The following is a 72,089-nucleotide window of genomic DNA, read 5'->3' on the forward strand; positions in this document are numbered from 1 at the left end:
AAATTAACCCTTAGATAAACATGTTTTACCAGAGCCTCCTTCAGAAAGGTGAGCTCATATATTTATAGATCAAAGACCAGAGCTGATTGATTAAACATTTAATCTGATAAAAGGTATCACAGTGCTGACTATATAAAAATACAGAAACAAATTACATACAGTTACAAAAATATGAAAGAGTTTAGCAAGGCAAGTTCAGAAAACAAAAGATTAAGTTCTTACAGCATGATGATATAGCAGTCCCAAGAGAGTGAGTTCCAGCTGTTCTTAGGATGGTCTTGTTAGCTTGTTGCACAGCATTGAACACCCAACTTTGAGTCTAGCATTGTTTAAATATCATATCTGCTTTCTTTGGAGGGAAACTCCATTCCCCCCTCCCCTCTGATCCCACCAGGTGGGGCATCTCTCTTCCTGACCCCTTATCTGTTTGATTATATGATGGGACCAGAGTGCATGACTTCAAATGAGCCTTTGACTTCAAAGGAGATGTAAACAAGCAGCAAGACCCCCAATAAAATGCAATACACAAACCCAGTCTGAATGACCTCTCACCCATGTCTTGGATAAGACATTACACAGTTACAATTATAATACACATATAGGATTTTAATAATCAGGCCTTGGGCCTGACACCTCCCCCTTAAGATGGAGACAGAGAGATCTTGCCTCTCCAGTCTGATAGATCTGTCTCCCTTAACCATCTATTTCTTTTCTTGACACCACAGGCCCTGCATTCCCAAGCAAAGATGGCACTGAAGGGGCCTAGTACCTGATTAAGCTGCCTCCTCCTTTTATCTGAGAGCTGTGGATTGATCTCCACATCCTGAAGGGATCCCTGGCTCTTAGCTTCCTCCACTTGGTCTAGTAGGGGATCACTACCCAGCCCTTCCTCTGGTGCACTACATACATATGCCGTACATACGTATGCCATATTAATGTGGTACTGTCTCTGCCTCTGACCTTTCTCGTCAAGGGCAACTACATATGTGGTGGGTTCTAGGCGCTGCAGAATGGGGAAGGGACCCTCCCAGGCAGCCTGCAACTTATTCTGCCTGATGGGGTTCAGAACCATTCCCTTCTGTCCCACTTCATAGACCCGGTCCCTTGCATTGCGATCGTACCAGTACTTCTGCCTGGACTGTGCTGCTGTGAGGTTGTCATGTACCAGCTCAGTCAATGTCGGCATCCTGTCCCTGAATCTCAGAACATACTCCACCACAGAAGTCTCAGGGGCATGTAGCCCCCCTTCCCATTCTTCCCTAACTAAATCTCAGGGTCCCCGCACTTTGTGACCATATAATAATTCAAAGGGCGAGAAACCTGTAGACTCTTGGGGTACCTCCCTGTAAGCGAATAACAGGTGGGGTGAATACTTTCCCCAGTCTCTGCCCTCCGATTCTACAAATGTTTTTAGCATTTGTTTCAAGGTGCCATTGTTACCGGACGCTCTGTCTAACCAATGTAGAGGGTTGTAATCAGGTATGGCTGTAATTTTTGCAAAGCCCAGACCACAACTAGACATTCCTTCTCTATGACCGCATAGGCCACTCCCAAATGTCCTGCCAGGGGGGTCTCCTGGGCCAACCTCAGCAGCTCTTTCCTGTACTGCCTAGGAACCACTAACGGCCTTTCTCCCTCCTGGGCCCCTAGCATGCCTTTGGAAAGGGACTCGCAGTACAAGATATCATTTTCCCAATATACCCGATGCCCATCTGTGTCAACACCTGTATGTTCAGCACGTTGTCTCAGCCCTTCAAGGGAAGGGTCACTGCGCAGAGCTTCCCGGAAATGCTCATTTCCCTCCCCCCATGTCGTGGTATCAGGGAGCACATTTCCCCCAGATGAACTAGCATCTCCACCTTCCACTCCTTCAGTTCCAGACATAACAATGTTACAGGCATCATACACAGGGCTATCACTCCTTCCCTCCTCCTCCTTAGGCTAGGATTCCACTTGTTTTATTTTCTGGCAGTTTTTGGAAAACTGCCACTGAAGTTTTTGAGCCAAAGTCAGAAGTGGATCCATAAGGGAAGAGAAGTGTAAGTCCTTCCTTTATATGTCCTATTCCTTTTGAATACACTTCTGGCTTTGGCTCAAAAACTGCAGTGGCAGTTTTCCAGAAACTGACAGAAAAAAAAACAAGTGGAATCCTAGCCTTAGGCTCACAGGATTGGGACATAGCACTCACTGCTGGTCCCTCATTCTTACATGTCACTAGGGGCACACCAAACCCTCCCCCTAGCCCATCTCCACTAGGTTTTGGCATTGGCAATGCATTGTCACCACATTTTACAATACACCCCATTTCACTTTTGGAAAACATTACTGGTTCAGTCACAGGTAAACATTTATCAATCCCCTGCACTCCCTCCCAGTTACCACATTTCACAATGTCTCGCAAAGTCTCGCACAGTACCTCAGAATGAACAGGGCTCTCTCCTAGCCCATCCGGTGTGCAGGCAGTGTCCTCTGGAGCATAATGACAGAGCATCCGACCCAAATCATTCCCCAGCAGAACATTAACAGGGATGTCCTCGGAGACCCCCACCTCCCGCAAACCTTTGCCTGTACCCCAATCCAGACACACACGGGCCATAGGCACAGCACGCCGCACACCTCCAATTCCTTTTAAAGCCATGGTTCTTTCAGGGATGATGTCCTCTGTATCCACCACTTCAGGCCGCACCAAGGTAAAGGAGGCTCCAGAATCTCGCAAACCCACTGTCACCCGGTCACCCCCAGTTACACTCTGCAGGTTATCCGCTCTTTTCTCCACCACTCTGGACACCAGAAGAACGGCTGTATATCCTCCAGCTACTGGTGGAGAATTCTTTTTGTTGGGGCAAGTGGCACTCAGGTGCCCAATATTGTTGCATCTGTAACATCGGCGGGTGTCCCCCTGACCCAATGTGGCTGCTGTTGCTTTTGGGGATGATGGCAAGAATTTCCCGGCTGACCTGGTGGTGCTCTGTGGGTGTGTGGCTCCCCTCCAGGTACTTGCTCCAGCTTGTGCAGATCCACGCTTTGCTGCTGGCGCCCGGTTGTTGGCAAAGTCATCTCCTAGTTCTGCTGCTTCCATGGCTGTCTTGGGCTTGCGGTCCAAAATCCACTCTCTGGCTTCAAAGCTCCGTGTTTGGAGAAACTGATCCAGGACCATCAAGTCCTCCAGGGCCTCATAGGTAGTGACTTGTAGGCCCCCAGTCCATTGCCTGAATGCAGTCCTTAGCTGACCTGCATGTTCAGTGCAGCTTTCTGTGGCGCTTTGTTGCAAAGTCCTAAATCTTTTCCGATAAGCCTCAGGAGTTAGATTAAAACTTTTTAGCAGGGCAGATTTTATTGCCTCATAGTCCTGGTCACTCTCAGAGGGAAGCGAAGCAAACACGTCCAGAGCTTTCCCTCGCAACCGTGGGGTTAGATATCGTCCCCACTGTTCCTTAGGTAGATGGAACTGCCGGCAAACCTTTTCAAATCCCCTCAGGAACACATCCAGATCACCATCTTTCTCCAACATGGGGAAATGTTCCAAGCGGGGTTTGTGGTCCCCTTGATCCTCCACATCACTCCGTGCGGATGAAGCATCCCCTCTCAGCCTCAGAACCTCCAGTTCATGCCTCCGCTGGGCCTCTCTCTCTGCCGTCTCTCTCTCTGCGGCTCGTGCCTGGGCCTCTCTCTCTGCAGCTCGTATCTGTGGCTCTCTCTCTGCAGTTTGGTACTGGAGAAGCAGTTGGAGTTTCATATTGGCATCCACATTCCCAAGGTGTTGTAAGGCAGTCCGCATATAAGAGTCCAAGGCCTCATGTGAAGTACTGTCCTGATGGGGAGTAATGTTGCTGTGTTCCCCAGGAGATATCAGTCCTTGGATGGCAGTTCCAGCTGTAGGACTTTGTCTCATGTCACTCAGCTCTTCTGCACGGGCATCATACTCCACAAGATCAGCAATAAGTTGTTCCTTGTTCTTTCCTGCAGTAGGGCTGTCCTTTTCTTGGCACATTAGCTCCAGTGCAGGCTTGGACTGCTTGCGATATGCCTCCATATTTCCGAGATGAGACAGAGGAGGTAAAACAGGAGATGGGGAGGACAGAACTGTCTTGCACTCTTTTTGTATGTCTTTTAAACCAGCACTGAGCTCTGTCTTTGGAATTTACACATACGAATATGTATGCAATTTCTTTTTTAGTGCTAAGATTTCCTTACAGGTAAAATCCAGCAAGCACTAAAAATCTCTAAATATATCCCGACGCTGCCACCAGTTGTCACGATCACACCCTATCGGTCCAGCCAAGACGCTAGAGAGAGTGTGATGGTGCAAGGGTTAAAGCTGCCAGACCTCTGGGTATCCACTACTAGTCCCAGCAAGTCACCAAATTAACCCTTAGATAAGCGTGTTTTACCAGAGCCTCCTTCAGAAAGGTGAGCTCATATGTATAGAGATCAAAGACCAGAGCTGATTAATTAAACATTTAATCTGATAAAAGGTATCACAGTGCTGACTATATAAAAATACAGAAACAAATGACACACAGTTTCAAAAATATGAAAGAGTTTAGCAAGGCAAGTTCAGAAAACAAAAGATGAAGTTCTTACAGCATGATGATATAGCAGTTCCAAGAGAGTGAGTTCCAGCTGTTCTTAGGATGGTCTTGTTAGCTTGTTGCACAGCATTGAACACCCAACTTTGAGTCTAGCATTGTTTAAATATCATATCTGCTTTCTTTGGAGGGAAACTCCATTCCCCCCTCCCCTCTGACCCCACCAGGTGGGGCATCTCTCTTCCTGACCCCTTATCTGTTTGATTATATGATGGGACCAGAGTGCATGACTTCAAAAGAGCCTTTGACTTCAAAGGAGATGTAAACAAACAGCCAGACCCCCCAATAAAATGCAATACACAAAACACAGTCTGAATGACCTCTCACCCATGTCTTGGATAAGACATTACACAGTTACAATTATAATACACATATAGGATTATAATAATCAGGCCTTGGGCCTGACTGTGGCAATAGGCCGAAGATTTACCTCAGCGTATTAACCCCCACCCTGGCGTCACGAGTGACAGGGGTTAAATTAACCCCTCATATACCGAAGCAGCACCCCCACTGTACTATATCCCCCCAAGGGCTACCACACATCCTTCTTCCTTCCCCCTCCGTCATTCACTTACTTTCTTCCTTCCTTCTTGCCCCCTTCCCTCCTTACTTACAATTTTTCCGCCCTTACTGCTTCCCCCCTTCCCTCCTTTTTTCTTTCATTTATTTCATTCCGTTTCCTTCCTTCCTTTCCTAATTTGTTTTCTCACCCCCTTCCTTCCTCCCTTCCTTACATTCTACCGCCCTGACTCCTTTCCTTCTCTTCTCCTTTATTTCTTCCCTCCTTCCTTTATTTCTTCCTTCTCCCCTTCCTTGCTCACCTCCTATGTAGGCCTCTTCATAGTCTTAACTGACTGGACTGCATCTATATCTACTCCTAAATTCCCATCAATCTTTACATCCCTATGGATATTTGCCACAAAAGCATTCTTAAAGGAACAATGACCAACTCTGCACATGTATTTTGAAACTGTAACTTTGCCACCCTATGCCAAAGTGATTTTATTTACTTGGATTTTTCAGATTTACTGAAGTTTTACATTGTTTGCCAGTTACTTGCGCTTCTGGATCTTTCATTTTAGCACTTTACACCAGGGGGTCAACCCCAGGAAATATACCAACAGTGCCCCTATTTCAGTTTTGACCCGTATGCGGTTTTGGACCGGACCTAAAAGCATAGTATACTACGGTTTGAGGTCCGATTAGGAAACCGCATATGGGTCAAAACTGAGCGGACTTGAGTCACCGTTTGACTCCGGTCGGCTACGAGCGGCTCATTAAAGTAAATGGACTTGCGGGCTGATCCGGTCGGGGTACGGGAGCGCCCGGTTTTCCCCTCCCCACACCGGATCTGGCGCCCGTATGTACAAAACGAGATGTGAATCCAGCCTTACAAGGGGATTCACTGAGTTGGCGAAACCACCTTGCTACATAGGACACAACTATTCTGCCTTTGACCAGATGGACTACCCTCATCTAACTTGGACTTCTCCACCTAGCTTTCTCATATGTACCACATTGAGTTTAATATTAAAGAGGTATTCCAGTGAATAACTATTTTTTTCATATCAACTGGCTCCAGAAAGTTAAACAGATTTGTAAATTACTTTTATTTAAAAAAAATCTTAATCCTACCAGTACTCATCAGCTGCTGAAGTTGTGTTGTTTTTTCTGTCTGACCACAGTGCTCTCTGCTGACACTTCTGTCTGTCTCAGGAACTGTCCAGAGCAGAAGAGTTCTCCTACTCTGAACAGTTCCTGAGACTGACAGAGGTGTCAGCAGAGAGCACTGTTGTATAGATGATAAGTACTGAAAGGATTAAGATTTTTTAATAGAAGTAATTGACAAATCTGTTTAACTTTCTGGAGCCAGTTGATATGAAAAAAGATAGTTTTTCATTGGAATGCCCCTTTAAGATTCATTTGCAACAACAAACCCCACAGATTTGCTGTGTACTACCGCGCTGTGTTTACGAGGCGGCTCATATATCCCGTCTTATCCCCGTGAGCTTGTGTGATAAACAGATTTGTTATTTCTCAAGTCGTCTTCAAAACAAGAGATTCTTAGTGATTCATTGACAATTCAGAGATAAAGGAATCTTCGCATTAAATAGAAATGACTTAAAGAGACAAGAATCTATTTGCTTGACGTTTATCATTAGTTTTTAGGAAAATAATAAAACTAGTTCTGCCCGAACCAGCAATGAAATAAGCCCCTGAACACGTGTATAACACTGCCTAACAGCTATGGAGCCCTGTATAACACTGCTAGGAATGTATTCAAGTAGTTTTTAAGTGTTTTTAACCTCTTAAGGACGCAGGGAGTACCTGTATGCCCTGCGTCCGGTCCCAGTATTTAAAAAGGGGTCACGCCATGATCCTGCATCATACCAGGTCAGTCCCAGCGGCCTATGATAGCCGGGACCCTGGGCTAATAGCGCGGCACCGATTGTTGTGCCGTGTGCTATTAACCCTTTAGACGCGGCGATCAAAGTTAATTGCGCCATCTAAAACGAAAGTAAAAGCTTCACAGCAGCTCAGTCGGGCTGATCGGGACTATTGCGATAAAATCGCGATGTCCCGATCAGCTAGGACGCGTGCGGAGGTCCCCTTACCTTGCTCCGTTGCATCCGATCGACGTTTGATTGCTCCAAGCCTGAGCTACAGGCTTGAGCAATCAACCCCCTATAACCCTGATCCATGCAATCCTATGGCTTTGCAGGGATCAGTGTAAAAGATCAGTGGGTGCAGTGTAATATCCCCCTATTGGAGCTATGACACTGCAAAAAAAAAGTGAAAAAGTGGTACCAATAAAAACTTCAGAACACAGATCAAAAATTAGCCCTCATACCGGTCCATACGCAGAAAAAAAAAAGTTATAAGGGTCAGAAGATGAGAATTTGTAACAAATAAATTTTCCTGCATGTAGTTATGATGTTTTCCAGAAGTACGACAAAATCAAACCTATATAAGTAGGGTATCATTTTAATCGTATAGATCTACAGAATAAAGATAAGGTGTCATTTTTTACCAAAAAATGTACAGTGTAGAAACGGTGCCCCCAAAAGGTACAAAATGAAATTTTTTCGTCAATTTTGTCGCACAATGATTTTTTTTTTTCCGTTTCGCCGTGGATTTTTGGGTAAAATGACTAATGTCACTGCAAAGTAGAATTGGTGGCGCAAAAAATAAGCCATAATATGGAATTTTATGTGCAAGATTGAAAGTGTTATGCTTTTTAGAAGGTGATGAGGAAAAAATGAAAATGCAAAAACGGAAATAACACTGAGTCCTTAAGGGGTTAAGGCTCAGTTATGGCGACATGCGGTAACCAATGGAATCAACAGCTTGTTTAATGTACTAACTGATTTTTTTATGATTTGTAACACTAAAATAAAGCAGCATTAAGTATCTCTGGTTGTTGTCCGATGCCTGCCGGTGTTAAAATGCACACAGAGGTATCGGAAAACGCAATGGCTTTTTCGCAACATTCCAAAAATGATCCCTTTTTTGGAAGTTAAAACTGAATTAGTGTCTTAAAATAGTGAAAAAGAAATAGCTTTCGTATGAAAAGTTGTTGGGGATATTGGGTTGTGTATGTGTAGGTCTCGCTGGAAGTAGCAGCAGCAAGTGTGATGGTGAACTGGTGGTAGTTGTATTCAGCATATAGCAGGCAGTGGTGGACTGGTGGAAGTGTAGTTGCCAGCATACAGCAAGAGGTGGCAGACTGGTGGGAGTTTTAGTATCCAATGTACAGTAGGAGGTGGCTGACTGGTGGGAGTTGTAGTAGGCTCGGACAGTAGGGGTGGTGGTAATACAGTCTAATCAGTGGCATCTAGAAAAATCTTGTTTGCTTAGGGGTCATGCCGCCTGCTGCGCTGAAAACTCTCTTTGATGCTACACTAGAGGGTGGACAAGAAAGAACACCCATGGCAAACTGGGAAAGTTCTGGCCAATGGTCTAATCCGGTGACCCCGAAGTCCATGGAGTCTGGTGTCTGCCGGAGGATAGGCACTGTTTAGGTAGACCTTAACCGTTGGTGACAATTCATGTCAGGGTGGAATACTAATTGCAAAAACATCATCATATACTCCAACATGAAGATGCTGCTGCTGCACCTGCGTCTTGAAGGGGTAGTGTTGGCTGAGGGAGTGGAGCGTTGACTTAGCGGGGAGAGGAGAGTAGAGTGGGATTGTTGAGCTGGGATTTGAAGTGCAGCAACTAGTAATGTGGGTCACTAAGGTCGGCCCACTGCACAATGCTTCACTCAACCTGAGGTATGGCCAGAATGAGTAGATGCTTAGATGCCTGGCTCCGGGGGTACAGGAGAATAAGGGAATTGCCACAGTGTCAGGAAAAGTGGTCCACTTTGCCTTCTAGCATGAAGTAGTGTCTTCTTAACCTGACACATTGCTGATTTTATAGTGTTATGTATTATGCACATGGACAATAAACTTGAGCAAAGAAAATGACTCACGCATGGTGTGCGGATTGTCTTCTATTATAGAAATGTATGACCACAACCAGCAGAAAGCCACACAGGACAGCTTTACAGGTCGCACATAGTCTCTGGGTCACAGGTTGTGCGTTCCTACTATAGGCCACCATAAAACAGCCCATATATAGAGCAGTGGTTTCTTCCGAACTGTGGGTAAACTTACCGAAAAGGGTGTATATTGTCTCATACCCGTCTAGGCCTTTACTCCTGGTATTATTTATGGCATTCTGAGTACATTAACCCTTGCTTCTTTTATACCATTTTTTACTTCACTCTTTAGATTTATTAACAGAAGCCATCTGATAGACAGTGTCTGTTAATAAGATGGGGCTGCACATAATCCCCAAAAATAGCTATCACAAACCCTTCATTATTACCCCAGTACCCACCACTACAGGGGTACCGGAAAGAGTCAATGCCAAAGTGGCACTCTAGGGTCTGGGTGGTAACAACCTAGTGTTATTTATATTGGGGAGGGCAAAGAAAATGAGCTCTTACCTACCCTGCATGTATGCATACATGTGAGAGTAGAACTTGGTGTGACACCTGCGCTCCGGCCGGACACGCCGGCCGTGAGCCCTCTCTGCTTCTGTCCCTGCTGCCGGTGGTCTGTGTTCCTGTTCCTTGCTACCTTACCTCCCCTGCACCTGTGTACATGCCCTGACCTACTGTCATCTTGTCACGTCCTGCCAGTCTCCTTCTGTACCACGCCACCTCCCAGCTACCTGTGTGGACAAGTCATGCCAGGGGTAGTGACCTGGGTGCCGCCTGCCGCAGCAAGACCATCCCACTTTGCGGCGAGGTCTGGTGAAAACCAGCAGCATCTTCCACATAGGCCCAGAGGATCCACCACCTACCGTGTCCCGTTACACTTGGGGTATGCAAGAGAAGTGTCCTGGATTTCCCATTAGCGAGTGAGTCCCTGTGCCGTGCCTATGCTTTGGCGGCCTTTGTTCCTATATGTTCCATACAAGGTCATGCAAATGCTTTACCTTTAGCTTTTGTATTTGACTTACAAATCCCTTTGTTCTGCTGCTCACTTATTCTGACATCCATTGCTCAGGAAGGGGCATGTCCGAGGCAAGTACTGAGCCTGCCCTCACTCACCAGGCATTCACTTCCTCCCTATGTCTGCTGCACTGTGCTGTGCTGGGTCTCTTCATCCACTCACTGCAGGCTTCTTTGTAACCCCCACCTCTCTGTTTTCATGCTGCAGCCTGATAGGACAGGGGTGAGCAGAGAGGAGTGCTAGTCCCGCCCTCACTTGGATTTTGTCCCTGCCTGTGCTTCGGCTGGGACAAAGATGATGCTGCAGACAGACAGGATTATGATTATGTTCTGGATGGTATGGGGACCCCTAGTGGTGTTTTTTTATAAGGCAAGATTTCTATAAAAATGAACTGAAATTTTCTTAAGAGGTATGCTAGAAAGGTTAATGTTTTGCCAAGATTTACAACATATAAAATGTTTTGGATTCTGACAGTGCCCATTTAACTAAAATAGACAGACTTCCTATTTGCCAAAATTATTCCGGTGTATCAGGCTTATTGGTAAATCTGGAGCATGTGTCTTTGGCATTGTCTATGGGAGCCCCGGAGTACAGTGCTCATGTGCTCCCATAGATAATGTATGGAACGCATGCTTATATGCAACTCCATGCACAGGGAGAGATGGGGCCCGCATCCTGGGGATCTGGATAGGTGTTTCATCATGGGGAAATCTTATGACCCCTGTGACACCCCCCATATAAAGCCATTCCCCTTTACCGAGACTACAACCCTTTTTTTTTTTGGGGACCGGATGTAAAATTGTCAAGAATCCATTGTACGATAATTTGTATTATACTCCCATCAGCCATAAAGCAGCCGTATGCTCTCATAGAAATCAAGAAAAGCCTGAAGAATAGGGATGCATGACTAAGGGTGAACAACTCGAAACCCGTCGGGCGAGCTTAATACTAAAATTTCACATAGCTTTAATGACAACATCTGGACACAATCTGAATAAATACAGGTATATTTACAAATAGAACAAATATTTACATATGGATAAACAATAAGCTTCAAAATGAACGGACATTTATGCTTTAAGGCCCACCTAACATACAGGATTCCTTACATCAGACAGGGGGACCCTTTGGGCATCCATTGGTTGCAGGCGTGGGTTCTGCTGCAGCAACTCCCAGCACTATATCCGTCCACAGCTTGCATGCATATTGCAGTTCAGCCTCATTTGTTTCCATGGAAATATTTACTTCAGCTGTAATACTATAGACTTGACACCAGAGGGTGCTGCTTCATGAAGAAAATGGCAGTGTTTTTTTTTTTTCTTCTAACATTGTGCCAAACTCTTCTAATGAATGAGGTGGAGTTTTGTTGTAGTTCTGTATCGGGATAAGGTTGCTTGGGCATGATGGGAGTTGTAGTTATGCAACAGCTGGAGAGCCACAGTTGTGGGATTGTTAAATAAGCATGGTCCACAAAGGTTTTTATAGGGAATATGTTCATAGGCCTAGATGCACAGATGACTCAGAGCAATGGTCTCCTGCTGTTGGCTGTCTAGGCATGCTGGAAATTGTAGTTTTGCCACATCTGGAGGGACACGATTTGAAGTCCACTGACTTAGAGGGCCAGGCTGATATTAGATGCAGGAATAGACTGTAGGGGTCTCCAACTTCTTGAAAGTAAAAAAAAATAAAAAAAATTCCAGCTTTGTTAGAACACACATATATATATATATATATATATATATATATATATATATATCAAAAAAGCCCTGACAGGTTTTGAACTGTGATGGTTCTTATTCAGGTCTGGGAACACCGCTCTAAATTAAGTAGCCTGATACAAGGTATCCAAGCATATAGAATGTATCAATCTGTCAGCATATGCTTGTCTCCAACTCTACCATGTGAGTAGGGCTGTCAGGACATGATGGGATTTGTAGTGCTGCCATAGCTGGAGAGACACATGTTGGTGACCACTGCCTTAATCCAGCTTCTTGTAAGTAAAAAAAAACTTTGTTGAAATATATATTAAAGACAGAAAAACCTATCCATGAATTATACAAATGAAAAGTAAACGGGTTTTGAACTGTGACAGTTCATATTCAGGTCTGGGAACAATGCTCTAAAAAAACAGCCTGATAAAAGGTATCCAAGCATATAGAATGTATCAATCCGTCAGCACTGGGGAAGAATGTCTGGACTGGATACAATTGTATCACATCATCCTCTCCTGTATATACAAACCACTATACAATTTATGATATTAGCGTCCTCATAAGGGCGCACTACTCCACCTAGCCAGGCGGTTCTTCCTTTGTACTTTCTATGTAGCCAGCTGAGGTCTTGGGAGAGACAACTGGTGAAAAGAAATTTAAAGAAATTTAATTGTAGCAAAACTAAGATTCCAAATTTAGATTTTATTTATTTATTTTTGTTAAATAAAACTGAAAAGTGTATTTTCTTAAACACTGTCGAATATATATATATATATATATATATATATATATATAAAAATCTGTTAATTTTTTTTTGTCCTGGCAGCTTTCTCCCCAAAACAGCACCACACCTGTCCTCAGGTTGTCTGTGGTATTGCAGCTTAACCCAAATTATTTCAGGGGAGCCACACTGCAATACCAGACACCACCCACAGGTGTGGCACTGTTTTTGTTTGATAACCCTGGACAACCCCATTAACCCCCTAAGGGCACATCCATTTTCAATTTTAGTGTTTTTGTTCTTTCCTTCTTACCTTACTTTCTTAGTACCTTGGTGTTACTGGCACGGACCACATATTCTAAGTCCTGTAATTGGGTGTCTGGGTCCCCAATGTATTTCTGCACCCTTGGTTACTATTTGTAGGTCTGTGACCCTTTCTTGCCTATTTATAATTTGTTGGGTTTTTTTTTACTTGTTTTTTCCTGTTTGACACTTAAGGTGATTGTCCCCACCCTGTGGGACACTTCAGGTGATTGTCCCCACCCTGCGGAGCACTTCTGTTGATTAGAAAAAAAAAGTATGGCTGTAAAGGCGCTTTTAATTAGCCCCTACCTGGCACTATAAACAGCAGCTCTTACTCTGGAGGACTCATCTCTATGGTAGCAGTGCAGTGCTTCCTTCTTCCTGTGGGGGTGCTACAGGGATACTTTTCTGCTAGTTCCTAGTAGTTGGTTTAATTGGAATCATTTTATTGTCAGAGAATCATATAACAGAATTATAGAGTATAATGGATGTTATGAACATGATTAAAACATGTAAAAATGTAACATTTATTCTATTTGTGACTTGGGGTTGTCCATTGTTTCAAAAAAAAAAAATTTTCTCCCAAAAAACAGCAGCACACCTATCCAGAGGTTGTGTCAGAGTACTGCAGCTTAGTCCCACATGTTTATCAATCTGAGCTGCAATACTACACACAACCTGTGGAGGGGCATGGTGCTGTTTCTGTGAGGAGGCCGCCATGTTTTTCTAATTCTGGTTTCCTTATTATCCAGCATTTTACCTTCGCCCCTGGGTTCACATTCTCCAGTGTGGTCCTAAAGGTTCCATGGGGCCCTGAAGAATAATTATAAAGGTTACTGTTCAGCACTTTAACTCACATCTATAGACCACCAGGGATGCTACCATTCACCCTTTCCATACTCTAGACCACCAGGGATGTAATTGTGAAGCCTGTCAATGCCCTAAATCACAAGGAATATTACATTTAACCTCTTTATTACCCTTAAACCACCAGGAATGTTACCATTAATCCTTTCAATACCCTAGACCACCAGGAATGTTACCATTAATCATTTAATCACCATAAACCACCAGGGACATTACCATTAACCCTTTCACTACACTAGACCACCAGGGGTGTTAATATTTATGCTTTTATTACCCTAGACCACCAAGGATGTTACCATTAATAAGTGTATTACACTAGACCTCCGGAGACATTACCATTAATCAATTAATTACCTTAGACCACCAGGAATGCTAGTTTTAATTATTTTATTTCCCAAGATCACAAGGGATGTTACCATTCATCTTTTATTATCCTAGACCACCAGGGGTGTTACCATTAATTAGTTTATTACCCTATATCACCAGGGGTGTTACCAATTATTCTTTCATTGCCCTAGACCACCAGGGATGTTACCATTCATGCTTTTATTACCTTAGACCACCAGAGATGTTATCTATTGCTGCACTAAAAATTACAGAGTATATGTACGTCTTAAAGGGGTTATCCAGGAAAAAACTTTTTTATATATATCAACTGGCTCCAGAAAGTTAAACAAATTTGTAAATGACTTCTATTAAAAAATCTTAATTCTTTCAGTACTTATGAGCTTCTGAAGTTAAGGTTGTTCTTTTCTGTCTAAGTGCTCTCTGATGACACGTGTCTCGGGAACCGCCCAGTTTAGAAGCAAATCCCCATAGCAAACCTCTTCTAAACTGGACGGTTCCCGAGACACGTGTCATCAGAGAGCACTGAGACAGAAAAGAACAACCTCAACTTCAGAAGCTCATAAGTACTGAAATGATTAAGATTTTTTAATAGAAGTAATTTACAAATCTGTTTAACTTTCTGGAGCCAGTTGATATATATAAAAAAAAAGTTTTTTCCTGGATAACCCCTTTAAGCATCGATATATTTATTGATAGTTGTTATTTTTTTAAATATGAGAAGTGTTTAGATATAGGTAATTGATATAAGTAGGATCATCCACAGTCTTTCAACTGTCTATGTCCACCCCTTAATGATGGAGACATATTAGCTAGGAATCCATTTGAAATGGTACTAATAATTGTTGTTAATATTATTTATTAAGTTTCTAGTCTGTGCTCACCTATCATCATACTGTCCTTTTCTGGGTTCCAGAGTCTACCCTGTACTTTAATATCCTTCTCCCAGCCGAACTCATGCCATTGAGGATTTGCATCTTCCAACCTGCAGACAGACGAGAGATGAAGGAAGAAAAATCTAAGGTTATATGAAAAAATGTATGAAACTTTAGGTGGATGAAGGGTGTGGAGGAGAAGGGTGGCATGTATGATGTACGCCAGGGTAGTGTTAACCTCCACACTCCAAGGATAAGCAGCTTCCTGGGCCATGTAGTAGTGATGAGCGGCACAGGCCATATTCGAATTTGCGATATTTCGCGAATATGTGGACGAATATTTGTCATATATTCGTGAAATTCGCATATTCGTTATATTCACTTTTTTTTATGCGGATATGCGAAAATATATGCTGTGCATATGCCCATATTCGCGAATATTGAGCCCTCCCTTCTTTATAGGGAACTAATAAGCTAGTGCATTAACTCTGTGATTTTTTGCACGTTGAAACCAGTAGGCCTATTGTGGTCTATGTGGATCTCACAGTATGTAAAACTGTAAGATAAGCAGGAGGATCTCAGCAGTGCAGTGTATGGGAGACCGTGTGGTGGTTCGAGTCCTGGGGTTGCACAGAGTGTTACAGTGTGGAGGTTAAACTTTACTTTCCTGGAAAAGCTGCTGAGTTGCCCATAGCAACCAATCAGATTGCTTCTTTCATTTTCACAAGGCCTCTGCTAAATGAAAGAAGCGATCTGATTGGTTGCTATGGGCAACTCAGCAGATTTTACATACCGTGAGATCCCCATAGACCACAATGGGCCTATAGATTTCAACGGGCAAAAAAATCACAGAGTTAATGCACTAGCCCATAAGTTCCGTATACCATTAAAGAAGGGAGGGCTCAATATTCGCGAATATGCGCATATGCGAATGGCAGAGAGGGATGATCAGTGATCATTGTGATGTGCACTGTGAACAAAAAAAAGCAAATATTCGTAATTGCAAATATATAGTGCTATATTCGCAACATTCGCGAATTCGTAAATATGCGATATTTGCGATTTAAATTTGAATTGCGAATATTCGCGAGCAGCACTACCATGTACTAGACTAGACTGACTCCATCCTGTCTAGACAGACCAGGGGGGGTAAGGGTCTATGACTCTAATTGGCCATAGTAATCACATGACACCTCTGCAACCTTTCCCTTAACCCCTTAAGGACCAAGCATTTTTCAGTTTTTGCACTTTAGTTCTTTCTTCCTTACATTGTAAAAATCATAACCTTTTCAATTTTGCACCTAAAAATCCATATGATGTTTTTTTTTTTCGTGCCACCAATTCTACTTTTCAGTCATTTTACCCCAAAACCTACGGCGAAACGGGAAAAAAAATCATTGTGCGACAAAATTGAAGAAAAAACAGCATTTTGTGAATTTGGAGGCTTCCACTTTTACAAAGTAAATTTTTCGGTAAAAATTACACCTTATATTTATTCTGTAGATCCATACGGTTAAAATTATATCCTACTTATATAGGTTTGATTTTGTCGGACTTCTGTAAAAAATCATAACTACATGCAGGAAAATTAAGATGTTTAAAATTGTCATCTTCTGACCCCTATAACTTTTTTATTTTCCGTGTATGGGGCGGTATGAGGGCTCATTTTTTGCACCGTGATCTGAAGTTTTTATCGGTACCATTTTTGTTTTGTCCTGACTTTTTGATCGCTTTTTATTCATTTTTTTTATGGTATAAAAAGTGACCAAAAATACGCTATTTTGGATTTTGGAATGTATGTGCGCGTACCCCATTGACCGTGCGGTTTAATTAACAATATATTTTTATAGTTCGGACATTTACACATGGCGATACCACATATGTTTGTTTTTATTTTTATTTACACCCTTTTTTTAAATGGGGAAAAGGGGTGTGATTCTGATTTTTATTAAGGAAGGGGTTAAATCACATTTATTAACTTTTTTTTTTTTTACTTTTTATGCAGTGTTAAAGCTCCCTCTAGGGGCTATAACATTGCATATACTGATTGCAGGCAGTGTTCAATGCATTTCTATAGGAATGCATTGATCAGTGTTTTCTGCGCTTCATTGCTCAAGTCTGGATTTCAGGCTTGGAGCAATCAAACGCCGATCGGACAGCAAGGAAGAAGGTAAGGCCCCTCCCGCTTTCCTCTCAGCTGTTTGGGATGCCGAGATTTCACCACGGCGGTCCTGAACAGCTCAGCTGAGCAAGCCGGTATGAATTTCTCCCGTTTTAGACTCCGCGATTAACTTTGATCGTGGCGTCTAAAGGGTTAATACCCGACATCAGCCCGATCGGCGATGTCCGGTATTAGCCGTGGGTCCTGGTTGCTGATAGCAACCAGGACCACGGGGATTCGAATCGCGCTCAGCTTCTCAGCGTGCTTCACAGATCGGTAGCCAGCCACAGATGTAAATATACATCCGTGGTCATTAAGGGGTTAAAGGCACAGTACACTTTATACAGGAGGAACAACATAAACATGAAAAATTAAATTTAACATTAAATAACAAGTTTCCTGCAGCTGTGGACCCCGAAACAGACACCTGAGGCAATATCTACCTGACAGGGCAAGCAGAGTAGTATGTTCTGTACCAGGTCACCACAAAGTCAGAGATGTTCAAGCCTTGAATATAAATCTTACTATCTATTAATACGGTTTAACAAGTAACCATGGGGCCCAGTGGTTAAGCATGAAATAAAGCCCCCCTGTCATGGACACCTGTAGGAATGACCTTATGATTCTTATAGCTAATCACTATGACCTTTCACCTCCTTGACCATTAGATGCCTCCTCCCCTGGATCACAATGATCACTATTTGGTCTTAACATCTAAGGAACCTTCAAAGACCATTCAGCTTCTATCTCTGATACCCTGATCATTAATATTGACTTTACGGGGGTTGAACTATGAAATACATGTGTCACATGTGCACAGGAGACCCCACGATCACCTCCACGATAGAATGGGCATCCACAGTCCACCATTCCTCATCACTTTATGACTTGGTTGAGGAGGTCTATAACTGTTGTGACGGTTTTGTATGCGTCCTGCTGATCCATTCTATGTCTATGAAATGACAGCTGCTCATATTGACCTTCAATGCTCCTCATTAAAGGGGTCCTCTTCCCCTGCAGCACCCGGCGTTCGTTTAGAGTGTCGGGTGCAGCGCCAGAGGCTTGTGACGTAACGGCCATGCCCCGTTCATGATGTCACGACCACGCCCTCTCAATGCTAGTCGATAGGAGGGGGCGTGATGAGCCTCCGCCCGCATCACCAGTCATCCGGCACAGAGCGAAGCTCAAGCCGTGCACCAGATGTCTGGGGTGCTGCAGCCGAGATCGCGGGGGTCCCCAGCAGCGGGACCCCCGCAATCAGACATCTTGTACCCGATGCTTTGGATAGGGGATAAGATATCTAGGGGCGGAGTACCCCTTGAAGGAGTTTTCCCACCAACAACACTCATCACAGGGTAAGGAATGGATGAGGAATGTCTGACACCTGGGACCCCCACAATCAAGAAAATAGGGGTCCCATGTTAAACTTACTACACTCAGTATTCAAACGGGGTCATATGAGCCCCCTGTTCTTGTGATCAGTAAAACCCCAACCAATCAGATACTCAGTAGTGTTATTGGTGGGGAAACCCCCTTTAAAGTGCTATATAGAAACATCTCTTGGTGTAGTATGGTTGGTTGGCTCCTGGACCGGCCTGTCTGTACCAAACTCTCCACCCACTGACGAGAGATGAGGCTCAGTTTCAAAAAGAGAAACCCACAGTGTGTGTGAACATACCCTAAAGGTATGTTCACATGTACATAATCTGCTGCCGATTTTATGCTACAGATTTATCCTTGATTTGCCAGCATAAAATCCCCACCAAAAAATCTGCAGCTGATTATGTATGCGTGAATTTAGCCTAAGTGTTCCCCCTACATGTTTTGAGGCTTATTTCATCGCTGCTTTGCAGAGAACCTGTTCACCACAAACCAAACTTTGTTGGAAAGTTGAAAACTTTTGAAAACTTTGCTTAAAGGGGTATTCCATGAAAATTTTTTTTTCCAAATCAACTGGCTCCAGAAAGTTAAACAGATTTGTAAATAACTTCTATTTAAAAATCTGAATCCTACCAGTACTTATTAGCTGCTGAAGTTGAGTTATTCTTTTCTGACAACAGTGCTTTCTGCTGACACCTCTGTCTCACTCAGGAACTGTCCAGAGCAGAATAGGTTGTCTATGGGGATCTGCTGCTACACTGGAAAGTTCCTGACATGGACAGAGGTGTCAGCAGAGAGCACTGTGAACAGACAGAAAAGAGCAACTCCACTTCCGTAGCTGTACTGGAAGGATTAATATATATATTTTTTTTAATAGAAGTCATTTACAAATCTGCGTTACTTTCTGGAGCCAGTTCATATGATAAATTTTTTTAGTTTTTTTTATGGAATACCCCTTAACTCCTCACATAACTATTACCTATATTAATACAAGGTAACAAACTGTCAGCTATGTGGACTAAATAAATGTAAGGTTTTTAGAATTTCGTCACACAAGCATTAAAGGGGTTCTCCACCATAAGGTGATTTTAGTACATACCTGGCAGGCAGTAATGGACATGTTTAGGAAGGATCTGCGCTTGTCTTGGGGATAAATGGCTATGTTGTGAGATTACCATAACACTGTGGCTAGCTTTTTGTGAACTGGTATTTCTTGTTTGAGTTTTTCTTTTTTTGACTACAAATCCCATAATTTGTTTTTCCTCCCTCCCACACATCAGCCACCCCACCCATTGAAACATTAATGAGCTGCATCCATTCAAAAGACCTGTGGTTTTCAATCAGGATGCCTACAGCTGTTGCATTAGTTACAGAGTGATCTCTCTCCCACCAAGCGATCGCTCCACCCATTGAAGCAGACAGGCTCCCTGTCATCAGCTGACGAGTGATGTAATGTCTCGGCCGCATTGCAACCTGGGAAAAATCTGAGACAGCAGTCATTTTGTATGCTGTTAAAAATAAATATTGGGGTGAAAATCGCAGAAGAATTGTGAGAAAACCGTCACACACAGGTACAGACACTATATTATGAACGACACTAACTTTACAGCCCCTGTAACATAATCAAATAAAAGAAATTCCTGGAATACCCCTTTAAGGGTCTCTATTCATTACCAGCAAGCAAAGATATCAGAAGATGAAGTATATCAGACAGTTGCAGGACTTATATGCTGGTTGATATAGAAGTCACATGATAATATTATACACTTACATATCTTTGCTTGAGCTGTGACGACGTCGACATAAAACAACGACCAAGATCACAATGATGACGATCAGCACTATCAAGCCTACAGTCACTCCGCCATAGACACCGGGCTTACTAATGGCTGTCTGGCATCGGTCTCCTGTGTACCAGTACTGGTCTGAGCTGTCACAACTGGAATGGGAAAACAGTGGTCAATGGTGGCTACATAGAGTATACATAATATTATGAGAATAAAATAAATATAAAGGAGAAGTGAAATCACATGAGAAATCTGAAGAACTTTTCACAGGCGACGCCATTCTATACGAGCTCCAGCTATATCTACAGGTATCAAGTTAAAGGGGTTATCCAGGAAAAAACTTATATATATATATATCAATCAATTGGCTTCATAAAGTTAAACAGATTTGTAAATTAATTCTATAAAAATAATCTTAATCCTGTCAGTACTTATGAGATGTTGAAGTTGAGTTGTTCTTTTCTGTCTAAGTGCTCTCTGATGACACCTGTCTCGGCAACTGTCCAGAGTAGAAGCAAATCCCCATAGCAAACCTCTCCTACTCTGTGCAGTTCCCGAGACGAGCAGAGATGTCAGCAGAGAGCACTGTTGCCAGACAGAAAAGAACAACTCAACTTCAGCAGCTGATAATTATTGGAAGGATTAAGATTTTTTTGATAGAAGTAATTTACAAAACTGTTTACCTTTCTGGAGCCATTTGATCTAAAAAAAAATAAAAAATAAAGTTTTTTTCCCTGGAATACCCCTTTAACCATGCATTAATATGAGTGACCATATGGACAGATCATGTTGCACATCTGATATCCCAGTCCTTACATGTATATGTGCCAAATTTAATAGTATTTAGGGTTACCAAGAAGTGCTGACAATGAAAGTTCTATATTTATGTCCCAAACCTCTCAGTCTGCTCCTTCCTTACTTATCGCCCCATCTCTCCACAGTGGCACCCTGATCCCTGATGAACAACTGTGCAGTACATCTTAAAGGGGTACTCTGCTGCTAGACATCTTATCCCCTATCCAAAGGATAGGGGATAAGATGTCTGATCCCAGGGGTCTCGCTGCTGGAGCCCCCTGAAATCTCCCGTAGCACCCTTCAGCAGTGGTCGTGACATCACGGCCACGCCCCTTGTGACGTCCTGCTACACCCCTTCCATTCATGTCTATGGGAGGGGGCGTGTCGGTCGACACGCCCCCTCCTATAGACATGAATGGAGGGGGTGTGGTGTGATGTCGCGAGGGGCGTGGCCGTGACGTCACAATCATTGCCTCCGGCAGAACACTGGAGCACCAGAGTACCCCTTTAATAAAAACTGGCCATATGGTTGTCTGTGTCATGGGACTAACATTTGTCTCCCATCCCTTACTGTCATTAATCCTATTGTCTTGACATGTTTCCCTGTTCTGATAAGCGCTTCATCAGGAAACAAGTAAAAGTTGTGGAGTGGATAGTGGCATATACATAAGGAGAGTACCGATATCCCAGCAATTTAGTGGGTGTCAGCACTTCATCTAAGATGATTGTACAAGATTTTGGGTTTTACGGAACGTCCACTTCGGCAGTTCCACCATATTGGACGACAACCCCAGCATTCAGATATATCAAGGACACATCAGCAGGAAGAGGAATAGAAGGCAGGTAAGGAGCCATACTTACTAACATTGGGGTCCTGGGTAACTGACGATGCACTGTCCCCTGTTACAGTCTATGGAAGAATGGTGCCGGACACTGCACTGGGTGACACATAGTAGAACCTTCGACGTGTTCACACCAAAGAAGTAAGGCCGCAGGTTTTCTGGAATGGACTCTTCCTCCGAGCACAGATCTAGAAAGAAAACACAAGTCAATGGAACTCCTACATTGACACCCAAACAAAACTCTACTCCATAAAGCACTGCTTCTAGAGAACAATATCTCTGTATTATGGCACCATATGGTGACACCTAAAACGGGTTGCCTAAGGTTCCACCCAATGAATAAAGGCTTAGTCGGTCTTATTTGGTAATAAAAAGTAACTTCAAACTGACCAAAGTGTATAGCCCTAAATGACCCCCAAAATGGTTTTATGGTTATTCATAGTCCATATGTAGTGCCATATTGACCATACACTCTCAAGAGACAGTATATCACTATTTTTGCCCTTCCTATTGCTGTATACACGGTTGTAAGAAATGAGGGTAGTGGCGCTGCCACCATTGGATCTGGTGATCATGGGATCGCCAGATGGATCATCATGTGACTTCATTGACTAGTCTAACTAAGCCCAACTCAGACTATAACAGACCCAGTTACAGGGAAATGAAGGATTAAAAATATCAATAAAAAAAGATAGTAAAACCCTAACATAAACAAATTATGTATTAAAATAACCATTGGACAGTGTTCATTTAACACAAACACGCCAATAAACATGCACGGTAACACCTACGGAGCTTAGTCCTGCTCTATCTTTGCTTTGTAGTGGGAAATTCTGAGCACTGAGTACAGTCTTTTTGTATCGGTGCAAAACTCGGCGTTCGTAGCGCCAGAAAAAGCTTTTGTGGTACCCATGGAGGTGACTGTTGTGGTAGTGCAGGTCAGCTGTGAGCAGTAGTTTTACAGGGATGAAAATGGTAGTGTTATATGGCGGGGCGGTGTAGCTAATCCGGTGGCCCCTCGTGAGCCCGAAAATGCTATTGTCAAATTAGTTTTCCCTGTAGATTAATGTGCATGAATAAGACCTCTGCGCGCTAAGATTATGTGAAAACAACTTGAATTCTTTACTGAAGCTTCTGTGAAAATCCAAAAGTAATGAAGTCCCTTTGGCACAGAGTTGCATGTTACAGACTTTAGAATGAATAAATAAATATTTTGTCACTGTCCCTTTAAAAGTGTTTTTTTCACACTCATATATATGTATATATATATATATATATATATATATATATATATATACACACACACACAGTGGTCCCTCAACATACGATGGTAATTCGTTCCAAACGAGCCATCGTTTGTCGAATTCATCGTATCTTGAGTGATTTGTGCAATGTAAAGTATAGGAAGCTGTACTCACCTGTCCCCGCCGCTCCGGACCAGGTCCTCACCGCTCCCGATGGTGTCCCTGCCGCTCCCGATGGTGACTCCGGGCCTCCGCTGGGCTCTCCTGGTCTTCTCCAGTCCTCTGCTGGGCTCTCCTGGTCTTCTCCGGTCCTCCGCTGTCTTCTCCGGTCCTCCGCTGTCTTCTCCGGTCCTCTGCTGTCTTCCGCAAGGCCTTGCTGGGCCTACGTAGCGACGTCATTACATCGCTGCGTACGCCGTTCCTATTGGATGACGGGACGGCGTGCGCAGCTTCGTTTTGACGTCACCAGTGAGGGCCGAGAAGACACCGGAGGACCAGCGCTGGACCCGAAGGGCACCCCGGAGCATCGTGGATGGGTAAGTAATACTTACTGCACCACATGGGGAACATTAAGCTGCTATCCGGCAGCAGCTTAAGCATTTTGCGCTGTCGGATAGCAATTAATGCGATGGCCCCAACATAAAAAAGCATCGTATGTCGATGCTGACATCGACATGCTATGGCCTCTGAGAGGCCATGGTATGTCGATTTGATCATATGTCGGGGCCATCGTATGTCGGGGGGGGTCACTGTATATATATACAGTGGTCCCCCAACATACGATGGTAATTCGTTCCAAACGACCCATCGTTTGTCGAATCCATCGTATGTTGAGGGATTTGTGCAATGTAAAAGTGCGTTAAATACTCACCTGTCCCCGCCGCTCCGGACCACGTCTTCACTGCTCCCGATGGTCTCCCAGGGGCTCCCGATGGGGTCCTGCTGCTCCGGCGTCTTCTTCTGGGTCCTCCGGCGTATTCCGCATCTTTTACCGGGGTCCGGGCCTCACTTTCTGGTGACGTTATTACGTTGTTGCGCAGGGATGGCGTGCGCAGCTACGTAATAACAACGCCGGAAAGTGAGGCCCGGACCCGGAGCAGCGGGGATAGGTAAGTGAACCTGCTGAGGCACATTACACTGCACATATCCGACAACAGCTTAAGCATTTTGCGCTGCTGGATAGCAGTTAATGCGATGGCCCTGACATATAAAAGCATTGTATGTCGATGCTGACATCGACATGTGATGGCCTCTGAGAGGCCATCGTATGTCGATTTGATCATATGTCGGGGCCATCGCATATCGGGGGTTACTGTATATATATATTTGTGGTCAGGACTTTGAACCGTGCATGGGCTTACCTGTTATCTCCTGCCAAGGCCACCTGCAAGAAACTAGATTTACCAAGACCTAACACAAACTCTACTTATAACATAGAACAGCGGTTGAGGGGTGCCTGAAAACCGCGTCGAGGGTCCGCCTATAGAGGGCATTCCCTTATGTATGGTGATGAAGAAAAGGGTGAGGAGGGTGGGTTTCGCCAACCCAGCATACGCCCAGAGGGAGGGGCCGATGGATGTTAAATAGCCAAAGCCCCTCCCACAAATTCAGCCTGATAGGCTTCCCACTTGTGGTCAGGACTTTGAACCGTGCATGGGCTTACCTGTTATCTCCTGCCAAGGCCACCTGCAAGAAACTAGATTTACCAAGACCTAACACAAACTCTACTTATAACATAGAACAGCGGTTGAGGTGTGCCTGAAAACCGCGTCGAGGGTCCGCCTATAGAGGGCAAAAATACACCACCAGTTAGGGTAATTAAGTATCATTTATTTATAATGCCAAAAATTGAAATGCCTCGTCCATTTCCCTTGAGGGATCTGGGACATAAGTGGTATATGCATCAGAACGCCACCTCCCTAACTTCTGGATGACATGTACAGGCACTTTGTGCCTGGAGGCCGCCGATGCTGCTCCTATGCGAAATGAGTGACCTGAGAAATCTCTGGGGTTGTGTCCTAAATTGCCAAGCAGCGTGCGGACATGCGATGTGAAAAGAGAAGTGGTAAGAGCACCCCCACCGAAAGGCAACAGTGGCGACTCCGGAGGCTTATCATGGAGGAACTCGACCAGTTGTGCCAACACCGCCACCGGGCACCAGTTGTTGCCTGAAGGAAAATACTTAACCACCGCCCCCCACCTACAAGTTTTTGTGACAGACAGTGAAACTTCGAACCAAGAACCCTGCCACCTTAAATGAGCCTTCTGTGGATGTGTCGCTCCCCGCCTGACACATGAAAATTCACCCGGCCGGAGGAAGCCATAGAAGGCTAGATAAATGGCAGATTTGATTATCAGACTGCGCTCGAAGCCAAACGGGTTATTGGCTAATGCGTCAGACATGGCTCGGAACAGCTCGCCGCTGATCGGTTTCCTGAGAGTTGGCGCTGTGGTGCTACGAGCCACTACCCCTCTGAGCGCAGCCTTGACAGCCTGAGATGATAGGATAGATAGCCTGTCTGGGTGGGATAAAGAAATGAAATGCTGAATGCCCGAAAGGTAAGATTTGATAGTGCTATGAGACAGGTGCAGAGAAGAGTGGCAGAAACCGATGAAAGATAGAATGATAGTGGTGTCGTAAGAAAAGGGGATGCTATGTTGCGACAGATATGACCTGAAGGTGTCGTGTGCTGCATGATAGGCCTTTCTGGTATTGGGGGCTAAGGCGTCCGACATTAACTCCCGGGCCACCTGTGTGTAATAATTCAGTCCAAGATTAATTGTGCCAGGCAAGGGGGTTGTGTTCCTACTGCGTCTGCTTGCGGAGCCACCTGTGAAAAGAGATGGAAATTAGCCCTGGACAGTGCATCTGCGGCCGTGTTGTCTACCCCCGGTATGTGTCTGGCTACAAAATTGAAGTTGTGTTGTAAGGACACCCAGACTAGTCTGCGCATGAATGACATGACAGTAGCAGGCCCGGAACTGCCCTTGTTGACTATGGCAACTGTCGCCTGATTGTCACACTGAAACTCCACCGTCTGCCCTGACCACTTGTCGCCCCATGTCACTGCAGCTGCTACAATGGGGAAAACCTCAAAAAGTGCCGAAGTGCTGCTGAAGCCTGCCAGAGCCAATACCTGCTTGGACCATTGGCCCGCCATCCACCTGCTGCCCCACACTGCACCATAACCGATGGAAGATGACGCATCGGTGCAGATCTTGGGGGACAACTCGGAGGCTGGCAGGAGAAACATAGCCGTCCCATTCCATTGTGCCATGAACCTATCCCACATGTTCAGGTCAGCCAGGGCTTGGCAATCCAACCAAACCCTACTGTGTTGATGAGGGACACCATGCAGCAAAGACAATATTCTGGATACGAACACTCTGCCCTGCGGGATTGCTCGCATAGCAAATGCCAGCATTCCCAGCAAGCTCTGCAACTCGCCCTTGGTCGTGACCTGGGAGACCGTGTACTTGTGGATAGTGTCTCTGATACGGTTGAGTTTGTCAGTGGGCAAGCTGACTTGCATTGCGACTGAATCTAGGATTACTCCCAGAAAGGTGAGACACTTAGTTGGACCGACCGTTTTCTTGGGAGACACTGGCACCCCAATATCAGTGAACAGTTTCAGCAATCTGACCAACTGGTCCGGCTCTTCCCTCGGGCGACTGAGCAGAAGAAAGTCATCCAGATAATGGATGACCTGGCTGCATCCAGAGACATTAACCAGCAGCCAGTGCAATGCCTGGGCCAGTTGGTCAAACAGCCACGGGCTGCTCTTGCATCCGAAAGTCAACTTGGAAGCAAAATAATATGCCCCCTGCCATTTGAGCCCAAACCATTGCCACTGGTCCCTGTGCAATGGCAGCAACTTGAAGGCGTCAGTGATATCCGCCTTCGCCATCCAAGTCCCTGGGCCGAGCGCCAAGATGACCTGAATAGCCTGGTCTATGGAAGAATAATGCATGCTAAACTCCTCGGATGGAATGAGAGAGTTGATACTGGGGACAAGTGACCCATGAGGAGCCGACAAGTCAAATATCAGTCTCTTTTTCCCATTGAACTTGCCTGTTACCACCCCTACCGGACTGACCCTCCAAGACCTGAATGGAGAAACTAACAAGGGGCCAATCATATAACCTTTCATTAGCTCAGCATTTATTAATTCAGTGACAACAGCGGGATCGTTTACGGCAGACAGCAGATTGTCGCATTCAAATGTGGCCTGCGGCAGTGTGACCATGCCGGCGTGGAAGCCTCTATCAAAACTATTGATCAACCATTGGACCCAATCTGGGTCCGGGTGATCCGCGAGCAGAGCGGCCAGGACTGGGGTACGTACCCCGCCTAGTCATGCTGGCCCTTTCTGCCTACATGCAGAGCCCGGATGTGCCCTGAAGCAGTAGAAGCAGACGTGTAATAACCTGCAATTGCTGAAGTTGCACGAAGACATGTTATAGTTGTTACAAATTTGTGAGCCTCCGAGATAGTGTACTGGACGGCCCAACTTATGCACGGAAGGTGCGGACCTGCTGAAACTGTCCGTGGAAGTGGACGGTCTGGTGGCGCCCTGCTCGCCCTGTTGAGCCAGCCCTACACACCACGCTGTAGTATGCGTGATTGATTGACAGGCGGCACATGCGGGGAATTTGAGATTTGCGAAGTGGCTGCAGAACATCTGTGAATCTTCGATGCTCCAGTCCGTGAGGTACCCATCTTGGCTGAAGGCCCCCCGCTGCCATGGCTGAGAAACTTCTATGATAATCGTAGAAATGGGTGCCACCGTATTTGTATGCGTATTCAGTAACCCTCAGCAAATACAGGTCGAGCTCCTCTCTGTGCTCCGGCCTGGCTGAGCATATCACCTCCCTGTATTTGCTGAAGGCAATCACAAACTCGTGGATATTTAGCTTCCGTTTCAGCCTGGTGTCCTTACTCTTAAGGACAACAGATAAGTCAGCGCACGCTACCGTTCTAGTGTCCTCAACGTCGAAGGCAGATAGCAACAGGGCCGCCAAATTGATGTCCTTCCCTTCCAGTATGTCTTTTCTCAGGGCCGCTGGGACAAAATGGACTGGTGACACCCTTGGTGGCCCAGAGCGCCTACCTGGGTTGCCTACCGTAACAGGGGCAGACATCTGTGTAGGCGTTGGTGCCTGCAATGCTGCTGAAGCTGGAGGCCCCTGAATGCCCCTTCTCTCCAGAGAATCCAGCCTGCCCAACATGGAAGTCATCATTGCATGCAGTTCAGAGAGGGTGGACTGGCCCGAGGTCCCCTCCTGACTGTCGCCAGCCCCCTGATCCGCCATGAGGAGTTTGTACAACTCTGCTTTTCGGGCGGTTGCTGGAAATGGAATTGCTCTCTTGCGCAACTCCTCCATCAATTTGGGGATCGTCCAAGCCCTGTAAGCTGCAGAGGAGGGCGTCCCTCGCACGGAGCTTCTAGCTGGTGTATCAGGGATGGACATCGGGTCCTCTATGTCTGACACGTGAGACATGACCTGTCCGGGCCGTAACGGGTGACGGGGAAACAAAACGGTAATCGTGAGTCACCAGATATGAGAAACGTGTACCCCCCTTGCTGAGTACTGACTGACCTTACCACCACTGTAACACAACAGTAAGACGTCTGAAACGAACAGCAAATCGACTGAAACCCTGCAAACAACCGAATACATACTTAATGTTAGCTTACAGCTGCAGACTGCCCGTGCAATGTGGCCGAACCCAAGAGTGCTGACCGTAGTGCCAGTGCGACCCAGAGTACCACCTGAATAGTTTGAAACCAGGCCTGACCGTGTGTCTGTCCGAGAATGTGTGCATGAGGCGTATAGTCATGAATAATTAAACCGTGCACACCTCCTGACTGCGAGTCAAGATTACAGTGTGCACCGTTTCTAACTAACTAGCGATGGCTCTGAAGACGTGTCAGCAACCACCGCAGGCAAGTGGTCACCCTTGAAGAAGAGTCAAGATCGCAGTGACCACTACCCGTGTAAACGAAATGCTCTGTATGCGTGACAGTATCCATGACGCCTTGAACCCTATCTGACATGTCGAGTCAGATATACAGTGATTCAGGGCCTATGTGTAACAGCAGTAGTGCGTAACATTAACTAATGTAACAGGAGTATTAAGCATTTGACTGAAATGACGTGAACTAGCGTCTGCTAGCGAAAGTGATGACCACCCTGAAACGTGAATAAATAACATGAACAACCGCCGTACGGTTGGTACTGACCGTAGCCAAGTTTGCAATGACCAGGAACGTAACGACCACCTAACTGGATACAGCCCACCTAATCTGCAAGAGAAACTAACAGTGTACTAACCATATGGTTTACACGCCACCTACCACCTCTGACCCATACATGCTGACCCCCCCTAGCCCCCCCCTCCTATGCCTGAAACTACCCCAACCCCACTAATTACTTGACCACCCCAAGCTTCTGACCCGGTACCCCGATATGCATGACCACCCCCCCCCCTAAACCGAAGCCACAGTAATATGATTATCGTATTATAACTTTACAAGCTGCCCCTTGTCTGCGACAGTGCATGTGTCAGGAACTGTGGCCTGACACCGGTGCACCATGAGCCAGCCCCTTATTACTGCATGGTACCAATACACTCTGTAAGCCTAACACATTTCCTCACACACACATTTTTTTTTTTTGCGCCACCTGCTGGCCATCCGTGGAGCTATACCGCCGGCTCACTGGCATGCTGTGACTCCGCCCGTTCAGAGCCCCGTGTTACACGTGAGACGCCGGCACAGGGAGACCCACGTGGGTAGCGTCTCCCCGCGCCTGCCATGCCGCCAGCTGCCGCTGGATCCAGAGGCCGTGTTTACTGCGGCCAGCCCAGGCACGCGCTGCACCGACGGACCGCCGCCAACATAACACGCTGGGTGCCGGAGCCTGCCCGCCAAACGAGGGGAGCAAATAGCAACAGACCAGGGCCCCAGTAAAGGAACCTGCCGGTCACCCGGCACTTACCTGCACCACCACACATCTGACCCAGCGTACGCAACGAAAGAACCCCCGCAATTTCGCCAACCCAGCATACGCCCAGAGGGAGGGGCCGATGAATTTTAAATAGCCAAAGCCCCTCCCACAAATTCAGCCTGATAGGCTTCCCACATATATATATATATATATATATATATATATATATGTATATATATATATATATATATATATACATAAAAGCAAAAGGATTCTGCAGCACTCCGTAGAAGGTGAAAAAAAAGATGAGTATTTTATTCCATCAGACCAGTGCAACGTTTCGGTCCCCAATTGCGGCCATTTTCAAGCATGCTCTTTTTTTCACCTACTACGGAGTGCTGCAGAATCCTTTTGCTTTTGTCTACAGTGCCTGGGACCGGGCTTTTGTCTGCTTGCACCCCCCTGCATTTTGTATACTCCTGGAGTGCGGCTCCGCCACTACTTTGCATATATATATATATATATATATATATATATATATATAGGCCCTCATTTACTATTGCAAACCGTGATATGTGTTGTCGGGTTGTGCACCAGATTCTGGCGCATTTCCCCAGAATTTCTGTCTGAGCCAGAATTTGCGCCAGAATTGAAAAAAATTTGTGGATTTGAGCTGAGGAAAACACCACAGATCAGAGCATGTGTAAAAAAGCAAAATGTAGGGAAAGTGGAAAATGTAGGGAAACCTTAGTAAATACCATGGAAAATAAATTGTAGGGCATTAAAACCCACAAAGAAACCTACACTCCATTCTTAGTAAACAAGAGCCATACTGTATATATATATATATATATATATATATATATATATATATATATAAGAAATTTGTGGAGCAGCACTCCCAGGTAAAAGTAGAAAAAAGTAAATGGGTGCAGGCGGTCTCAGGGATCCCGGTCCTGGATCCAAAACTTGTAGGTATAATAGAAGGCAACTGCAGCACACCAACTTAAAGTGCAAGGAAGTGATTTATTCCAGAAAATACAGGCAACGTTTCTGTGGCCTCACACCACCATTTTCAAGCTTGAAAATGGTGGTGTGAGGCCACAGAAACGTTGCCTGTATTTTCTGGAATAAATCACTTCCTTGCACTTTAAGTTGGTGTGCTGCAGTTGCCTTCTATTATACCTATATATATATATATATATATATATATATATATAGTAGTAATATGCAGCACACCGGAGTAAACTTAAAGTGCTTTATTCCATGCTGTACATAAGTGACGTTTCGCCAGCCTCACGCCAGCTTTCTCACTTGAGAAAGCATAGAGAAAGGCTTTTATTGATAAGCCGAAACGTCGCTTTCACAGATGAGTGAATAAACCACTATTTCATGTGACTTTGGAGTGCCGCTTCTACTTCTTTGAGGATATTTCATTGGGGGTCGGTCTGCCCCTGAAGCTGAGCACCCAGACGGATCTGGAATCCTGCATCACGGTGCTTCTTCCTTCTTTTTCTTTATATATATATATATATATATATATATATATATGTATATATATATATATATATATATATATATATATATATACTGAGTAGAAAGTATGTAGTGTGCATAAATAAAGCTGCAAGTGTAGAAGCAGTTGCAGACAGTATACAGACAGGATACAGTACATTAGCTTTCATTTTTACTGTGGAGGCCTACACAGGTTGTCAGGTTAAAATACTTTTACTTTTTACTCATAGGTTTTGCATGGCCAACTCTGTGTGCAGAGTATAAGAGCCACACAGTACTAACTCCGATGGTTGGTCGCCGAAGAGATTAGCGTACGCAGAGGCGCCCTTGTTCATCTCTCTTCTCCTCTAGCTAAAACAATACTCTTTTTTTAAACTGCATGGACTGGAGATGACCATGTGGGCAGTATTTTGTGATCACTGCACACGTAGCCAGGATTAGTCTTAGATGGAACAGTGACTAAGATGATGGAACAGGACAGTGACTTCCTTGAGGGAGGCTTGGTTATGAACAGGCTACACTGTAACTCTTTTTGGCCTAGGTGTATGTAAGCCTAGCAAGAGAAGAGCTCTCTGGCACAGGAGGCTGGCTGGACTAGGGACTACTTCTAGAAGTTTCTGTTTAGAAATAGGCGGGAAGACACATTTGACCAAGGCATCATTCATCTGATATATGCAGATCTTTAAAGGGGTACTCCACTTCCCCATCATTTGGAACATTTTGTTCCGACAGCTGGGTGTGGGCTGCGGAGGTCGTGTGGTTATGGCCACGTCCCCTCAATGCAAGTCTATGGGAGGGGGGGTGGTGGCTGCCATGCCCCTCCCATAGACTTGCATTGAGGGGGCATGGTGTGACATAATGAGGGGCGTGGCCTTGCAACAAAATGTTCCGAACAAACAGTGGGGCAGTGGAGTACCCCTTTAACCCATGTACTCACATTAGACCTCAGCATATGCTATTAATGCAAGGTATAAAACAATGTTGAAAATAATTACCTTTATACAACATAGAGTTTAATACAATTTGCAGAAGGTTTTCTCACAACCACACAACAACTTCATATGTGTGGTGACAGAAACACAGGTACTGGGACGAGAGTACCTGTAAAACCATTCAGTCTGTCAGAACTTTGCTAAAAGTTTATTACAGCATGAACTCAAATTTTGGGCATTGGACTCGATAGAACCTGCTAAAAATACAGCCACATGACACAAAGGAGAAGGAGGAAGGATCACATGACCTCAGGGAATCCCATAATTCCGTCAAGTTGATAAGGAGACAGTTTACAAGTGATGTCAGAGGCACTATAAAAGCCTATGCACATACTATTTTAGAGATTTAGGTGAAGGTGAAGATCTCTGTGAGGGACAATGAGCAGTGAACAACACAGAAAGCATTCTCCATTTGTTTTTGATTTATGTGTGTCAGGTTTATTTCTGAGACACTAATTGTTGTGAAAAAGCTGTATAGAGGGATTTGTGTCCCTTTTGATCACTATGATGTAAATTTTTGTGCTGCTTCAAAAAAAGAAATATTTTTGGACCATGTGGAAAAAGCCATTGCTTCTTTTAATACCTCTGTGTACATATAAACACTGCCTCCAAAAATGGCTAACTTTTCAATTATTTTTTTTTTTTTAAATGCATAAAAATACACTAGTGCATTACGTTTTTATACAGTCTGTTATTCACCAACGGGTACAATTAGTAAAATTACGGATCCTGCACTCAGATCCGACACTAGATATCAGTAACATGACTTTTGGATATTTCTTTATCTTTTAGTTGTTACCTGGTAAACTGATATCTTCCCTGTTGACTGTTGTTTTGGAGACATTGAAGCATAATCTATCTGTAACAGAAAATACTCATCATTCAATTATGAATAGATGGATATGAGAGATATAGATAGATAGATATGAGATAGATAGATATGAGATAGATATGAGATAGATATGAGATAGATAGATAGATATGAGATAGATAGATATGAGATAGATATGAGATAGATATGAGATAGATAGATATGAGATAGATATGAGATAGATAGATATGAGATAGATAGATATGAGATAGATATGAGATAGATATGAGATAGATATGAGATAGATAGATAGATATGAGATAGATAGATATGAGATAGATAGATATGAGATAGATAGATAGATAGATAGATAGATATGAGATAGATATGAGATAGATAGATATGAGATAGATAGATATGAGATAGATAGATATGAGATAGATATGAGATAGATATGAGATAGATAGATATGAGATAGATAGATATGAGATAGATAGATATGAGATAGATAGATAGATAGATAGATAGATAGATAGATAGATAGATAGATATGAGATAGATATGAGATAGATAGATATGAGATAGATAGATATGAGATAGATAGATATGAGATAGATATGAGATAGATATGAGATAGATAGATATGAGATAGATATGAGATAGATAGATATGAGATAGATAGATATGAGATAGATAGATAGATAGATAGATAGATAGATAGATAGATAGATATGAGATAGATAGATATGAGATAGATAGATATATAGATATGAGATAGATAGATATGAGATAGATATGAGATAGATATGAGATAGATAGATATGAGATAGATAGATATGAGATAGATATGAGATAGATATGAGATAGATATGAGATAGATAGATATGAGATAGATATGAGATAGATAGTTAGATAGATAGATAGATAGATAGATAGATATGAGATAGATAGTTAGATAGATAGATAGATAGATAGATAGATAGATAGATAGATTGGAGATAGATAGATAGATAGATAGATATGAGATAGATAGATAGATAGATAGTAATCCAAAGAGAAACAGCACTCCCTTGAGCTCAATATCTGTGGGTGCACGCAGAACCAGACCTTGCTCAGGGGTCCCAATTCACAGAAAGCAGCACACAGGTCCAATATGGTGAAAAAGAAAAAACTTTATTCCATCATGTGAATGTCATACAGCGACGTTTCTGCCGGCTCTCCCAGCATTTCTCAAGCTCAGAACCCTCGTTCTGAAACTACACATTTCCGGCGCATATGCACCGTAGAATCCCTCCACGCTGATTTACATATACATAGCGGTGAGTGGGGATTCCCTTATAGCCTGCAAGTATTGATTTTAATTGTTTTGAATACATGTGCACATATGTTCTGAGACTGCAATCAGAACCTTATTAAGGATATAATAGAACGGTGTGTTATCACTACACTATGTAGGGGAATATTATATACGGTTATAATGAGCACGTGTTTATGTATACTATGGATTGTATGATGTATACCTTACTTTGTGTATTTTATGTTTTTCACTGATTTTTTTGTAATTGACTTTGTAATTGTTGCCATTATAAAATGGGTGATTTGGAACACTTGTATGAGCTTGAGAAATGCTGGGAGAGCCAGCAGAAACGTCGCTGTATGACATTCACATGATGGAATAAAGTTTTTTCTTTTTCACCATATTGGACCTGTGTGCTGGGGATTTATATGAACTTTCTTAGATAGATAGATAGATAGATAGATAGATATGAGATATATAGATAGAAAGATATGAGATAGATAGATATGAGATAGATAGATATATAGATATGAGATAGATAGATATGAGGTAGATAGATAGAAAGATATGAGATAGATAGATAGATATGAGATAGATATGAGATAGATAGATATGAGATAGATAGATATGAGATAGATAGATAGATAGATATGAGATAGATTGATAGATAGATATGAGATAGATAGATAGATAGATAGATATGAGATAGATAGATAGATAGATAGATAGATATGAGATAGATAGATAGATAGATATGAGATAGATAGATTGATATGAGATAGATAGATATGAGATAGATAGATATGAGATAGATAGATAGATAGATAGATATGAGATAGATAGATAGATAGATAGATAGATAGATAGATATGAGATAGATGATAGATATGAGATAGATAGATATGAGATAGATGATAGATAGATATGAGATAGATAGATAGATAGATATGAGATAGATAGATAGATAGATAGATATGAGATAGATAGATAGATAGATAGATATGAGATAGATAGATATGAGATAGATAGATAGATGTGAGATAGATAGATAGATAGATAGATAGATATGAGATAGATAGATAGATATGAGATAGATAGATAGATATGCGATAGATAGATAGATAGATAGATAGATATGAGATAGATGATAGATATGAGATAGATAGATATGAGATAGATGATAGATAGATATGAGATAGATAGATAGATAGATAGATATGAGATAGATAGATAGATAGATAGATAGATATGAGATAGATAGATAGATATGAGATAGATAGATATGAGATAGATATGAGATAGATAGATAGATATGAGATAGATAGATAGATAGATAGATAGATAGATATGAGATAGATAGATAGATAGATAGATATGAGATAGATAGATTGATATGAGATAGATTGATAGATAGATATGAGATAGATAGATATGAGATAGATATGAGATAGATAGATATGATATAGATGATAGATAGATATGAGATAGATAGATAGATATGAGATAGATAGATAGATAGATAGATAGATATGAGATAGATAGATAGATAGATAGATAGATATGAGATAGATAGATTGATATGAGATAGATAGATAGATAGATATGAGATAGATAGATATGAGATAGATATGAGATAGATAGATATGATATAGATGATAGATAGATATGAGATAGATAGATAGATAGATAGATATGAGATAGATAGATAGATAGATAGATATGAGATAGATGATAGATATGAGATAGATAGATATGAGATAGATGATAGATAGATATGAGATAGATAGATAGATATGAGATAGATAGATAGATAGATAGATATGAGATAGATAGATATGAGATAGATAGATAGATAGATAGATAGATAGATATAAGATAGATAGATAGATATGAGATAGATAGATAGATAGATATGCGATAGATAGATAGATAGATAGATAGATAGATATGAGATAGATGATAGATATGAGATAGATAGATATGAGATAGATGATAGATAGATATGAGATAGATAGATAGATAGATAGATAGATATGAGATAGATAGATAGATAGATATGAGATAGATAGATAGATAGATACTCAAACAAAGCAAAAGGTGCAGCACTCCAATTCCGGTAGAAAAAGATTTGTGTATTTATTCACCACATCTCAAAAATACAGCAACGTTTCAGCTCAACAATAGAGCCTTTCTCAAGCTTAGTGACAACTGCTAGGTAGGGGGTTTTTATACCCAATCAAGTGTGTACAATCAACAAATAATTAAAACAATCCAAAGTGTATAATCCATAATCAATACAGTGCAGTGCATTAATAAAGTGCTCATTCAAAATATCACAAAGAGTACTATTACAGTACATAAAGTGCTGGATGATTAAAAGCATATACATAGAAAAAAATGCTTGAAACTCTAGACTCGTAGTTAATAACATAATTAGTAATATGCGAAACATCTGTAGTAAACATGATTGTATATTATAGTCGCATGGAAGAACTCACCCGCTCTGTATGTCTAATGGCGCTGACGGCTTGTGGTGTTCGGCTGTGCGCATGCGCCAACCTCCTGACGCGGCCGGCTCGTACTAACTCGCCGGACGCATGCGTCAGAAACCAAAACAAACGAGTCATGTGCCGAAGCACATGACTTGTATGTCAGCTGACCCGTTGCCTCGGATACCTCCGACGCAACAAGCTATCGCAGATGTCCGAAACGGGAGATTTATAATGGGTACATAGGATAACATGTGGTGGATGTGACATTACTGGTATGAGGCATCACTAGTGCGTAATATTAACAAGTTAATACTTGAATATAACTAATACTAAATGGTGCATGGTATAACACCTGTGCAAAAATCCTCAAGATTAAATACATAGAAGTTCTGTGAGCATACATTATAGTGTTATTCTGTGTAATTATATAAGGATTCAATTGAATCTAGAGTGTATATCATCCATACAAAGGGTCATATAGGAAAAGGACACCAAGGGATGGTCAGGGATTCTCTGGGTCAAAACAAAATGAAAAAGTAATAAATGAAGAAAATGTAATAAATATATGAAAAGAAAAAATAAACAAATAAATAGAAATAGAAATAAACACCATCATCAAATAAAATTTTTTTTTTTTAAAAATTAAACAAAATTAAATAAAGAAACAAATAATTAAATAAAGTACATATTGTGGTCACATGATCACCAACTGAAGGCAAATCTATCTTTGTTTTTAGATAGATAGATAGATAGATATGAGATAGATAGATAGATAGATGTGAGATAGATAGATATGAGATAGATAGATAGATATGAGATAGATAGATAGATAGATATGAGCTAGATAGATAGATATGAGCTAGATAGATAGGATATATATAATGTGGCCAGGAAAGCTCTGTAATGAGGACCCCCCTATATTTGTTACCTGTCCCATTAGATGAGCACTGCAGTCCATTTAAGGTGGCACGTAAACGATCCTCTGCCTCTATTGTTTCTTCATAACACTTCCTATAGTCCACCTTCAGCAGAACCTCGTGCTCCACAATAATACTGCCTTGTCTGATGGAGACAGAAGACGAGATCAATAAACCTGCCTGGGGGGTACATGACATATAATCAGGGTGTCCATATCCCCCCACTGACACCACCTGAACTCTCAGTTTAGGATCTGGACCAAGTGATGGCGCTGACAACATATGAGAAGCCCAAACAATGGTAACTCACCGAAAGGAGACGATTCTTATCTCTTTGAACCAGGGCAGTGTCTCCTTATACACGGCCTTCATCTGCATAATAGAAGAGATCTTATACAGAACACATTGGAATCTCCTGACCAGTCTTATATACTCATCTACTTTGTGAGTCAGTACTATTTGTTAAAGGGGTACTCCGGTGGGGGGAAAAAAAAAAAAATTAAATTAACTGGTGCCAGAAAGTTAAACAGATTTGTAAATGACTTCTTTTAAAAAATCTTAATCCTTCCAGTACTTATCAGCTGCCGTATGATCCACAGGAAGTTCTTTTCTTTTTTGAATTTCTTTTCTGTCTGACCACAGTGCTCTCTGCTGACACCTCTGTCCATTTTAGGAACTGTCCAGAATAGGAGAAAATCCCCATAGCAAACCTATCCTGCTCTGGACAGTTCCTAAAATGGACAGGGGTGTCAGCAGAGAGCACTGTGGTCAGACAGAAAAGAAATTCAAAAAAGAAAAGAACTTCCTGTGGATCAGAACAGCAGCTCATAAGTACTGGAAGGATTAAGATTTTTTTTAATAGAAGTAATTTACAAATCTGTTTAACTTTCTTGCACCAGTTGATTTAAAAAATGTTTTCCAGTGGAGTACCCCTTTAACGGCCCATGTTTTTTTGAGTTGAGCCCCTGCCCCCCAAAATATCTGTGCACGTTCCTGCCCTTTAGAAAGGTGAACCATGGCCATTACCTCCTCGAGAAACCTTTCCTTGAATTTTTGATATTCCAAAGACAACGGATCATTCAGCGAGGCTTTAAAGTTTACGTTCATGACGTGGATCGAAACGTTCAGTTTAGTTCTGACCAAATCTGCAACCAGAGAGGAAGAAAAAGATGAATGAGCTAAGATTCGCCTCCTCTGCTCTGTTTTAATTTCCCGTTCATCTAGACCAGTGTTTCCCAACCAGGGTGCCTCCAGCTGTTGCAAAACTACAACTCCCAGCATGCCCGGACAGCCGAAGGCTGTCCGGGCATGCTGGGAGTTGTAGTTTTGCAACAGCTGGAGGCACCCTGGTTGGGAAACAATGATCTAGACCCTCGGTCTCCATACAGAGGACCTCCAGATGTTGCGAAACTACGTCTCTCAGCCATTGGCTGTCTGGGCATGCTGGGAGTTGTAGTTTTGCAACAGCTGGAGGCACCCTGGTTGGGAAACAATGATCTAGACCCTCGGTCTCCATACAGAGGACCTCCAGATGTTGCAAAACTACATCTCTCAGCCGTTGGCTGTCTGGGCATGCTGGGAATTGTAGTTTTGCAACAGCTGGAGGCACCCTGGTTGGGAAACAATGATCTAGACCCTCGGTCTCCATACAGAGGACCTCCAGATGTTGCGAAACTACGTCTCTCAGCCGTTGGCTGTCTGGGCATGCTGGGAGTTGTAGTTTTGCAACAGCTGGAGGCACCCTGGTTGGGAAACAGTTATCCAGACCCTCGGTCTCCATACAGAGGACCTCCAGATGTTCCGAAACTACGTCTCTCAGCCATTGGCTGTCTGGGCATGCTGGGAGTTGTAGTTTTGCAACAGCTGGAGGCACCCTGGTTGGGAAACAATGATCTAGACCCTCGGTCTCCATACAGAGGACCTCCAGATGTTGCGAAACTACGTCTCTCAGCCATTGGCTGTCTGGGCATGCTGGGAGTTGTAGTTTTGCAACAGCTGGAGGCACCCTGGTTGGGAAACAATGATCTAGACCCTCGGTCTCCATACAGAGGACCTCCAGATGTTGCGAAACTACGTCTCTCAGCCATTGGCTGTCTGGGCATGCTGGGAGTTGTAGTTTTGCAACAGCTGGAGGCACCCTGGTTGGGAAACAATGATCTAGACCCTCGGTCTCCATACAGAGGACCTCCAGATGTTGCGAAACTACGTCTCTCAGCCATTGGCTGTCTGGGCATGCTGGGAGTTGTAGTTTTGCAACAGCTGGAGGCACCCTGGTTGGGAAACAATGATCTAGACCCTCGGTCTCCATACAGAGGACCTCCAGATGTTGCGAAACTACGTCTCTCAGCCATTGGCTGTCTGGGCATGCTGGGAGTTGTAGTTTTGCAACAGCTGGAGGCACCCTGGTTGGGAAACAATGATCTAGACCCTCGGTCTCCATACAGAGGACCTCCAGATGTTGCGAAACTACGTCTCTCAGCCATTGGCTGTCTGGGCATGCTGGGAGTTGTAGTTTTGCAACAGCTGGAGGCACCCTGGTTGGGAAACAATGATCTAGACCCTCGGTCTCCATACAGAGGACCTCCAGATGTTGCGAAACTACCTCTCTCAGCCATTGGCTGTCTGGGCATGCTGGGAGTTGTAGTTTTGCAACAGCTGGAGGCACCCTGGTTGGGAAACAATGATCTAGACCCTCGGTCTCCATACAGAGGACCTCCAGATGTTGCGAAACTACGTCTCTCAGCCATTGGCTGTCTGGGCATGCTGGGAGTTGTAGTTTTGCAACAGCTGGAGGCACCCTGGTTGGGAAACAATGATCTAGACCCTCGGTCTCCATACAGAGGACCTCCAGATGTTGCGAAACTATGTCTCTCAGCCATTGGCTGTCTGGGCATGCTGGGAGTTGTAGTTTTGCAACAGCTGGAGGCACCCTGGTTGGGAAACAATGATCTAGACCCTCGGTCTCCATACAGAGGACCTCCAGATGTTGCGAAACTACGTCTCTCAGCCATTGGCTGTCTGGGCATGCTGGGAGTTGTAGTTTTGCAACAGCTGGAGGCACCCTGGTTGGGAAACAATGATCTAGACCCTCGGTCTCCATACAGAGGACCTCCAGATGTTGCGAAACTACCTCTCTCAGCCATTGGCTGTCTGGGCATGCTGGGAGTTGTAGTTTTGCAACAGCTGGAGGCACCCTGGTTGGGAAACAATGATCTAGACCCTCGGTCTCCATACAGAGGACCTTCAGATGTTGTGAAACTACGTCTCTCAGCCATTGGCTGTCTGGGCATGCTGGGAGTTGTAGTTTTGCAACAGCTGGAGGCACCCTGGTTGGGAAACAATGATCTAGACCCTCGGTCTCCATACAGAGGACCTCCAGATGTTGCGAAACTACGTCTCTCAGCCATTGGCTGTCTGGGCATGCTGGGAGTTGTAGTTTTGCAACAGCTGGAGGCACCCTGGTTGGGAAACAATGATCTAGACCCTCGGTCTCCATACAGAGGACCTCCAGATGTTGAGAAACTACGTCTCTCAGCCATTGGCTGTCTGGGCATGCTGGGAGTTGTAGTTTTGCAACAGCTGGAGGCACCCTGGTTGGGAAACAATGATCTAGACCCTCGGTCTCCATACAGAAGACCTCCAGATGTTGCAAAACTACGTCTCTCAGCCGTTGGCTGTCTGGGCATGCTGGGAGTTGTAGTTTTGCAACAGCTGGAGGCACCCTGGTTGGGAAACAATTATCTAGACCCTCGGTCTCCATACAGAGGACCTCCAGATGTTGCGAAACTACGTCTCTCAGCCATTGGCTGTCTGGGCATGCTGGGAGTTGTAGTTTTGCAACAGCTGGAGGCACCCTGGTTGGGAAACAATTATCTAGACCCTCGGTCTCCATACAGAGGACCTCCAGATGTTGCGAAACTACGTCTCTCAGCCATTGGCTGTCTGGGCATGCTGGGAGTTGTAGTTTTGCAACAGATGGAGGCACCCTGGTTGGGAAACAATGATCTAGACCCTCGGTCTCCATACAGAGGACCTCCAGATGTTGCGAAACTACGTCTCTCAGCCATTGGCTGTCTGGGCATGCTGGGAGTTGTAGTTTTGCAACAGCTGGAGGCACCCTGGTTGGGAAACAATGATCTAGACCCTCGGTCTCCATACAGAGGACCTTCAGATGTTGCGAAACTACGTCTCTCAGCCATTGGCTGTCTGGGCATGCTGGGAGTTGTAGTTTTGCAACAGCTGGAGGCACCCTGGTTGGGAAACAATGATCTAGACCCTCGGTCTCCATACAGAGGACCTCCAGATGTTGCGAAACTACGTCTCTCAGCCATTGGCTGTCTGGGCATGCTGGGAGTTGTAGTTTTGCAACAGCTGGAGGCACCCTGGTTGGGAAACAATTATCTAGACCCTCGGTCTCCATACAGAGGACCTCCAGATGTTGCGAAACTACGTCTCTCAGCCATTGGCTGTCTGGGCATGCTGGGAGTTGTAGTTTTGCAACAGCTGGAGGCACCCTGGTTGGGAAACAATGATCTAGACCCTCGGTCTCCATACAGAGGACCTCCAGATGTTGAGAAACTACGTCTCTCAGCCATTGGCTGTCTGGGCATGCTGGGAGTTGTAGTTTTGCAACAGCTGGAGGCACCCTGGTTGGGAAACAATTATCTAGACCCTCGGTCTCCATACAGAGGACCTCCAGATGTTGCGAAACTACGTCTCTCAGCCATTGGCTGTCTGGGCATGCTGGGAGTTGTAGTTTTGCAACAGCTGGAGGCACCCTGGTTGGGAAACAATGATCTAGACCCTCGGTCTCCATACAGAGGACCTCCAGATGTTGCAAAACTACGTCTCTCAGCCATTGGCTGTCTGGGCATGCTGGGAGTTGTAGTTTTGCAACAGCTGGAGGCACCCTGGTTGGGAAACAATGATCTAGACCCTCGGTCTCCATACAGAGGACCTCCAGATGTTGCAAAACTACGTCTCTCAGCCATTGGCTGTCTGGGCATGCTGGGAGTTGTAGTTTTGCAACAGCTAGAGGCACCCTGGTTGGGAAACAATGATCTAGACCCTCGGTCTCCATACAGAGGACCTCCAGATGTTGCAAAACTACGTCTCTCAGTCGTTGGCTGTCTGGGCATGCTGGGAGTTGTAGTTTTGCAACAGCTGGAGGCACCCTGGTTGGGAAACAATGATCTAGACCCTCGGTCTCCATACAGAGGACCTCCAGATGTTGCAAAACTACGTCTCTCAGCCGTTGGCTGTCTGGGCATGCTGGGAGTTGTAGTTTTGCAACAGCTGGAGGCACCCTGGTTGGGAAACAATTATCTAGACCCTCGGTCTCCATACAGAGGACCTCCAGATGTTGCGAAACTACGTCTCTCAGCCATTGGCTGTCTGGGCATGCTGGGAGTTGTAGTTTTGCAACAGCTGGAGGCACCCTGGTTGGGAAACAATGATCTAGACCCTCGGTCTCCATACAGAGGACCTCCAGATGTTGCAAAACTACGTCTCTCAGCCGTTGGCTGTCTGGGCATGCTGGGAGTTGTAGTTTTGTAACATCTGGAGGTCCACAATTTGGAGCCCACTGCCGACAGATAGTGACTTCATGCTACTTTTAAATACTGCCCCCTATTGGTATTAGAGATCTGAGCAGAAATAGAGGGGGAGATTTATCAAAACCTGTCCAGAGGAAAAGTTGCCCAGTTGCCCATAGCAACCAATCAGATCACTTTCATTTTGCAGAGGCCTTTTCAATAATGAAAGCAGCAATCTGATTGGTTGCTATGGGCAACTCAGCAACTTTTCCTCTGGACGGGTTTTGATAAATCTCCCTCAGAGTCTTTAGCGTCAAACCCCACCACTCTAGTAGTGATGGTCCCATGGTACCTACCTAGGCTGATTTCATTATAGATAAACACACAGCCTTCTCCATACAAGTGCTTAGGGCACGGACACGTCCCGTCATCACAAGGGCCTATGAATAAAAAGTATTAAAGAGTCAACAAAAATTCAAAGATGGCAGCTGATCATTTACACCGTAATGGACGTTCACAGAGGGGATTCAAACCTGGTGTAGTTTGGCCAGATTTTACAATCTTTTTGGGAGCAAAACGGAGTGGAAGGGTACCCGGTAGTGTAGTGGCGGCCTGACGGGGGCGTTAGAGGCCTCTTCACTAGTGTTGCTCACGAATATTCGCAATTCGAATATTATTCGCGAATATCGCATATTCGCGAATTCACGAATTTCGCGAATATAGCGCTATATATTCGTAATTACGAATATTCGTTTTTTTTTCTTCACAGTACACATCACAGTGATCATCCCTCTCTGCTTCCAGCTTGTGTGGTGTAAAGAAGGCTGTAATACTACTGTGTGAGACTGGCGTACGAAAATTCGCATATGCGAAAATTAGCATATGCAAATGTTTCGCATATGCGAATTTTCGCGTATGCTAATTTTGTATATGTTAATATTCACATATGTTAAGTTTCGCATACGCGCATTTTTGCATATGCGAAAATAAGACGAGAATATAACGAATGTGCGAATATTCGCGAATATTCGTCCATATATTCGCGAATATTCGCAAATTCGAATATGGCCTATGCCACTCAACACTACTCTTCACCTCAATTTTGGGAGGTTAGTGAGGGAAGTTAATTTAGATGTATTGGTCCTTTAAGGGGGGGGGAGTGGTACATGGGGGCATAAGGTTTAGAGAGGTCAGGAGGAGCCTGCAGTGTCAGCTCGTTCCGGAGGATTGGAGAGCCCACTCCGGCGTGTGGAATAAGAAGAGGTCCCGCCCACCTGCCCTAGTTTTTCTGGAGTTGGTGCTGACATTTTGGTTGGCAGGTAAAAGGGATCCTTGGTGGGATTAATTGAGGACAATCCCAGTGTTGGTGCAGAGGAATGGTGTGGACAGCTGTTGGGGACACAGCTGAATGGTAGGGCTGGGCGGCATACCGGTTCATACCGAATACCAACATTTTTGTCCTGCACGATATAAATTTTTCCCCATACCGCAATACCAGTTTGGCCCCTCCCCCTCGGGAATGAATGAGTTATCAGCCCAGCGCTGCACTGTCCCCACATCAGGGAACTAATCATATGTGACCTGCGAGCGCCGTTCTGCTCCCCCCCCCCCCCCCCCAAATTAATCATCAGCCCAGCACTGCGCTGTCCCCATCGGGGTAAATACTCACATATCAACCACAAGCGCTGCCCTCCTCGTCCTCCTGTTTGTTGCGGGCCGCCTGTGCTCGCTGGAACTGTGTACTGTATCTCTATGCTGTATCCCTATGCGGCCGTCAACCTATCTCCGGCCGAGGCGGAACATCACTGCAGTGATAGGCTGACGGCCGCATAGGGATACAGCATAGAGATACAGTACACAGTTCCAGCCAGCGCATACGGCCCGCAACAAACGGGAGGACGAGGAGGGCAACGCATGCGGGTGACATATGTGAATAATACCCCAATGGGGACAGCGCAGCGCTGGGCTGATGATTAATTTTTTTTGGGGGGGGAAGCAGAACAGCGCTCGTGGGTCACATGATTTAAGGGGGGGGAGAAATACCGTTATATACCGTGGAACCGCCATAAGTTACAAAAATACCGTGATACACATATTTGGTCATACCGCCCAGCCCTACTGAATGGGCCTTCTGGTGGTGTGTCAGGGCCCCAGGAGTTGTTGGGAGCAGGCACTAACACTGGTGGGTGCCCCTGGGTCAGGTGAATGTGGCCAGGGGTAAATAGTAAGTGCCTAAGTTGAGAAGGAAAATGTTTGGAGGAAATGTTTGGTTGATGTAAATTGTTACATATATGTTAATATTGTTAATAAACAGGCCTGACCGGCCCAATATTACCACAACAGGTGTCGGGTCTTTTCTGGGGAAAGACGGTGGGTGGCGGACAGGTTTTGAATCGGGTCAATCAGTCCTTCAAATTTTTTAATTCAGTTTTACTATTTTAGAAAATAGTTTTCTGACATGGCAACAATAAAAAATAAAAAAATTTGGAGACAAAGGCCCTGATTTACTAAGAGTGTTGTGTAGGTTTCTTTGTGGGTTTTAATTCCCTACAATTTATTTTCCACGGTATTTACTAAGGTTTCCCTACATTTTCCACTTTCCCTACATTTTGCTTTTTTTACACATGCTCTGATCTGTAGGGTTTTCCTCAGCTCAAATCCACCACATTTTCTCTGGAAACCTTAGTAAATATATGTAGTTTTTCTGCAAAAATGTTGGGGGCACGCCCCCTTTCAGAGACCACGCCCCGTTCCCCAGAGGTCACGCCCCCTTTTGGGGAATTTCTGGAGCAATGCGACAGAATCTGGCACACAACACGTCAAAACATGTCGGGTTTGCAATGGTAAATGAGGGCAAGTAAAAGTGTGCAAAGCCAAATAAAGAGTATGATTTTAGTTTTTTAGTTTTGTTCATATTGCTATGTTTTTTCATCTGTGACACAAGTGAGAGGAGTTAGCAAGGGATGGATGTTGCTGTGATGGGCCACATCCCTGATCTTTGAGGGGTGTGTATAGTGTCCTACATGGTCCACTAAAAAGCCTGTGGTTAGTTTTATTTTATTTATCTTTGCACTATTTTACACTGTTTAATGCTGTAAAATATTTTACATTGGGATTTCGCAATGTAACCAGGCAAGTCACACCTGCACACCACTACGGGAAACTGATAAAAGGAGGACAGAGGTTGGCTTGCCACGTCTCTCTTTAGCAGGAAGTTAGCAGTGTAGTGCAGGATGTCATGGAGTGAGCAGGTCCATCTGATAGCCTCTGCCATCTGTCCAAGCAGATAGCCTCTCTTCAGAAAGAAACACAGTTCAGGTTCATGCGGTCTGGAGTGTTAGAGGAAAGGAGTAATGAGAACTTCAGTCTGCGGTGGCGGGGGGGGGGGGGAGGTGCGTAAAATGTACAGAGACCCCACCACTTCAATCTAGGACCCAAATAAATTTCCAGCCAAGTCTAGCACATCACAAACATAAAGACCTGCACTCCTCAACTGGGAACTGCAGTACTGAAAAATAAAGAAAACAGTGAGACAAGCATATGTGACTGCTGCCGCTGAGATACATCAACAAAAAGGGAAAACTTAGCAGACACCGGAAACACAAGAAACCTGCATATCCAAAAAGGCTATAAAGAGATATAGATTCAGGAAAATACAGAATAAATACGCTTTGGAAATCCTGCTCCAGTGAAAGCCAAGCCTGCCTGTTCTACTGTCAAAAACTTCTTCTACTAGTTGCCTCTTTGTCTTTGTCTCTTATTGCACTTCTCCATTAGGGTCAACCATCATGAACTAGTAGACATACACACATGGGGAGTGTTCAAGGAGACTACTGCCACCATCATCCTAGTGAAACCCCTTCAGCACTGTGCCAGCCCACCAAGTGCGGGAGGTTTGATAGAAGGACTCCAGCATCATGACCACAGTGAACACCATTGGGAACTAATTTGTGACCAGACTGTGACTACTGAGGACTTATGTCTTTATCATCCACTTGCACTATGCACCAGCGACTCTGTCATTATTGGGTTTGAGCATATGACATATAGATGTTGTGCATGCAAAACGTGTATAAGGTGACTGGGTAAGAGGGACAGCCCTCATTTTTAGGGATTTTTCCTATCTTAAAGGGGTATTCCATCTTTATAATCTCATCCCCTATCCGAATGATAGGGAATAAGATGTATGATCACAGGGGTCCTGCCTCTGGGGACCCCCGCGATCTCGGTGCAGTCCCCGTCATTCTGTGCTGGGCACTGTCTTCGAGATGGGGACGTGACATTACGATGACACTAGGAGGCATGGCCGTGATGTCACGTCCTCTTCTCGGAGGCAGTGCCTGGCACAGAATCAATTGACAGAGGTTCTAGAAGATAAGTGGGAGTATGAGCATATGAAGACCCCACCACCATAACCAAGTACAAATTCATAAACATAAAAAACATATAAGCTATAAAGTCTGTTATTATTCCAAACAGTACGTACCCTCCGTTGTCAGACGGTCAACACTTGTGATACTGCTTGAAGACATAACATTTGTTCCTTCTTTAGTTGTTGTATTATGTTGTGTTATCCCAGTAGGTTTAGTAGAGAATTCACTGGTTTGACCTCCAGTTGTCTTTTGACTAACAGTGATTGTTGTGTCCCCTGTATCACTACTTGTACTATCATGGACAGTTGTAGTGTCACTATTGTTGTGTGTAATAGAGGTTACCTGTGTTATTGTTGGACGACTATTGTTGTTTGTGGTTTTGCTGTTATCAAACTCTGTTGTTGTGTCACTATTTGTGACTGTACTATAAGTATTCTGTGTTATGGTTGTCTGACTACCAGTAGGTTTAGGTGTTTTAGTATTTATGACTGTTGTTATGCTTGTCTGATTTCTTGTGCTATATGTCTCTGTTGTTGTGTTACTATTTGTGACTGTAATATATGTATTCTGTGTTATCGTTGTCTGACTACCTGTAAGTTTAGTTGTTTTTGGACTAACAGTGATTGTTGTGTCCCCTGTATCACTACTTGTACTATTGTTCACAGTTGTAGTGTCACTATTGTTTTGTGTAATAGATGTTTCCTGTGTTATTGTTTGACTATCATTGTCTGTTGTTTTGCTTTTATCAAACACTGTTGTTTTAATAGGAGTAGCTTGTGTTATAGTTGTCTGTCTACCTGTAGGTACAGATGTTGTTACAGTATTTGTGACTGTTGTTACACTTGTCTGACTTCTTGTGCTATTTGTCTCTATCATTGTGTCACTATTTGTGACTGTGCTATATGTTTTCTGTGTTATAGTTTTTTGACTACCTGTAGGTTCAGTTGTTTTTTGACTAACACTGATTGTTGTTTCCGCTGTATGGCTACTTGTACTATCATTGATTGTTGTTTGCCCTGTATCACTCCTTGTACTATCATGCACAGTTGTAGTATCACTACTGTTGTGTTTAACAGAGGTATTCTGTGTTATCGTTGGTTGACTATCCTTGGTTGTTGTTTGGCTGTTATCAAGCACTGTTGTGTTATTATTGGTGGCTGTAATAGGAGTAGCTGGTGTTATAGTTGTCTGACTACCTGTTGGTTCAGGTGTAGTTTCAGTATTTGTGACTGTTGTTATGTTTGTCGGACCTCTTGTGCTATTGGTCTCTTCTGTTGTGTCACTATTTGAGATTGTACTATATGTATTCTGTGTTATGGTTGTTTGACTACCTGTAGGTTTAGTTGTTTTTTGACTAACCGTGATTGTTGTGCCCGCTGTATCACTACTTGTACTATCATGAACTGTTGTTGTGTCACTATTTGTGTCTGTACTATATGTATTCTGTGTTATAGTTGTCTGACTACCTGTAGGTTCAGGTGTAGATTCAGTATTTGTGACTGTTGTTACGCTTGTTGGATTTCTTGTGCTATTGGTCTCTATTGTTATGTCACTATTTGTGTCTTTACTATATGTATTCTGTGTTGTAGTTGTCTGACTACCTGTAGGTTCAGGTGTTTCAGTATTTGTGACTGTTGTTACGCTTGTTGGACTTCTTGTACTATTGGTCTCTATTGTTATGTCACTATTTGTGACTGTACTATATGTATTCTGTGTTATAGTTGTCTGACTACCTGTAGGTTCAGGTATAGTTTCAGTATTTGTGACTGATGTTATGCTTGTCGGACTTCTTGTGCTATTGGTCTCTATTGTTATCTCCCTATTTGTGACTGTACTATATGTATTCTTTGTTGTAGTTGTTTGACTACCTGTAGGTTCAGGTGTTTCAGTATTTGTGACTGTTGTTATTCTTGTCGGACTTCTTGTGCTATTGGTCTCTATTGTAATGTCACTATTTGTGTCTGTACTATATGTATTCTGTGTTGTAGTTGTCCGACTACCAGTAGGTTCAGGTGTTTCAGTATTTGTGACTGATGTTATGCTTGTCGGACTTCTTGTGCTATTGGCCTCTATTGTTATGTCCCTATTTGTGACTGTACTATATGTATTCTGTGTTATAGTTGTCTGACTACCTGTAGGTTCAGGCGTAGTTTCAGTATTTGTGGCTGTTGTTATGCTTGTCGGACTTCTTGTGCTATTGGTCTCTATTGTTATGTCACCATTTGTGACTGTACTATATGTATTCTGTGTTGTGGTTGACTGACTACCTGTAGGTTCAGGTGTTCCAGTATTTGTGACTGTTGCTACGCTTGTTGTCTGACTTCTTGTGCTATATGTCTCTGTCGTTGTGTTACTATTCGGGACTGTACTATATGTATTCTGTGTTATAGTTGTCTGACTACCTGTAGGTTCAGGTGTTTCAGTATTTGTGACTGTTGTTAAGCTTGTTGTCTGACTTCTTGTGCTATATGTCTCTATTGTTGCGTTACTATTCAGGACTGTACTATATGTATTCTGTGTAATTGTTGTCTGACTACCTGTAGGTTCAGGTGTTTCAGTATTTGTGACTGTTGTTATGCTTGTTGGACTTCTTGTGCTATTGGTCTCTATTGTTATGTCCCTATTTGTGACTGTACTATATGTATTCTGTGTTATAGTTGTCTGACTACCTGTAGGTTCAGGTATAGTTTCAGTATTTGTGACTGTTGTTATGCTTGTCGGACTTCTTGTGCTATTGGTCTCTATTGTTATGTCACTATTTGTGATTGTACTATATGTATTCTGGGTTGTGGTTGTCTGACTACCTGTAGGTTCAGGTGTTCCAGTATTTGTGACTGTTGCTACGCTTGTTGTCTGACTTCTTGTGCTATATGTCTCTGTTGTTGTGTTACTATTGGGGACTGTACTATATGTATTCTGTGTTATAGTTGTCTGACTGCCTGTAGGTTCAGGTGTTTCAGTATTTGTGACTGTTGCTACGCTTGTTGTCGGACTTCTTGTGCTATATGTCTCTATCGTTGCGTTACTATTCAGGACTGTACTATATGTATTCTGTGTAATTGTTGTCTGACTACCTGTAGGTTCAGGTGTTTCAGTATTTGTGACTGTTGTTATTCTTGTCGGACTTCTTGTGCTATTGGTCTCTATTGTTATGTCCCTATTTGTGACTGTACTATATGTATTCTGTGTTATAGTTGTCTGACTACCTGTAGGTTCAGGTATAGTTTCAGTATTTGTGACTGATGTTATGCTTGTCGGACTTCTTGTGCTATTGGTCTCTATTGTTATCTCCCTATTTGTGACTGTACTATATGTATTCTTTGTTGTAGTTGTTTGACTACCTGTAGGTTCAGGTGTTTCAGTATTTGTGACTGTTGTTATTCTTGTCGGACTTCTTGTGCTATTGGTCTCTATTGTAATGTCACTATTTGTGTCTGTACTATATGTATTCTGTGTTGTAGTTGTCCGACTACCAGTAGGTTCAGGTGTTTCAGTATTTGTGACTGATGTTATGCTTGTCGGACTTCTTGTGCTATTGGCCTCTATTGTTATGTCCCTATTTGTGACTGTACTATATGTATTCTGTGTTATAGTTGTCTGACTACCTGTAGGTTCAGGCGTAGTTTCAGTATTTGTGGCTGTTGTTATGCTTGTCGGACTTCTTGTGCTATTGGTCTCTATTGTTATGTCACCATTTGTGACTGTACTATATGTATTCTGTGTTGTGGTTGACTGACTACCTGTAGGTTCAGGTGTTCCAGTATTTGTGACTGTTGCTACGCTTGTTGTCTGACTTCTTGTGCTATATGTCTCTGTCGTTGTGTTACTATTCGGGACTGTACTATATGTATTCTGTGTTATAGTTGTCTGACTACCTGTAGGTTCAGGTGTTTCAGTATTTGTGACTGTTGTTAAGCTTGTTGTCTGACTTCTTGTGCTATATGTCTCTATTGTTGCGTTACTATTCAGGACTGTACTATATGTATTCTGTGTAATTGTTGTCTGACTACCTGTAGGTTCAGGTGTTTCAGTATTTGTGACTGTTGTTATGCTTGTTGGACTTCTTGTGCTATTGGTCTCTATTGTTATGTCCCTATTTGTGACTGTACTATATGTATTCTGTGTTATAGTTGTCTGACTACCTGTAGGTTCAGGTATAGTTTCAGTATTTGTGACTGTTGTTATGCTTGTCGGACTTCTTGTGCTATTGGTCTCTATTGTTATGTCACTATTTGTGATTGTACTATATGTATTCTGGGTTGTGGTTGTCTGACTACCTGTAGGTTCAGGTGTTCCAGTATTTGTGACTGTTGCTACGCTTGTTGTCTGACTTCTTGTGCTATATGTCTCTGTTGTTGTGTTACTATTGGGGACTGTACTATATGTATTCTGTGTTATAGTTGTCTGACTGCCTGTAGGTTCAGGTGTTTCAGTATTTGTGACTGTTGCTACGCTTGTTGTCGGACTTCTTGTGCTATATGTCTCTATCGTTGCGTTACTATTCAGGACTGTACTATATGTATTCTGTGTAATTGTTGTCTGACTACCTGTAGGTTCAGGTGTTTCAGTATTTGTGACTGTTGTTATTCTTGTCGGACTTCTTGTGCTATTGGTCTCTATTGTTATGTCCCTATTTGTGACTGTACTATATGTATTCTGTGTTATAGTTGTCTGACTACCTGTAGGTTCAGGTGTTTCAGTATTTGTGACTGTTGCTACGCTTGTTGTCGGACTTCTTGTGCTATATGTCTCTATCGTTGCGTTACTATTCAGGACTGTACTATATGTATTCTGTGTAATTGTTGTCTGACTACCTGTAGGTTCAGGTGTTTCAGTATTTGTGACTGTTGTTATTCTTGTCGGACTTCTTGTGCTATTGGTCTCTATTGTTATCTCCCTATTTGTGACTGTACTATATGTATTCTTTGTTGTAGTTGTCTGACTACCTGTAGGTTCAGGTGTTTCAGTATTTGTGACTGTTGTTATTCTTGTCGGACTTCTTGTGCTATTGGTCTCTATTGTTATGTCCCTATTTGTGACTGTACTATATGTATTCTGTGTTATAGTTGTCTGAATACCTGTAGGTTCAGGTTTAGTTTCAGTATTTGTGACTGTTGTTATGCTTGTCGGACTTCTTGTGCTATTGGTCTCTATTGTTATGTCCCTATTTGTGACTGTACTATATGTATTCTGTGTTATAGTTGTCTGACTACCTGTAGGTTCAGGTATAGTTTCAGTATTTGTGACTGTTGTTATGCTTGTCGGACTTCTTGTGCTATTGGTCTCTATTGTTATGTCACTATTTGTGATTGTACTATATGTATTCTGTGTTATAGTTGTCTGACTACCTGTAGGTTCAGGTGTAGTTTCAGTATTTGTGACTGTTGTTATGCTTGTCGGACTTCTTGTGCTATTGGTCTCTATTGTTATCTCCCTATTTGTGACTGTACTATATGTATTCTGTGTTATAGTTGTCTGACTACCTGTAGGTTCAGGTGTAGTTTCAGTATTTGTGACTGTTGTTACGCTTGTCGGACTTCTTGTGCTATTGGTCTCTATTGTTATGTCACTATTTGTGATTGTACTATATGTATTCTGTGTTATAGTTGTCTGACTACCTGTAGGTTCAGGTGTAGTTTCAGTATTTGTGACTGTTGTTATGCTTGTCGGACTTCTTGTGCTATTGGTCTCTATTGTTATCTCCCTATTTGTGACTGTACTATATGTATTCTGTGTTATAGTTGTCTGACTACCTGTAGGTTCAGGTGTAGTTTCAGTATTTGTGACTGTTGTTACGCTTGTCGGACTTCTTGTGCTATCGGTCTCTATTGTTATCTCCCTATTTGTGACTGTACTATATGTATTCTGTGTTATGGTTGTCTGACTACCTGTAGGTTCAGGTGTTTCAGTATTTATGACTGTTGTTATGCTTGTCGGACTTTTTGTTCTATTGGTCTCTATTGTTATGTCACTATTTGTGACTGTACTATATGTATTCTGTGTTATAGTTGTCTGACTACCTGTAGGTTCAGGTGTAGTTTCAGTATTTCTGACTGTTGTTATGCTTGTCGGACTTCTTGTGCTATTGGTCTCTATTGTTATCTCCCTATTTGTGACTGTACTATATGTATTCTGTGTTATAGTTGTCTGAATACCTGTAGGTTCAGGTTTAGTTTCAGTATTTGTGACTGTTGTCGGACTTCTTGTGCTATTGGTCTCTATTGTTATGTCACTATTTGTAACTGTACTATATGTATTCTGTGTTATAGTTGTCTGACTACCTGTAGGTTCAGGTGTTTCAGTATTTGTGACTATTGTTACGCTTGTTGTCTGACTTCTTGTGCTAACTGTATCTATTGTTGTGTTACTATTCGGAACTTTACTATATGTATTCTGTGTAATTGTTGTCTGACTACCTGAAGGTTCAGTTGTTTTTTGACTGACAGTGATTGATGTGTCCACTGTACGGCTACTTGTACTATCATGGCCTGTTGTTGTGTCACTATTTGTGACTGTACTATATGTATTCTGTGTTATCCTTGTCTGACTACCTATAGGTTCAGATGTTGTCTCAGTATTTGTGACTGTTGTTATGCTTGTCGGACTTCTTGTTGTGTCATTATTGGTGACTGTACTATAAGCATTCTGTGTTGTAGTTGTTTGACTATGTGGATCTTCAGTTGTTATCTGACTGTTGGTTTTTATGGTTTGACTGTTTGTGTTACCACTTGTCCTTTCCTGAACTGTTGTTGTATGACTAGAATGACTCTCTGTGCTCTTAGATACTCCTGTGTGGGTCATGTCGGTCGGTGGAGGTGTTGTCGTTGGATCACATTCTGTTGGCTCCTCTGTTATTGTTTCACAGTCGCTGGTGCTGTTTTGAACTCTTGAACAGTCAACGACTAAAATGGTTGTCACACATTCTGTTGTCACTTCGGCTGTTACAGCACATTCTGGCACGTCCTCGTCTTCACAGACTGTCATTTCTGTAGGTGTTTTGGAATACAGAATCCCTAGAATTATAGAGATTCAGAAGAAGAAGATGTTGCATGATTCCATAAGATATGGTGATACAGTAACTCATTGTGCACTACAATGGGAGGCCTATCATGGCTCAGGCCTACAATATGACTTTGGTCATGTGACAAGAAGATCGCAATATCATACCCTATGATTGCCAGCGACTTGTAGGCATAACAAGATAGTTGCCCAAAATCAAATTTTTTATGGATTTTTGGTCACTTGTGTCTCAATGTAAGTCTATGATCAGAATTGATCTCAATGTAAGTCTATGACCAGCATTGGTCTCAGTGTAAGTCTTTGGCCAGCATTGGTCTCAATGTATGTCTATGGTCAGTATAGATCTCAATGTAAGTCTATGGTCTGCACTGGTCTCAATCTAAGTCAATGGCAAGCATTGGTCTCAGTGTAAGCCCATGACCAGCATTGCTCTCAATGTAAGTCTATGGCCAACATTGGTCTCAATGTAAGTCTATGGCCTCCTTTGGTCTTAATGAAAGTCTATGGACAGCATTGGTCTCAATGAAAGTCTATGGCCAACATAGGTCTCAATGTAATTCTATGGTCAACCATAGTGTTGAGCGGCATAGGCCATATTCGAATTCGCGAATATTCACGAATATATGGGCGAATATTCGTCATATATTCGCGAATATTCGTTATATTCTCATTTCATTTTCGCACATGCGAATATTCGCGTATGCGAAAATTATCATATGTGAATATCAGCATATAAAAAAGTAGCACCCGCAAAAATTCGCATAAACGAAAATTCGCATATGTGAAATTTAGCATATGCTAATTTTCGCATATGCGAATTTTCGCACGACAGTCTCACACAGTAGTATTACAGCCTTCTTTACACCACACAAGCTGGAAGCAGAGAGGGATGATCACTGTGATGTGTACTGTGAAGAAAAAAAAAAAAACGAATATTCGTAATTACGAATATATAGCGCTATATTCGCGAAATTCGCGAATTCGCGAATATGCGATATTCGCGAATAATATTCGAATCGCGAATATTCGCGAGCAACACTAGTCAACCATTGGTCTCAATGTAAGTCAATGGCCAGCATTGGTGTCAATGTAAGTCAATGGCCAGCATTGGTCTCAATGTAAGTTAAATGGCCAGCATTGGTCTCAGTGTAAGTCTATGGCCAGCACTGGTCTCAATGTAAGCCTATGGCCAGCATTGGTCTCATTGTAAGTCTATGGCCAGCATTGGTCTCAATGTAAGTTTATGTACAGCATTGGTCTCAATGTACGTCAATGGCCAGCACTGGTCTCAAAGTAAGTCTATGGCCAGCATTGGTCTCAATGTAAGTCTTTGGCCAGCATTGGTCTTAATGTAAGTCTATGGCCAGCATTGGTTTTAATGTAAGTCTATTGCCTGCATTGGTCTCAATGTAAGACTATGGTCAGCATTGGTCTCAATGTAAGTCAATGGCAAGCATTGGTCTCAGTGTAAGACCATGGCCAGCATTGCTCTCAATGTAAGTCTATGGCCAACATTGGTCTCAATGTAAGTCTATGGCCAACCATTGGTCTCAATGTAAGCCAATTGCCAGCATTGGTGTCAATGTAAGTCAAGGGCCAGCATTGGTCTTAATGTAAGTTAATGGATGTAAGTCAATGGTCGGCATTGGTCTCATTGTAAGTCAATGGCCAGCAATGGTCTCAGTCTAAGACCATAGCCAGCACTGTTCTTAATGTAAGTCTATGGCCAGCATTGTTCTTAATGTAAGTCTATGGCCAGCATTGGTCTCAATGTAAGTCTATGATCAGCATTGATCTTAATGAAGTCTATGGCCAGCATTGGTCTCAGTTTAAGTCCATGGCCATCATTGGTCTTAACCCCTTAAGGACTAGGCATTTTTCAGTTTTTGCATTTTCAATTTTTTTCCTCATCACCTTCTATAAATCATAATGCTTTCAATTTTACACATAAAATTTCATATGATGGCTTATTTTTTGCGCCACCAATTCTACTTTGCAATGACATTAGTAATTTTTCCAAAAAATTCACGGCGAAATGGAAAAAAAATTCATTGTGCAACAAAATTGAAGAAAAAAATTCCTTTTGTAAGTTTTGGGGACTTCCGTTTCTACGCAGTGCATTTTTCAGTACAAATGACACCTTATTATTCTGTAGGTCCATACGGTTAAAATGATACCCTACTTCTATAGGTTTGATTTTGTCGTATTTCTGAAAAAAAAATCATAACTACATGCAGGAAAATTTATACGTTAAAAATTCTCATCTTCTGACCCCTATAACTTTTTTATTTTTTATTACAGGCCAGTATGAGGGCTCATTTTTTGCGCCGTGTTCTGAAGTTTTTATCGGTACCATTTTTGTATTGATTGGACTTTTTGATAGCTTTTTATTCATTTTTTCATGATATAAAAAGTGACCAAAAATACACTATTTTGGACTTAGGAATTTTTTTGCACGTACGCCATTGACCATGCGATTTAATTAACGATATATTTTTTTATTGTTCGGACATTTCTGCACGCGGCGATACCACATATGTTTATTTTTATTTACACAGTTTTTTTTTTTTTTATGGGAAAAGGGGGATGATTCAAACTTTTATTAGTGAAGGGGTTAAATGACCTTTATTAACTTTTTTTTCCCTTTTTTTTTTTGCAGTGTTATAGCTCCCATAGGGGCTATAACACTACACACACTGATCTTTTACCCTGATCTCTGCAAAGCCATAGGTTTGCATGGATCAGCGTAATAGGGGGTTGATTGCTCAAGCCTGTAGCTCAGGCTTGGAGCAATCAAACGCCGATCGGACGCGACGGAGCAAAGTAAGGGGACCTGATACTCCCGATCAGCCTGACTGAGCTGCCGGGAAGCTTTTACTTTCGTTTTTGACGCGGCCATCAACTTTGATCCCGCGTCTGAATGGTTAATAGCGCAAGGCACAACGATCGGTGAGCCCAGGGTCCCGGATATCATAAGCCGCTGGGATCGACCAGGTATGATGCGGGGTAACGGCGTGACATCGTTTTAAACGCCTGGACCGGGCGCAGGGCGTACAGGTACGCCCTGCGTCCTTAAGAGGTCAATTTAAGTCTATGATCAGCACTGGTCTAAATGTAAGTCTATGGCCAACATTGGTGTCAATGTAAGTCTATGGTCAAACATTTGGTCTCAGTGTAAGTCCATGGCCATCATTGGTCTTAATTTAAGTCTATGGCCAGCATGGCCTCAGTGTAAGTCACATCCAACTGTATCCTACCTGAAACTTCTCTTGAAGTGACCCTACAGCAGACCAACCATGGACATGTAGGGATGTGTGCCTTAGATGCGATACACTGTCACATGACCAATGTCGCTGTGTAGCCCTAGCCACATGGCCACATGCAAAAGGCCTTTGAAGACATATTTGCAAAGTCTTAAATAGAACACAAAGCAAAGATGGAGAAACCAGATATATACTACATAAGTATATGTCATTGGTCTCAAACTTTGGTCCTCCAGATGTTGCAAAACTTCAACTCCCAGCATCCCCAGACAGCCAACGGCTGTCCGGGCATACTGGGAGTTGAAGTTTTGCAACATTTGGAGGGCCCCAGTTTGAAACGACTCATATATGTAAAAGAGGTTGTGATCACTTCCTGGTTTCTTCTCTGAACTGTGACCCTGCGGTTGCCAGGCAACAGAACACTCACTTTCCCACAATCCCTCTTGCTTACATGCACAGTGGAGACCAACTACCAATACTTGCAGGAAATGCAACATTATTTTAGATACACCTGTTCAATTGCTTGTTAACACAAATAGCTAATCAATCACATGGCCGCAACGCAATACATTTAGGCATGTAGACGGGGTCAAGACAACTTACTAAAGTTTTAACTGAGCATCATAATAGGGATTTATGTGACTGTGAATGTGACATGGTTGCTGGTCCCAGACAGGCGGGTCAGAGTATTTCAGAAACTGCTTTTCCCACACAACCATCTCTAGAGTTTACAGAGAATTGTCCGAAAAAGAGAAAATATCCAATGAGCGGCAGTTGTGTGGAGTAAAATGTGTTGATGATGTCAGAGGAGAATGGGCAGACTGGTTTGAGATGACAGAAAGGCAACAGTCACTCAAATGCACACTGGTTACAACCAAGGCATACAGAATACCATCTCTGAACACACAACACGTCCAACCTTGAAGCAGATGGGCTACAGCAGCAGAAAGACCGCACTGGGGCCGCTCCTGTCAGCTAAGAACAGGAAAACTGAGGCTACAATTCACACAGGTCACCAAAACTGGACAATGGAAGATGGAAGAACATTGTCTGGTCTGATAAGTCTCGATCAGAATTTGACGCCCACAACATAAAGCATGGATCTATCCTGCTTTGTATCAGCGGTTCAGGCTGGTGGGGGTGTAATGGTGGGGGGACATTTTCTGGGCACACTTTGGGCCCCTTAGTACCAATTAAGCCTGGTAAGAGCCTAACTGAGTGTTGTCACTGACCAAGTCCATTCCTTTATGACCACAGTGTCCCCTGTATATTTTGATGATACTTACAGCAGGATAATGCCCCATGTCACATGACATCATCTCATACAGGACAATGAGGTCACATGACATCATCTCATACAGGACAAGGAGGTCACATGACATCATCTCATACAGGACAATGAGGTCACATGACATCATCTCATACAGGACAATGAGGTCACATGACATCATCTCATACAGGACAATGAGATCACATGACATCATCTCATACAGGACAAGGAGGTCACATGACATCATCTCATACAGGACAATGAGGTCACATGACATCATCTCATACAGGACAATGAGGTAACATGACATCATCTCACACAGGACAATGAGGTCACTGGACTCCAATGGCCTCTACAGTCACCAGATCTCATCCAATAGATCACCGCTGTGTGATAATGGTCTTCATAAAGTAGCAAAAACAACAAAATGTTGAAACGTTGGAATGTTTCACCGGTAAAATAATATAACATTTCAGTGCGAGCGGCGAATAAATCTTCTATTTCGCAATCACCTTATCGGAAAGCACCGCGCTGTATAAACACAAGCCCACAGGTTTTGCACAACATTGAGGAACTACAGAGCCGGGTGTCAGACTCCTCTTCCATTATCTTGAGATAAGGTTCAAAACAACATAAAAAACGAGTGAAGGATCCGATTGTTTCTATCAGGTCAGGATAATATTCACTATAAAGCCTTTCGCAGATAAGTCAGGTAACGTAATAAAGTGCTGAACAGCTGTGTCTGTGTGTGTCATAAAATCGTAAATACCGTCATATAACATGAAACAGAAACAAACAGTATCCACTAGGGATGAGCGAATCGAATCTGACAAATCTGAATTCGTTACGAATTTCAGGAAAAATGTGATTCGCAACGAATGTGAATATCACCGCGATTCGATCGTGCGAATTGCTTCATTAAACTCCCTTTAGTGCGGTCCAGGCTCCAGGGCATCTAAAATGGCGGATCCACATGTGAGGACATGGGGCAAGTAATCCTGGGAAGGCAGGAAAAAGGGTCAGCGGGATGACCCTGAATCACCCTGAACAAGGGTCGGCGGGATGACCCTGAATCACCCTGAACAAGGGTTGGCGGGATGACCCTGAATCACAATCAGCAGCCAGTCACCCTACATTACAGCCCTATATAATCAGCAGCCATCTTGCAGCCAGTCACTTCAGCCTTTTATTGCAGAGAGATAGGGACAGACAGTCCTGTGTGTTGCACAGAAAAGCATTTTTACAGCAGTGATTCACCTCCCAGTCACATCAGCATTCTATTGCAGACTAGGGACAGAGAGCAGTGTGTGTTACACAGAAAAGCTTTTTCAAAGAAGGATTCAACTCAAGCCTAAATCCAGCCTAGAAGCACTGATAGAGAAGGGAGTGAGATTCAGAGAGAAAGTGCAATTTTGGGTGTAGTACTGCACCCAAGTGGTGTACCGTTTTGTTCCTGTTAAAGTCTTAACCCCTTCAGGACGGAGCCTATTTTGGCCTTAAGGACCGGAGCGTTTTTTGCACATCTGACCACTGTCACTTTAAACATTAATAACTCTGGAATGCTTTTAGTTATTATTCTGATTCCGAGATTGTTTTTTCGTGACATATTCTACTTTAACATAGTGGTAAATTTTTGTCGATACTTGCATCCTTTTTTGGTGAAAAATCCGTAAATTTGATGAAAAATTTGAAAATTTAGCATTTTTCTAACTTTGAAGCTTTCTGCTTGTAAGGAAAATGGATATTACGAATACATTTTTTTTTGGTTCACATATACAATATGTCTACTTTATATTTGCATCATAAAATTGATGAGTTTTTACTTTTGGAAGACACCAGAGGGCTTCAACGGTCAGCAGCAATTTTCCGATTTTTCACAAAATTTCCAAACTCACTATTTTTCAGGGACCAGTTCAGGTTTGAAGTGGATTTGAAGGGTCTTCATATTAGAAATACCCCATAAATGACCCCATTATAAAAACTACACCCCCCAAAGTATTCAAAATGACATTCAGTCAGCGTTTTAACCCTTTAGGTGTTTCACACGAATAGCAGCAAAGTGAAGGAGAAAATTCACAATCTTCATTTTTTACACTCACATGTTCTTGTAGACCCAATTTTTGAATTTTTACAAGGGGTAAAAGGACAAAATTTTTACTTGTATTTGTAGCCCAATTTCTCTCGAGTAAGCACATACCTCATATGTCTATGTAAAGTGTTCGGCGGGCGCAGTAGAGGGCTCAGAAGGGAAGGAGCGACAAGGGGATTTTGGAGAGTACGTTTTTCTGAAATGGTTTTTGGGGGGCATGTTACCTTTAGGAAGCCCTTATGGTGCCAGAACAGCAAAAAAAAACCACATGGCATACCATTTTGGAAACTAGACCCCTCGGGGAATGTAACATGGGATAAAGTGAACCTTAATACCCCACAGGTGTTTCACGACTTTTGCAAATGTAAAAAATAAATAAAAAATTTTACCTAAAATGCTTGTTTTCCCAAAAAAAAATTATTTTTAAAAAGGGTAATAGCAGAAAATACCCCTAAAAATTTGAAGCCCAATTTCTCCCGATTCAGAAAACACCCCATATGGGGGTGAAAAGTGCTCTGCTGGCGCACTACAGGTCTCAGAAGAGAAGGAGTCACATTTGGCTTTTTGAACGCAAATTTTGCTCTGGGGGCATGCCGCATTTAGGAAGCCCCTATGGTGCCAGGATAGCAAAAAAAAACCACATGGCATACCATTTTGGAAACTAGACCCCTCAGGGAACGTAACAAGGGGTTAAGTGAACCTTTATACCCCACAGGTGTTTCACGACTTTTGCATATGTAAAAAAATTTTTTTTTTTTTACCTAAAATGCTTGTTTTCCCAAACATTTTACATTTTTAAAAAGGGTAAAAGCAGAAAATACCCCCCAAAATTTGTAACACAATTTCTCCCGAGTACGGCGATACCCCATATGTGACCCTAAACTGTTGCCTTGAAATACGACAGGGCTCCAAAGTGAGAGCGCCATGCGCATTTGAGGCCTAAATTAGGGATTGCATAGGGGTGGACATAGGGGTATTCTACGCCAGTGATTCCCAAACAGGGTGCCTCCAGCTGTTGCAAAACTCCCAGCATGCCTGGACAGTCAACGGCTGTCTGACAATACTGGGAGTTGTTTTGCAACAGCTGGAGGCTCCGTTCTGGAAACAGTGGTGTACCAGACGTTTTTCATTTTTATAGGGGAGGGGGGCTGTGTAGGGGTATGTGTATATGTAGTGTTTTTTACTTTTTATTTTATTTTTTGTGTTAGTGTAGTGTTTTTAGGGTACAGTCGCACGGGCGGGGGTTCACAGTAGTTTCTCGCTGGCAATTTGAGCTGCAGCAGAAAGTTTGCGGCAGCTCAAATTTGCAGCCGGATACTTACTGTAATCCTCCGCCCATGTGAGTGTACCCTGTACATTCACATTGGGGGGGGGGGGGACATCCAGCTGTTGCATAACTACAACTCCCAGCATGCCCGTTGGCTGTCGGTGACTGCTGAGAGTTGCAGTTTTGCAACAACTGTAGGCACACTGGTTACGTATCACTGAGTTTGTGACCTAACTCAGTGTTTCACAACCAGTGTGCCTCCAGCTGTTGCAAAACTACAACTCCCAGCATGTACGGTGCATGGTGTACGGTGACTGCTGAGAGTTGTAGTTTGCAACAGCTGGAGGCACACCGGTCGTGAAACACTGAGTTAGGTAAAAAAAAACTCTGAGTTTCACAACCAGTGTGCCTTCAGCTGTTGCAAAACTACAACTCTCAGCAGTCACCGACAGCCAACGGGCATGCTGGGAGTTGTAGTTATGCAACCACCAGATGCACCACTACAACTCCCAGCATGCACTTTAGCTGTTTGTGCAAGCTGGGAGTTGTAGTTATACAACAGCTGAAGGTACACTTTTCCATAGAAAGAATGTGCCTCCAGCTGTTGCAAAACCATAAGTCCCAGCATGCCCATAAGGGAATGCTGGGAGTTGTGGTGGTCTGCCTCCTGCTGTTGCATAACTACAGCTCCCAGCATGCCCTTTTTGCATGCTGGGAGCTGTTGCTAAGCAACAGCAGGAGGCTGTCACTCACCTCCAACGATCCAGACGCTGCAGGTCAGTCCCGCCGCCGCAGCTGCTCCTGGGGCCCCGATCCCAACAGGGGCGCCGGGGATCGGGGTCCCCAGCACCGGGGGTCGTCTTCCCGCACCCGCTCACGTCCTCCGGAAGAGGGGCGGAGCGGGTGCGGGAGTGACACCCGCAGCAGGCGCCCTGAATCAGGGCGATCGTGAGGTGGCACCAGTGCCACCTCACCCCTGCAGGCTCTGGCTGTTCGGGGCCGTCAGAGACGGCCCCGAACAGCCAATAATTCCGGGTCATCGGGTCACTGGAGACCCGATTGACCCGGAATGGCCGCAGATCGCTGGACTGAATTGTCCAGCGATCTGCGGCGATCGCCGACATGGGGGGGCATAATGACCCCCCTGGGCGATATGCCGGGATGCCTGCTGAACGATTTCAGCAGGCATCCGGCTCCGGTCCCCAACCGGCTAGCGGTGGGGGCCGGAATTCCCACGGGCGTATGGATACGCCCTCGGTCCTTAAGGACTCGGGATTCAGGGCGTATCCATACGCCCTATGTCCTGAAGAGGTTAAGGGCCTAGGTACTGTGAAAGACCCGGCAAAAGTACACACATGCTGGTGTTGTAGACAAATACTGTTTGAAGTGTACTGGAGCACATTTTCCTCCCCTCATAAGTGCATACCACATGCATACATCTTGACTAGGGGATATTATAGCTGCTAAGACCCCCACCAGATCATCTATCATTTAACACCTTTAACTTAATCTTAGCTTATTCCCTCCCATAAATGACATACGACATGTGTTGGTTAAACAAAGGCCACAGCAGCCCATTTATTAAATAACATAAATAATCAATTACAACATTGTAAACCGATGTATGAACGTCATACATAACAATATAACCTGTCCTAACATTAGGATGTCTATTAGCACAGGAGAAGAACGTGAGGGGCACCGTTACCAGACCACAGGTGATGGGATCTTCACTTGCTCCTAGCCGTAGCTCACCTGCACAGGAGCACCATTTTGTGAAGCCCACCAACCTGAATTCCACCTTCTGGCTGGGAACCGCTCCCAGCCCACCTCCACACCATCCAACATACCATGCCCATCCACTGGTGCCTCCCCAGATTCCTCTCCTGACCCCGCCACAACGGGGACAAGTGACCCCTTACTTGTCCCCGTTCCTCCACAGCCTCAATGCCCTCTCCACCGTCTCCTTCAACTCAAGAAGCCACAAATCCATACCCATCCCATTAAGATGAATACCATCCGAGGCCACAAAATCCGCACCCCCTTCCTCCAAATCCCGGTGTCGCGCCACCAAACCACCATTCCTGGCCACGAACTTACTCACCGCCTTATTCACCTTAATCCTCGCCTTGTTGATTGCTACCACCGACCGAGCCTGCCTCCACTTCTGCCTGGCAACCATCTCGGACCACACCAGGACCAAATCCGGGAAAGAGGACCACAAACGCAACAGGTCCAGTTTAATGTCCCTGATCAAATCCCGAGACCTGCGCACACCCAAATCATTCCCACCTAAATGGACCACCAATATATCTGGGGACCGGTCCAGCTGAACAAAGAACTGGACCCTGGACAACAGTTCTGACCATCTCATGCCCCCCTTTCCCAACCAGCGAACCTGGGCCACCGAACCGTCCAATCCCAACTGTCTGGCTGCCGGCCGAACCCCTGCCCTCACTGCCCCACGCGTCACATACGAATGGCCGACAATCCAGACAAGCCCAGCCGCTCCACCTGAAACGACAAAAGAAAAGAATACAGTACAACCCACACGCGCAAACACACGCACATCACAACAAATGAGGACGAACGTACAGCCTATACCTCTCAGATTCCCACCTCCCAATCTGCTTAACCATTTCCGGTCCCAGGCCCCACCGAGACGCCTCGGTTGCCGCACCTATCCGGAAGGAATGAGAACTGTAGTCCTCTGCCACGAATCCCCCCGCGCGCAAACACTTACGGAAAACCCCCACAAACTGAAAACGAGACAGAAAACCCCCGTCAGCATGGACCAGCAACGGACCCACAATCCCCACCCGCAAAGCCAAAAACGCGGAGTAACAAGCCACCGGGCACATCTCCGAACTCCCCAGGCGCGCCAAACGCACCACCGCCCCCCGACCCAACTGATCCGTCTTTGACCGCCGAACACGGCACTGCAAAACCCCCTCCACCAAAACCACATCCGAAAAAAGAAGCCCCCCGGCCCGACAACGACTAGGAGACACCAACTCCGATATACGAAAAGCCCCAAAAAACGCCAACGCAAAAGCCAAACGAAACAAACATAGCTCATATACCGAAAAACACCCCCCCGCCAATAAAGAACCCAAGCGCAACAACAACGAAAATGTCACCGGTTTGCGCAAATCCCTAGAACTAGCCCCCTTACAAAACCCCCGCACCGCCTGCCGCACCAAAAAAGACTTCGTCCCATCCGGCACTCCCCGGACCTTGAACCAAAAGGCCAGAGCCGCCATCCGGCGACCCAGACCCGACGGGGACACCCGCTCACAAAAAGCCCTGCCCACATAAAATAAAAGAGCCGCCTCCCATTCCGAAGGGGCGCCCGTAATGGAAAGCTGCCGAAGCAATAACTCCCAATCTGCCCACCACCGACTATAAAACTCCCACGTTGACCTGGTCACAGACCGTCCCACAAGGCCCATCGCCACAGCTAAACCAGCCTCCACAGCCACTCCGGACAAGGGATCCCCCGCTCCTCGGCCTCCGGTGCCAACTCCCGAAATCGGTCCCACTGCAAACGAGAGAGAGCATCAGCGACTGAGTTAACCACCCCCGGCACATGCAAAGCGACAACATGCGAATTAAGCTCCAAACCCCGCAACACCAGGTGACGCAGTAGCGTAACAACCGGCGGAGAATTCGCCGTCTGATTATTGATAGCCTGTACCACCCCCATGTTATCGCAATGAAAGCAGACCCTTCTATTGCGAAACAAGTCCCCCCACACCTCCAGCGCCACCACAATGGGAAACAATTCAAGCAAAGCCAAGTTCCGCGTCAAACCCGCCACCCGCCAGACCTCCGGCCACTGACCCACACACCATTGACCCTGCAAATAGGCCCCAAAACCACAACCGCCCGCCGCGTCGGTAAACAACTCCAAATCCCAATTAGAAACCGGGCAACCCATCACCACTGACCGACTGTTGTACCTGCCCAAAAAATCCTGCCAAACCCGCAAATCCGCCCTCAAGTCCGCCGACAACCTGACATAGTGGGTAGGCCGCGAAACCCCCGCGGTAGCCGCCGCAAGCCGCCGGCAAAAAACCCTCCCCATAGGCATGATCCTGCAGGCGAAATTGAGACGACCCAGTAGTGACTGGACCTCCCGCAATTGCAATTTCTTAACCCTGCATGCCCTATTGACCTCCTCTTTCAGCTCACTCAGCTTCTCATCCGGCAACCGACACTCCATCGCCACGGTATCAATAACGATCCCCAGAAACTTAACCGCCGTAGACGGGCCCTCCGTCTTGTCCGGCGCCAACGGGACGCCAAACCACGTTGCGACCCGCTCCATCTCCTGCAACAGCACCGCACAAACCCGAGACCCGGCCGGACCCAAAAAAAGAAAGTCATCCAAGTAGTGCAACACCGAGTCCAACTGGGACTCCCGCCGCACCACCCATTCTAAAAACGAACTAAACTTTTCAAAAAATGCGCACGAGATAGAACAACCCATGGGCAAACAAAGGTCAACGAAAAAACTATCACCTAAGCAGCAACCCAACAAGTAAAAACTGTCAGGATGAACAGGCAGCAGGCGAAAAGCTGCCTCTATGTCCGTTTTCGCCAATAAAGCCCCCTGCCCAAAACGCCGCACCCACACCAACGCAGCGTCGAAAGAAGTGTACGACACCGCACACAAAACCGGGTCAATGCCGTCATTCATCGATCCCCCTTCAGGGTGGGAGAGATGGTGAATGAGGCGAAACTTGCCGGGCTCTTTTTTGGGCACTAGGCCCAAAGGCGACACCCGCAAACCCTCAATAGGAGAGCCAGCAAAAGGACCAGCCATCCTCCCCAGCTCCACCTCGCGCAAAAGCTTTTCTTCTACCAGCTCCGGACGGGCCCGTGCCGAAACCAAATTCCGCACCTGCCCCCCCGAACCCGCCGACCCGGAAAAGGGGATCCGAAAACCCTCCGCGAAACCCAAACGCAACTGCTCCGCCGCCTCCCTATTTGGGTAAAGCGCGAGGAAAGGCAACATCCTTTCCACCCGCACCGGCGTCACCCCTCTTCTGGTCAGCCTCTCCCGGCTTACCCTTCCCCCGCCGGAAACAGCGTGACAAACCGTGTCCCCCACCCCCGCAACCGGAACATTCGTGCTTGAACCGGCAATCCGCCCCGAACTTGCAGCTCCCTTCGTTGAACTGCCAACAAACCCCACGCCCGGCCCCCCCTGACCGCCCTGACCCCAAACCCGAACCCCCGACACCGTCCCGAAAGGACTGCGGCCCGATCCCGCTACGAGGAGCCGCCATCAGCCGCATCCACAAACCGATATCCTTATGCTCCCAACGCAGATCCGGACGCACCGCCATGCGTTGCCGGAACTGCTCGTCGTACCGAAGCCACGCCGAGCCCCCATAAATACGATACGCCTCTCCCACCGCATCCATGTAGCAGAAGAGACCGGAGCAGGACTCCGGCGCCTTCTCACCCACCACGCTAGCCAAAATGGCAAAGGCCTGAAGCCAATTAGAGAACGTCCGCGGTATCAGCCGATACCGCCGACGCTCTTCCTCCTCCACCTTTTCCAACCGCTTAGACTCGTCCGGCCGGACCCTGTCCAAGTTGAACTTATCCAGCGGCAGGAGCGAAAAAATGTCGACATACTCCCGCTTCCAAATTTTATCCCGGACTTCCGCCTTGAGATGAGCGCCCAATGGGCCCTCAAAACAAACATAAATCTCCCCCTAGCCGCATCCGCAATTCGAACCCCTCCCCCAGAGCCCGACGCCGCCACCACAGGGGCCCCTACCGACAAGCCCGACCCAGTCCCTCCAACCGGTCCTGACACCCCAGCACCCCCCCAGCCTGCTGCACCCCCCCAGCCCCCCAAACAGGTACGGGAGACACCTGGGACCCCCCCGCCCCCAGACCACTCCCCCGCAGTAAAGCATGCAAGCCATTAAAAAACAATTGTAAATCGCCCACCCCCCCCCCCCCAAAACCCCCAGACTGGAGACAGTGGTAGACTCACCCGACCTCACCGGCTCGGAACCAGCGGCCGTAACTCCAGAAGAAGGGCGACTCCGGACATCACGGGTGACAGACACATCTTCCAAGGAAAGGACCGGGGGGACCCCGTCCGACGACTCCGCAGCAGCAGAATTCGCCCCACCAGCGGCTTGGACCGACAGTGGCGGCGACCGGACCCCGCTGACGCCAACACCTGCTACAACCCCGGAGGGGAGCAGGGGACAAGACAGCGGGTCCAGGGTCTCTGTAGATTCTCCAGCCAGCAGCAGCAGATCATCCTCACTGACCTCACTGAGAGCAGCCTCGATCTCGTCTCCTCCCAGAAGCACCGCCCCCCTGCCAGCAGCAGCAGCAGGGGACACTGCAGAACCAGCCCTCCTGCTCCCCCTGGAAGAGGAAGCAGAGGGCGCAACGTGAATCACGGCCCGGGTAGCAACCAGGCCTGCAGGAGACTGCCCCCCCAACCGAGGGGCAGAGGAAACAGCAGCTCCGGATCTCCGCCGGGCCCGCCCTCCAGAGCGGGCCGCACCACGCACCGGTCCCTCACCGAAGCCCAGGGGCGCGCCGACAGCACGCCCCGCACCGCTCCTCACAACAGGCCGACCGAGGGGTGCCTGACCGGACCGCCCCCCGCCCGACGCTCCGGACCCACGGCAGGAAGCGGCCGGAGAAGGACTCACCCGTCGGCGCCTGGGAATAGGGGAAGCTGCAGGTGACAGGCGCTCCGGCGGGCGAGAGCGCCGACCGCTAGAACGGGGCCCGGACTCCCCCGCCGAAAGCACCGGAGAGGCGGTGAGGGATGGGAGCGCGTCCTCCAGCCACTGGGAGCCGCACCGGAGGACCTCATCCCGCACGCGCCGCAGAATCGCTTCCATGTCTGCCATGGCACAGGTAGGGACACTTCTTCAGCCACGCAGATTGTGACCCCCGTACCAATGCCCTCTCCTATATACCCTCCTTAACTCCTCCCTACTCCCTCACTAAAAGCCCGCGCTTCCCTAGCTCCCTCCTCTAAACTCCTCACATTTAACCCCTACCTTCCCGCATAATACCCCTGTCATGGGGCCCCTCCGTTCCCATTCTGTCCCCTCCAGGGCTTTCTAAGTGGTGTAACATTTTGTTCCTATTAAAGTCTTAAGGGCCTAGATACTGTGAAAGGCCAGCCAAAAGTACACAACTGCTGCTATATGGTCTCCTCATGCTACCACCAACTCCAGGCTCTGTCATTCAGCAACTATATGGTCTCCTCATGCTGCCAACACCTCCACGCTCTGTCATTCAGCCACTATATGGTGTCCTCATGCTTCAGCCTCATCCAAGCTGTGTCATTCAGCCACTATATGGTCTCCTCATGCTGTCAATACCACCACGCTGTGTCATTCAGCCACTATATGGTCTCCTCATGCTGCCAACACCTCCATGCTGTGTCATTCAGCCACTATATGGTCTCCTCTTGCTGCCAACACCTCCACGCTGTGTCATTCAGCCACTATATGTTCTTCTCATGCTGCCAACACCTCCACGCTGTGTCATTCAGCCACTATATGGTCTCCTCTTGCTGCCAACACCTCCACGCTGTGTCATTCAGTCACTATATGGTCTCCTCATGCTGCCAACACCTCCACACTGTGTCATTCAGCCACTACATGGTCTCCTCATGCTGCCAACACCTCCACACTGTGTCATTCAGCCCCTATATGGTATCCTCATGCTGCCAACACCTCCACGCTGGGTCAATCAGCCACTATATGGTATCCTCATGCTGCCAACACCTCCACGCTGGGTCAATCAGCCACTATATGGTCTGCTCATGCTGCCAACACCTCCACGCTGTGTCATTCAGCCACTAAATGGTCTCCTCATGCTGCCAACACCTCCACGCTGTGTCATTCAGCCACTAAATGGTCTCCTCATGCTGCCGTCACCTCCACACTGGGTCAATCAGCCACTATATGGTCTGCTCATACTGTTGCCACCTCCAGGCTGTGTCATTGTGCTGCTCTGTGACAGTGATTCTAATAGTGACACCTCTGATGTCACCGCATGTCATATGGAATAACAGTATTATTTCACTAACCCAGCACACACCCTATGCGTGTTACAGCAAGGCAAAGTGTTCTACACCCCTACTGAGGCTCTCTTTAGGCCAGAAATAGCCGTTTGTAATAAATTCGGACCAAAACTAATTTTGGGGGGAAAATTCGGTGAATCGGCCAAATCGAATTTTTCCAAAATTCGCTCATTTCTAGTATCCACACTCCATGACACCTTAAAAACATCTTCTTTATTTAAGCCTTATTAACCCCTTGAGAACACAGTGATAAAAACAATTCCTATGTTTACGTAGTTTTTCTGTTATTGTACTAATTTTGTAAACAAAATGATAAATAATATATAATTATTTGACTACTTCCAGAATCCTCTTAAATGCTGTGATCGCAGCATTTCTTTAGTAATGTATGGACCCGCCTGTACTTCTTCCTTCAAGGTTGCATTATGCCTATCATTGTGCAAGCAAGAAAATATACAGATCACCAACCTCTCCAGCTTTTCTGAGAGCCAGGCTTATTCCGCCTCAGTCCCATACTATCAAGGTTGGCCATGGTCCTCATAGTCATTATCATGTCCGCTGATGTAGATTCCTCATCCCCTATCCCTTTAACATATTCCATCTCCAAATCCTCCTCCTCAGGTGCCACTTTCTTTACCTCCTCATCCAAGTCCTCCTCCTCAAGGAGAGCATCCATACTGCTGCCAGCAAGATGTGAACCTTCCTCCATCCCTCCCTCCTTAATCATCACCTTGAGTGTTTGCTCCAGGAGGAATATCAGTGGCATTACATCACTAATTCCACTGTTGTCCTGGCTGACAAATATTTTTGCCTCTTCAAAGGGACTGAGCATGCAATGGTCTTGCTGATTAGTTACCAATGCCTAAGCTGAAAGTCATACTGGCTCCAAAAACTGACTGCTGCATTTGGAAGTATGTCATTATTTTACACTCCTGGAAAGGGCGGTCCAACATATGTAATGTTGAGTTCCACTGTGTAGTAATGTCACAAATGAGGGGGCATTGAAAAAGAATATTTTAGTCTAGGAGGGCATTTTTTTAAATGCATAAGAGCAGCTAAACCAAAAGCACTATTTTTAGCACAT

At 44.6% G+C, this 72,089-nt stretch overlaps 1 protein-coding gene across 1 annotated transcript; it reads right to left on the bottom strand.

Moving 5' to 3' along the window:
- Window positions 1-12,245: 12,245 nt before the first annotated feature.
- LOC130367333 (mucin-2-like) lies at window positions 12,246-58,331 on the bottom strand. Its single transcript, XM_056569743.1, has 13 exons — window positions 58,288-58,331; window positions 51,630-55,023; window positions 48,124-51,005; window positions 43,994-44,077; window positions 39,130-39,248; window positions 38,414-38,475; window positions 38,115-38,248; window positions 33,386-33,445; window positions 21,904-22,072; window positions 20,232-20,399; window positions 14,929-15,029; window positions 13,593-13,645; window positions 12,246-12,449 (listed from the first exon to the last, which is right to left on the bottom strand). Exons 2-13 carry the CDS (start codon window positions 54,992-54,994, stop codon window positions 12,417-12,419), a joined length of 7,230 nt encoding a protein of 2,409 aa, XP_056425718.1. The 5' UTR covers window positions 54,995-55,023; window positions 58,288-58,331; the 3' UTR covers window positions 12,246-12,416.
- Window positions 58,332-72,089: the final 13,758 nt, after the last annotated feature.

The sequence above is a fragment of the Hyla sarda genome, chromosome 4, assembly GCF_029499605.1.
Source record: "Hyla sarda isolate aHylSar1 chromosome 4, aHylSar1.hap1, whole genome shotgun sequence".
NCBI classification, from domain to species: domain Eukaryota; kingdom Metazoa; phylum Chordata; class Amphibia; order Anura; family Hylidae; genus Hyla; species Hyla sarda.

Coding starts and splice junctions, on each gene's coding strand:
- LOC130367333 (XM_056569743.1), bottom strand. CDS start 54,994: ATGACAGTCTGTGAAGACGAGGACGTGCCAGAATGTGCTGTAACAGCC. Junction 51,006..51,629: donor GCCACAAATACTGAAACTAC/GCCTGAACCTAC, acceptor ATATAGCACAAG/AAGTCCGACAACAAGCGTAG. Junction 39,249..43,993: donor CTATAATGAAATCAGCCTAG/GTAGGTACCATG, acceptor CTCTGGTTGCAG/ATTTGGTCAGAACTAAACTG.